This window comes from Xyrauchen texanus, chromosome 15, assembly GCF_025860055.1.
Source record: "Xyrauchen texanus isolate HMW12.3.18 chromosome 15, RBS_HiC_50CHRs, whole genome shotgun sequence".
Taxonomy (NCBI): Eukaryota; Metazoa; Chordata; class Actinopteri; order Cypriniformes; family Catostomidae; genus Xyrauchen; species Xyrauchen texanus.
In genome coordinates this window covers 30,740,052-30,798,285 of record NC_068290.1, presented here as the reverse complement: position 1 = coordinate 30,798,285, position 58,234 = coordinate 30,740,052, and the positions used below count along the sequence as shown (strand labels likewise).

Genomic DNA, 58,234 nt, shown 5'->3' with positions numbered 1-58,234 from the left:
GAAACAGGCAAAACACCAACACCTGATAAATCTTTGGCAAAACTTATGCAACTATGGGAAATAATCTTTATTTAATAGTTGTTTTCTTATCACACTGGCTGTTAAAAGTATTTAAAGGACAGAAAGTAGCACATGAAAACTCTTCATCTGACCATATGTGAACTCACTATTGACTGTATGTATCTGTATCTGCTCTCATTGTTTTCTCTATCGTCCTCTTTCTCCCCGTTTTCTCTTTGTTAACCCTCAGGCTTACAATTAGGGGAAACGATTAGTGTTTCTCTTCTGCCCCATCTCACTCAGAAGGTCACTGCGTACTCCGGGGCTCTGCGTAGGGAATGGACGGGAGGGGCATCTGCTGCTTTTCTGATGACCTAATATATTATATTGGGCTTGTCTTATGCAACCTAAATGTGTTTGATGTTAAATTTAAGCAACATAAAACAACTGTTTTAGTGGTGCGAATCAGCAACAATTATTTAACGCCATGAACTTCATCCAGATACTTTATAGACTTTGCTGAAGAAAGATGTTTTTTAAAGGGATAGTTCACCAAAAAATTTAATTATCTCCTTTACTCACCCTCATACCATCTTAGATGTGTATGACTTTTTTTTTTTCTTCCGCTGAACAAAATTTTTTCTCAAATCTAAGATTTTTAGAAAAATATCTCTGCTCTTTTGGTCCTTACAATGCAAGTGGATGGTGACCAGACTTTTGAAACTCAAAACAATCACATGAAGGCAGCATACAAGTAATCCATATGACTCCAGTGGTTAAATCCACGTCTTCAAAAGGGATATGATAAATGTGGGTGAAAAACAAATCAATATTTAAACTTTTAAGCTGGAATGGGCTCATGAGAAAAGAATATTGTCAACATTTTGATAACTACAGTCTCGACCAACACAAAATAGGCATTGCTTGAAAGCTTAGAAGCTCTACTTTCCAATGCATGTAGGCATTGTGACCAAAAATGAAAACTTGCTTTGACATTTGCAGACAAATCAGAAGTGTTACACATACTGTATTTGTAATATAAATATAATGAGTAATAGCTAAGTATATTTCTTTGACAATTATGTTGGTGTTGCTTCTATGCAGCGTTTTCGCAGAACATGAGGCAATTAACTTTCAAACAAGGTAACCGATCATTAAATAATCCACACAAAGCACAATGTTGCATATGGCCATCAGGAGATGGTGGCAAGTAAATTACACAGACACAATGATGCAGACTCATTGAGTCAAAATGCACGTTTTGTGAAATCTCATAAATAACATCATGTCTCCATGCTATAGCATACCTTTAGTCATTGTTGTGTTTGCATGTGTAATTTTTTTAAATGTAAAATTATAATGTTTTATTACAGGGTTGGGGAGTAACAGAATACATGTAACAGGATTACATATTTAAAAAAGAAAATATAAGTAACTGTATTCCACTACAGTTACAATTTAAATAATTGGTAATTAGAATACAGTTACATTCAAGAAGTGTTTTGATTAATGAAGAGATTAATTTGCATTTTATTGTCATTTGTTTAATTTAATATTTAGTCCTTTCAGATGGAAATATTTATACATATAAATGATGCGATTCAAAGTGCATTTGAACAGCGGTGAAACACTTTCTTATGATGTGTTACATTCATATGAGCAGACAGAGAAGTACGTATGAAGTAAGTTTGGAGCAGAAGAAATAGAAATAAACCTTGTGTACATTGTTAGCTTTACGCTAAGATAAAACGTTATTTCTAGCCATTTTACATGCAAATGTTACCAGACACGATCATATTTTTCATCAAGAAAATTCACGTTGGAACATAATTTCTTTTTTTCTAATAAGACCTTTGATATTAGGGCAAAAATCATACTCTTGAAAATAGTTTTCCTGTAAAAATATCTAAAATTCATTACAACAAGATCAATTTGATTGATCTTGTTTTAGAAACAACACTGCATAAGATATTTATTTTTTTCAGAGTGTATTTTGTGTTACTGTACTGGTAGAGTTTTTATAGTCAGAAAAAATCTACCAGTGCTGAAGATGTAATCCAAAGTATTTAGAATATGTTACTGACCTTGAGTAATCTAACGGAATACGTTACAAATTACATTTTACCGCATGTATTCCGTAATCTGTAGTGGAATACATTTCTAAAGTAACCCTCCCAACCCCGTTTATTTGTTTGGAAAGTCTTTTGGACACTTTTTTGGAAATTTTTGGAATCTATGATCAATTCTTTTTGTAATGCTCTAACTTTTGTCTCAGATACAGTTGACATGATTGGGAACGATGATTGGAGCCACCTTATTTACACCCAGAGCTACAGTATATAATATAAAATAAAAGCAATACAAGAAAACAGTTACATTTGTCTCAATTTATTTGTGATTTCCATCAGTTTCTTAGGCTAAGAGTATCAGTATGTATCATAATCTTTATCATTTAAAAATTTGAGGTAAGATGTCACAGTAGAACCTGCCATTAAACAACCAATATAGGGGTATTAGCAAAAAAAATCATGAAACAAATCTATTTGTTGAACAGCCAAAATGTGAAAATATATAAAAATGGCTTTGGCCAACAAATATAGCAGTTAATAAATTGTATACATTTAGGCCTAAAACACATATGACACAATGCCACGACCTGGCATTTATGAAAAATAACTTTGTCCTTTGAATACAGCTCAACATTTTGACTAATTTGATAGCTGACCCTTGTCTGAATGTATGCTAGTGTGGTTTTATGGTGTTCATTTAGATAAAATGTTAAAAAAAAAAAAAACATTAAGAGGGTTTAAAAAAAAAGTGCATACAAAACCTTTGGTAGAGAAAACACACATTCTTGTTGTTGGACTTTTTACTCAAAACCTGTTACTGAGATTTAGCCCTCGTAACAACGTCCTTTTGTGACAACTTGCCCCCACCTCTCCCTATTAGTCTGATCATATGTCATTCACTGAGAGAAAGAAAGTGAACATGTTAGGTCAAACTACACACAAATCAAGAGCCATAGCATAATTGAAACAAGGCATCCTCTCATCAATCATGATTTTATAAGATATCATCATGACAATCATAATCTGAAGTGATTAATCAGACTTCTGAAAAGGTACTTTACATCATGAGAAAGGGAGAGAGAGAGAGAGAGAGAGAGAGAGAGAGAGCTCATCATTCCTTGAAGACTGAAGAGATGGTTGCTTGGGAAATATGGAATAAGCAACTGATTGCATTGGGTTACCTTCAGAGATCATGCAAATGGTTGTCAAGTGAGGGGGGAAGGGGGGTTAATACATAGAGAAGAGAAAAGAACAAACATATATTTTTATTCCACAGCAAAAGTGACTTGGGTGACCATAGGAAAAATAAAATAGAATATAGCTTTTGGGGGAAGTCTAGATTCTAGAAAATAAACTGGATCTTGCAGCTGTTGTTTTACTGCAAATCTGCTTTTCCGTAAAACCCTTTTAAAACAAAAACAAAAGGGTAACCAGTTTCTTTGATTTAAACCAATTTAACCTTACATGTCACATGCTTCTCTTTCTGCGGTATGTGTGAACTGAACCAAATCTCAATTAATTTAATTCTTCCTGTCATAAAAGAGGTGCTCAACAATTTACACTTTCATACTTACAATATATGTCCTACAGGACAAATGATTCACACTAATATTAAAATTGTTGTTTTAACTGTTCCTTGAATTGCATATCATTCACTATATGTTATCACAGCGTTGATTGACCATGGGGTACAGTAGCTGTAATATTATTAGCATGATTTTCATAGATAGAGTCCAAAAGTCTGAGACCATTTCAAAAGTTTTGCTTTTCAAAAATGTTGATAAAACTTTCATAAAAGGATTTGAAAAAATGAAATACAATTGAATGGAATAAAAAGGGTAACTCTTCATGGTAAGGTTCCATTTGTTAACATTAGTCAACAACTTTAGTTAACATGAAATAACAATGATCAGTTCTTATTAAGCATTTATTAATCTTATTTCATTTCATTTCAACATATAGAAATACATCGTTAAAATCAAAAGTTGTATATGTTAACATTAGTTAATGCACTATGAACTAACAATGAACAATTCCATTTTTATTAACTAACGTTAACAAAGATTAATAAATGCTGTAAAAAATATTTTGTTTATTGTTTGTTCATGACACCTAATGCATTAACTAATGTTAACAAATGTACAAATGTAAACTTACTGAGCAATAAAAGTTATGATATAAAAAGATAAAGAAGTATTAATTATTTATGATGCTGCACTTTCTTGGTAACTAATTATATCAATAAGCAATATTTAAGACATTGACCATTAAACGTATGGAGGACAAAACCTGCAAAAATAATAAATAAATAAATGTAATAATAATAAAATAAATTATGGAATAAATGTCTTGAGATATATATATATATATAATAAATTTTTAATGAAAGTTATTCCTGAATTTATTTTTGTAGACTTTTTCCCTTTATTTATTCATTTCTGTGACATTAGGTCATGGCCATATCATATAAACTATAGCTATTTGTGGGGCTAAAAACATAAGAGCTTAAGTCAATCCAATATTTATTGGTTATACTAAAATCACAAAATAAATGGGGAGCTGTTTCTTCAACAAAACCACAAAATGAGCAAGTTTCATAAATGATATGATTTAACCTTGTGCTTTTCTCTTTTTTTTCGGTGTATATAACTTCCTATTTTGATGTCCGCAAATCCATAATATTGTTTTCTGTTGTTATTATTGTTCATTGTAAAAGATACAACCATGCTTCATTTCCCTGATCGTTTATGTATGTATGTATATATATATAAGTTCTGCAATAAAAAAAAAAAAACTATAGCTGAAGCTTCACATATATCTAGAGAGTTGCGCAACTTAGCGAATGAAGGCGATAACCACGCATCAAATGACTATGTTTCATTTAGAGTAGAGGTGCTTATTGATGTTTTAGGAGAGCTGTAGTCTGGTATGAATGTAGAAGCACATCCTGGATTGTTAGACTCTCTGCAAAACGTTTCTCTGCATATTCTAAATCTGTGCGAGTCAGGGGGTGCTAAGATGGGACGTCCATCTTATTTGCCTATATAAGTACTATTGAGCTCTCAACCAATGATGTACTGGAGCTACGCAAGGACCGCCTCCCTCATTTCCATGTTGCACACAGAAAAGTAAAAATAAATACATGTATAAATAAATAAATATATATGGGAATATATAAATATGGAAAGAAATATATGTGGGAATAAATAAATATAAAAATTAAATGAACACATAAATAAAAAAAATTAAAAACATTGCAAAATAAATGAATAAATAAAACAAAAGTTAAAATAAATATAGAAAATAATAAAGGAATAAAGTCATACAATAATACATTCAGCAATAAATGTAATTAAAAACTAATTATATTTGTTTTATGAAGACATTTATTCCTTTATTTTTTTATTATTACATTTATTTATTTATTATTTTTGCAGGTTTGAGCCTCCATATAAACATTAACTCTGTGCACTCAAAAAAATAACTGTAAGATGCATTTCAATTTCATAACAAACCTCTGTTAAATTAAAACTGAGTAACCTTTAACAAAATAAAATATTTTAAGTTTTATTAATTACAATTTGTTCCATTTACACAATTCAATTTGATGGAATTTTGTAATGAAACTGAAATGCGTAAATCTAGACTATAACAGTTTTGAGTGTGCAAAAGGTCAGATTTCCTAGCTTCAAATGAAGCACACAAGATGCTTATTGGTATATTGTGAAATCATGCAGGATAACATTGATAATAAGATTTTGCACAAACTTGTGACGTTTTCGAGCTGTCATTATAGAAAAATGGGGATTATACAGTCTATTAAATACTAAGAAATTATGAAATTCATATTAGTTTTTCACTAAAAATGTTATGCTGTAAATATGAGTAATGTTAGCTATTTCTACTACAGTACATTATAAAAGAAAGCAATTAATGGTCCATCTAAATGAACCATGTTTTACATGTGAACAAAACTGTTTACATAGAGCGCTTTAAATGTTCAATGGTGCAGAACAAAAGGCAATATTATATTAAATTTATATTCAAATTATTTTCTAAATTCATTCAACCAAATGTGATATTCTTCATCATTAAAGACAAACAAAACTGCATTTTAGCTTCACTGTGACACACATATCACATTACTCACAAGTATTGCATATTAGAGCTGAGCACAGTACCTGTTGTAGTGGTTTTACAACTTTATTTTAGCATTACATAGAACTATGATTTAGATAGACATCTGAACTTGACAAAGGTTTGTCTGCAACCTACTCGTTGCCCTCTGTGTGTGTGTGTAAGTGTGAAATCACATCTATTGATCAGCCTAATGCAGGGGGAAGAGCCGCGGGCAAGGTGATCAATGCACTCTCAATTAACCCCTGTGAGTGTGTGTGTCTGTGTGCTGGGGTTTTAGGAAGGGCGAAAAATTTTGGTCAGGGGTGTATAAATACATCAATCCTAGCTGCAATTTGTGACATTCATGCACAGCTTCCATATGGCACTGGACACACACAACCACACAGCTAAGCTGACATTACAGCAGTAATCAATTCTAACAGAACACACTTCTAAAAGATTTACCATAACATACAATATATATATATATATATATATATATATATATATATATATATATATATATATATATATATATATTTCTTTTTTTAAAAGACTATACAACAGTGAAGATCTGAAACAGTGACCAAGGACTGGAGTATCAAAACAGTGAGTATATTGTGTAGCATGTGTACCTATTTTGAAAACCTAATTTATGTGTGTATCATGTGAATATAGAATGAGGTATACGTGTTTTTTGTTTATCTTTTATTTAACTTTTTTAATGTCTTAATGTGTTTGTGTAGCATTATATTACAATTGCTGAATGGTCTTTAGAAAGGTCCTTGGGCCTTGCCTAGTTCATACATTCATAATTTTTTTTAAACAGCATTCTTTTCATCTTTGCTTTTGATTTTTAATAGTTTTTTCCTTGTTTTTCTACATCTGACTGAAGTTGTCATACATTTGTAGCTATTATCTCACTCTTAATGTTGTTTCAACATGTCCCCCTTCTCTTTCAGACATGTTACCTGACATTATCTGATGGTGAGATCCTGACATGTTAGAGGCTGTGTGATATGTTTGATATTCGGTTGCTTTCACGATATCACGTCAACTTAATATCAGACATATTCCTACAGAATCTGGCACAAATCGTCACATTCATCAACTCTCTTTGTTTCATCCTCTTGGTTCATCTAAGACATCTTTCAGTATTTATTTCAGAGTTTGCATCTTTAACATAAAAAAGATGATAACTGCAGTTGTTCTGTTAAGGATCTATTTCTACCTGATCTGACCTTTCAAATCAGTTTTAATGCATTCAGGTTGATTCAGAGGTGTTAAATCAAAATCTGAACTTGAATAAAAATGTCAGTGTAGTGTAAGTGTTTGAACTATAAAATCTTACATAAGGATGCATAGAGTAGGACATGCAATAACAAGCTAATATGTTATTGTAAATGTCAAACTTTATGCTAAGTTTCATGTCTTTACTTCCATTCTTTAATTGCATGCTGATGGTAAAACTTTGCTTTGCTCAGTTGTCTGTTTGAACTTCTATCTTTTCAAAGTTAAAGTTGTAAATCTTACATTTGAGCATCTTTACAAGCTTAATAAGCCAGCAACATGTACTTACACTGCAAAATATCCCTGATCTATAGTTAAAGTCTGATTTTGAGGTAATTTGATCTAATATTTAACAATTTCTAAAATGTTGCAAATTTATGTAGCTAATGAGAATCCCTGAAATTATTTCTTTTTAGACAAAATACTTATTTATCATTTTAGGTTTTGTTCAAGATGATTAAATCAAATGTTTTTTTAATAACTAATGTATGGGGTAAAAAGCCCCCATAAAGTGCATTGTTTTTTTTAATGTTCAAAGTGGACTCACATCGACTCATCCAGTCACAATTCATTTGTTTATACAATACTTGAGATGAAATGCCAAATGTGACTGACATTTACAGGAAATCATGCACCCTTTTCAGAAGTGGTTATTTTGAATAAGCATGATCTTAATTTGTTACTCAAAAAAAAAAAAAAAAAAGCATCTTGCTATATTAAAAGTATTTGCCTAATTTGATACATTTTTCCTCTCTCGTCACATTTAAAAATAATAATAATAATAATTTGAATCAAAACAACCTTCCATTATTATTTATTTTTCACTCAAATTGTTTTGCTCCATCAATATTGTATAAAAAGAAATGTATTAATTTTTTTAGATTTCCCACCGTTTTTATTTTATATTATTTATTTTAGATACAATTAAAACAACTTTGAGACATTGTACCCTGCATTTACCTCAGTTGCTATAAGTTATTATAGAGATGCATTTATGCCATACATCAGATAGGTCTAACTTGTATTTGTGCACACACTCAAAAAAAAAAATAGCTCTTTGGCTGAACTTGATTTAATTGTGAACAATGGTTCCACGTAATTGAAATAATTTTTCTTAACTTAAAATTACTATGAATTGGGTAAACCCAACAAAATGATACATGTCAGTGTAACTCAAATAAATCTCTTTTATTTCTTTATGTACTAACTAGTGAAAGTGAATGTTAGCATACTAAATACATGCTGGTTGGAAGAACTACAGAGGGTAGTTTAGCATTTGATCAATGAAAAGAGCAATCAATTTCACGTGTAACTTCTTCCTGTCCTCATCAATGCTACATTAACACCACAAAAAGTATTCATGTAGTCCCAACTGAAATGGATTAAGTAAACTTCCTTTTTACAAATTTAAATGGGTAGAACAGTATAAAATCAAATTGTGACAAAATATTCTAGAATTGTGTTGCTATAGCTTTAATTATTTTTTTTTTAATTTAAATTAGGTAAATTGATCAAGCAGCAAAAATCCAGACGACATTAGAAGACGACTAGAAGACTTTAGCAATTGTTAGTGGTCAACTCGCACATTAGTAATGGCTTATCTAAATATATTGCAGTTTCCATGTGCATCCAGAATGAAATGGGAGATGTTGTTAATTTGAGACTCAGAACTTATAAAAGTGCACAATACATATGATTGGCCCAGCTCATGTGCCATGACTCTCCAGTGTTTCATCTTTCTGACCTTCTCATTTGTATCAGTATTTATTTGTATCAGATCTGACTCTGTGTGTGTTTGTAAGCTTTTATGCTTGATTTTAACCTTTAACTCATAACTCAGATAGACAGCAGACTCTCGCAGCTCAAAAGCCACTGTCCATGTGCTCAAGTACGTCAGCTATAAGTTTTTATTAGAAATCTATGCATCATTGCAGGCTATTTTTGTTTAACACTGAATTGCATTACACAGACGTATATGCCTCTAGCAGTTGAATTTTCATCATAATTGGCTATTAAGAAAAGAAAATATGTGTACGAAATGTAGAGAGTGATTTGCAAAGATGACTTTGACTTTCTCATTTGAGATCTTTTGTTTGCCACTTTTACTCAAAAATGTGTATATTTTAGCAGCACGTGTCATAGACAAGACTCCCATTTGTTGGTTTTACTAATGTTTCTATTATGGAATATCTGTACAAGAACATATATATGACAAATATTTTATAATACTCTTTGTGCACTAAATATTGTAAACAAATTGTAAGCTGCAGAAAAGTATTATTACAAGTCATTATTATACATAAACAAAAAAGCAGAGTTTCCCCACTTGCTCTCATGCAATGCTAATTTGAAGACTTAAACATATGAAAAAGTATAGCTTGAAGGGCTGATAATGACATCAAACATGCCCTAATACATTTAATAAATGAATTTACACAACGTTTACAGTGTAATTACATTACGCACACGATTACATTGATAAGATTACATGAATATCAATTTTCCCCTCAAGTAACTTTTCATACCTTATTTATCAAGCTTTGTTTGTTTTATGTGTGCATTTGCATGTCTGTGTGAAAAATTTATGTATTCAAAATCCAAAATTTGCATCGACTTTTCCTTTTTGTTTGCATTCACACACATACAAGCACATGATTACTTGTTGGGAACATACCAAAGACTTATTTTGCTTTATATAAAGAAAATTATAAAGATTATAAACTAACCCTAACCTGCTCCCTACTACCCATAGAAGAATAATTTTTATAATATTCATAATTTTGAAATGACAATATAATTCAAAAATAACCTATCCCAATGAGGACATCCCCAAATCTCCTTGGCACAAATAAACATACACACACACACACACACACACACATTCACTATAACAAGCAAATCTTCTGTTCAAATTAGAAAATTGAGAATGTTTTACAGTGTGTTTAATAAATGTGTTCTGACATTACTACTTTTTTTTATACTACAGTCAGTAGCACAACTTGTCTAGAAAAAGTTAATTACTGCTAGTAAACTGCTTGATGCTCCTTTGTCTTATTTATAAATATCTGTGAAACTAGATCACTTAGAAAAGAAGAGAAAATTCTTTCATCCACTCTTTAATGAACTTTTCAAAGAAAACTATATTTTTAATATTTACATTATTTAAGAAATGCACTAAAATGTGGAATGTAGTGGATACTGTATACAGCATTTGTAATAGTTTAAATTATGTTTTGGTGAAAACCCATGCTTGAAACTCACTGAAATACATTTACCCTGCAGGATAAATAAAGCTGCTACTATACTTCTACTTACTCAATACAGTATGTAATAGGGATCTGCTTGAAGCTGAATATCTTATTTGGAAAGGCACTAATAATGACTTCAAAAAGAATAATGAATTAATCTGAATAATATAAAAAAGAATAGTATGACTGATTATCCAAAAATCACAAGGATAAAGCATTTTAAATAAACATATCCAACATTACAACGAATGTATGAATCTGTGCAGCCAATATTTCTAAAGTGTAAACTTTATGAGTGAAAATACGCACGTTGTTATTTCAGATCGGATGGCCGTGGTCTCTGTTAATCGTACACGTCTGGAGCTTATGAAGAGTAACATTAATTAAGATACAACATCATATACACTTTCCACTTCTTGAAATGTCTGTTAATGTATCACACAATTCACTGATTATCATGTATTTATTTATAGCCTAAACCTGAGCACGATGATAAATTCCTGACCTGAAGTGTTTTAACGTAGTCTATCCATCTCTTTTTTTTCCCCACCTCTTTTCTCCCCAGTTTGGAATGCCTGACTCCCAATGCGCTCTAGGTCCTCGTGGTGGCGTAGTGACTCCGGGTGGCGGAGGACGAATCTCAGTTGCCTCGGCATCTGAGACCGTCAATCCGCACATCTTATCACGTAGCTTGTTGAGATTGTTACCGCGGTGACCTAGCGCTTGTGGAGATTTCACGCTATTCTCTGTGGTGTCCACACACAACTCACTGAGAATCGGGCTAATTGGCTTCTTAGGAAGCCTGACTTGAGTAACTCAGCACACCCTGGATTCGAACTTGCAACTCCAGGTGTGATAGTCAGCATCTTTACTTAATCCATCTCTTAAAGTTGATAACATTTAATATAAAAAAGTTAAAATGCATAAATTAGGCCTATTCATATTTTATGAATAGGCCTATTCCTCCTTATGTAAAATGATTAATATCAGAAATACCAGGAGAAACCAAAAAATATTCCACAATTAATGTAGCCTACAAATTCAGCCTCATCTGGTAAGAATTTTTTTTAATAATAATTGTATACTACTACTAATAATAATTATTATTATTAGGCTATTATTATGAAAAGGCATGCACAAGGCACATTTTATTAATAGAAACTATAAATGTAAGAGTAACACTTACAAATGGTAATTTCACTTAGTTTTGACACACTTCCGGATTAAGCCCAGCCCACACCCAGTTCTATTCAAATACAGACAGATACAAATAATTTTGGGTTTGAAATCTTGCACAAAATTGTTGCTCCTTTTCTGCATATCGCGGCAGCCCATTTCATCTTATCGTGGCCCATTCGGCCCCGTTTCGCGGCCAGCCCTTCGGGAAAAGTCCCGGTTCTCCCGATGGCCACTCCGCCCCTGCTTTGCTGCACAGCCCAAGTTTGTACATAAATCGATCCACATACATGCAACATATATTTACATTTTATATTGGAAACCTGTAATCTAATATAATCTGTGCAGGAATACTGTATATGTACCTACAGAAACAAAAGCACTTTAAATCAATGAAAGAAATGATGTCAAATAGTGTATATCATGTCTATTTAATTTCTAGTAAGAGAAGAAACTGTGTGTGGGTGGGTGTGTGTGTGTACAGGGAGGGTCAAACGTATAGTATAAATATCAGAGATCATCACAATGACTCCAGATGCTCCTGAGGAATCCACTGGAGGATAAGCACAGAGAACTCTAATACAAGACAAGTCTCAAAGGGAACTGAAAGGTAAGGGCCTGATTTCATTTCAAGGAATTCTTTCATTTCCATTACACTTAAAGATGCAATGTCCAAATAAAATGTCTGAAATCAGGAACCTGTTATAGAAATGATCCATTATAATGACAGTAATAATAATAACTGTCATACCAAAATACACAATTAAATAATTGTATGCCATACAAGGTGGTTCATAACATTTAGTTACCAAGGGAAAAATTTACAATCGCTACTAACTCGAGAGATGAAAGAGAAAGTCAGTTATGCGTATAATATACAGTATATTGTTGTTTTGACAACAAACATTGAAACATGTTGTGAGGGTCAAAACATTTATTGGTCAAATAAAGATGCCCTCTAATAAATTGTGCTCTGTGCAAATATTGTTACTTGAAATAATTTGTGGGGGAAAAAAAACTGTATTTTACAGATGGGTTCAAACATCCTTACTGGTCAGCGTATACTGGTGATTGCAGTCTGTCTTCTGAGTGCATTCACACCAACTCTATCTGTGTACAGAGGGGGGGAATGCACATTCAATACCAAAGGTACACCATTGTTCCTGCATTTGTTTGCATGTTTAATGACCCATACTTTAATTTTCATAAAAATCTTTTAATATCTACATTACTAAAGCAATGAACTTCAAAGAAAGACAACATCTGCCGTAAATAAATAAAAGCCTTTGCTTCATGAATGTGTGCCTGTAATCATACAGTGTGTACATCAATTATTTAGCTGCTTTGTGTTATTTCTAGGCACTTGTGAATATCAAGGACAAGTCTTTGGGATTGGTGAGAGTTGGATTACTACAGACTGCTACCAGTGCGTGTGTATGGAGCCCTTTGGGGTGGGCTGCTGTGATCAGTAAGTCTGCACTTCTGTAGCAAATGTCTGATTGAACCTGCAGTAACTTACTTGTATGATCATGTCCGGTAGTGTATGGTGGGCAATAGGTTTTCTCATTGTATGACCAGGTAGTTCCCCTTTTGGCCGTTTTGCCATCCAACTGGGGGCAACACTGTTTAAATCTAGTGGGGCATTTAACATTGTTTTTTCCCAGCCTGGGTAGCTTAGCGAGTACTGACCCTGACTACCACACTTTGAGTAGCGAGTTCGAATACAGGGCGTGCTGAGTGACTCCAGCCAAGTCTCCAAAGCAACCAAATTGGTCCGGTTGCTAGAGTCACATGGGGTAACCTTCTCGTGGTCGCTATAATGTGGTTCTCGTTCTCGATGGGGCACGTGGGGAGTTGTGCGTAGATGTCGCATAGAATAACATGAAGTCTCCAAGTACGCTACGTCTCCGCGGTAACGTGCTCAACAAGCCATGTGATAAAATGCTCAGATTGACGGTGTTAGATGAGGAGGCAACTGAGATTCATCCTCCGCCACCACGAGGACTTAGAGTACACTGGGAATTGGTCATTCCAAATTGAGCAGAAAAGGGGAGAAAAAACTAAACAAAACAAAAAAAAATGTTCCCCGTTTTCTATGACTCTATTCGAATATCCATTTTTGGTTTTTTAGCCCACTATTTTTAAATCATTGCTCCAAGCTTTTAATAGTTTTACAAGATTGATATGTCTTTTGAAATTTATATAGCCTATCCACTATATTTGAGAGTGAATAATTTTTTTTCTCACCCAAACAGCATCTCCCAGCCAGTAGATTATCCTGAATGGTGTGAAGTCATCAGAAAACCAGACTCTTGCACCAGTGTGGCCGTGATGAGAGCAAATCACAAACTCCCTTGTCTTTATGGAAAGTGGGGCAAGACACAACCCAAAGTCTGGAAGTCTGACAATGAACTAATATTCTAAATAATATACATTTTTAAATATCACCAGTTGCGGTTTGTGATAACTGTCCGATTTATTTTCGTGAAATGTATAGAGATGTGCTATTATGCCATGTTCTGTTTCAGATTTCAAGCACTAAATTGATTGCTACAGAGAACTACATATTAATTATCATTTTACTAGCTTTAACTGTTCAAATATCTATGCTGCTATGCACAGACTTTACTTAGAGGTACCGATTATTGATCATTTGAACACTGTCATGTTTGCTTTTTATTAATGGAAATTTTCACACAATTGCATATAATGACGACAATGTAATTATGATTACCACAATCACATGATAATTTAGTCTGATATCCACCCTTTATGTAGATATTGGTGACAGTATTATCTTTATACACTGACATTTGCTGTAATTACATCTACAATAGCACAAAGCAATAATAAATAAACATTCTGACCGTGATGTTTCTATAATTGTGTAAGGTTGAATATGTAACTAATTAAACAATGTTGGCAATTGTAACTTGTTTTCATGCATTTTGTTTGATTTTAGTGTGAAATCCCCGTAGTTTGACCGAAAATGAAACACTGAAACTTCACACAAGTTCAAGCAAAAAAATCATTTGCGCTATAAACTACAATAATGCAGAATTCTCGTCTCGAGTTAGTGCCAGCAGAAGATCTCTTTCGGTTTTCCCTTCCTTTATCCTGCATGTGGTGAAATCTGATATGGTGTCGACGCGTTCCGGTGAAGTTTCGAAATAAACATGAACGTTAACGTAAAGGCTGAAGGTGAAAACTGGGTCAGGACACAATCTTTCGACCTTTGATTTAACTATCTCGGTGAACACTGGAATGAATTTCAACTATTCGGCAAGGTGCACACAGTCGTGCCTTAAGTCACATGATGAGCCTGAGCTGTCGCATCACGTGTCAATGTTCAAGTTTCAGGAAAGTTTTAGTTCTTGATGGAGAAGCACCGCCTATAGCCCGCCTCTTCTGCATTATGATTGGTCTTTACTCAGCGCTGATCCCTTTGATAGGTTCTAACTGCACGCCACTCGAGCTGCTTACGTTTTAACCACGCCCCTTTCTTTAACCTGGTTTCGAGTAATTGATATCGTTTCTAAAACGAAGGACTGGAATTTCATCCTTATAAACTTATAGACATGGTGTCTGATCCACCTTAACATGTAAAGGTGAGTTGATACATACAATTGAGAATTCTTTTATGGTGAATTGTACCGATAAAATGCAAGTGTCTTGCTAGCGAAGGCAGACACCGTTCAAGGTGTTTACCGACGTTATGCAGAAATGGTTTGCCTTTTTTGTGTGTATGAACTTTTAGTTTTGCACTTTCTGTTTATGTAGTAATATTTATTTGGGTCCGAGACATATGTGTGTGTCTTCCTGAGGCTTCATGTTCGTGCGTCTTAGTACTGTAAATCATGGATGACAGTTCTTGTTGCCCAAATTATAATCTTGTCAGATGTTTTTATTTAGGGCATTTAACCAAGTTGTTCACTGGCTGTTACCTAACATAAATGAACTTTGAGTTCAGTACACAGTCTCGTCAAATACTGACTACAACGTTGTTTGGAAAGTTGTATTAAGAACATTTAAAATACCAAAAAAAAAAAAAATAATAATAATAATTAGATTTGGGTTTGTTAAAGACATCTAAAAGTTGTATCAGAGGTTCACACTAAAATGAAAATGCTGCCAATTGTGACTTATTTCAAACCCCTATGACTGGCTTTCTTCTGTGGAAACAGGATAAATTCTGAATAATGTACTGGTCTCTCTTTTCCATGCTATTACAATGATTGGAGACTGAAGCTTTCGAGCTTCAAAAAAGGCACAAATTGCTCCTTAAAAATATCATAAAGCAGGCCACATGACTCATGCACTTTATTCCAAGTCTTCTGAAGCCATTTGATAGATTTGTGAGGAAAACAACAATGCTGCGGCCGAATAATTGAGTCAGTTAGTTCAGATTCATGAACGAATCATTCATTTGACGTTTTTATTTAACAAACCAAAAAGAAACGATTTGTTCATGAATTGGGCATTGCTACCTCCCCATTGTTTAGCTTTACAACTAAAACGGTTTTGAGTAGTTGACAAATAACATGGGCATTAACTTTTTTAGGTTAAAATTTAAGCAGGGTTTCCCGCAGCACTTTGAAACTAAGGCGGCCGCCTAAGCAACACACGCCTGCCGCCTTAACTACGTCGTCAAAAAAATATATATGAGCGATATTCGCCGTGTTACTCTGTCCTGTTTTCTCCCTTTCCATCTTTAAATATGTGATAAGCCTTCGTGTTCGCTTCAGTATCAGCGCGTTCTTCCGCAGCGGCGCCGAGCGTGTGTGTGTGTGTGTGTGTGTGTGTGTTCATCTGAGCCTCATTGGTCTGTCACTGCTCGTCAATGTCAGAATATTTGAGATGACCAATCAAATCAAAGTAGGCGGGCTTTATGTTTACAGCGCGAATTTTAGCAGAGCGACTCGACGCTAATCTAAACTTCATTCACTTTCCATGTAGATCAAGACAGACTTGCGGAACAGACTGCAGGGGAACAGTCTGACAAGCTGTATGAAAATATGCATAAATGGTCCACTCGTAAAAGAGTGCAATTACCGAAGGGCCCTTGAATTGTTTTTTTCTAAACCAAGGAGGATAGCCTGTAGCGATGCTAGGTGTCAGCTCTGCCATAAGCAGTGGTTGTAATAAGCTTTGCACATTTTGATGGACTATTAGATGTAATGTTATTACCTTGACAAACTAATACATCATTAAAGAGATATGACTCAAGTTTCAGTATTTGTCTTAATTTGTGTCAGGAGTTATGCAATTCCACTCAATAAATTCAAAATAATGTCTATTTTCTCCTCTTTCATTGTTGCACACTCTTTGGCTGTCACAGAAACTCAAACAGACGTACATATGAACATATGAATTCAGATTTTACCTGTATTACACATAAATATATTTTAGCAATATTTGAAAAAACAAGTAATGTACTTAAAAGTAATTACTTTAATTACAATTCAGTAACTGTAATCTGATTACAATCATTTTAAATGTAATACCTTAAAATAGCTTTTGAGCCTAAAAGTAATTAGATTACAGTGACTAATTACTTTGTAATCTGATTACACCCAACACTGATTACAAGAAAATGCTGTTTAATAAGTGTTAGCTGAACTTTAGCATGTCACTGCTTAAATACATGTCATGTCAAATATACCCTTTTCTCTTTTCCCCAGAATGGACACCAAAACACCTCCAGACATTAACTAGGTCTTCATCAGTGGCTACTAATCCCCTCTCTGATGACAGCTTTTCAGCTTAATTTTCAATATTAAATGCAAGTCAGAAAATGAGAAGCATGGAAGAGGGCGAATTATCTGGAAATATTGTAAGGCTTAAGAAAATACTTCTGTTTCTCAGGTAGCTATTTATAAGGGCAGTATAAGGAAGATATGTATTAGTAGACATACTCACTTCCACTAACACACAACCATAGCCATCTTGGTGTTCACCATCAATAATTTTAAGGTAGTGAAAACTGATAAAAGAGGAAAAGGGAAGAGGTTTGGGTAGAGTAGCAAAGTTCAGAAAGCAAATCTGAGGGGTACATTCAAATCATAGTGATATTAAATAAGCTGAAGAGAAAAAGAAGAGCTTCGAAAGATGGATTGTGGTGAAAGTGCTCTATGTGGAGTTGGAGAACTGGAGCTGGATCCAGATATTGTGAGCGAAGAAGCAGGGAAACTGTACTCAGAACTGCAGGTAACCATTCAAAAGTGTTCACCTTTTGCATCCACCCATCAAAACAACTTTTATCCTCACTCACTCAAGTGTCATGCAACAGAAGTTCAGGAAACATGTTTTGCTGACTTTTCATAAGGGAAGTGAACTGTAGCATTTTTTTTTATTTACGAGTAAAAGCCATAAGTATTGCATTTCCTGTTAGTGCACCTGCCCACTAAGATAAGAGCTATTGTGTTCAGGGAACACCATAACCAAATGGAGCCTCTTCGTACACAGTGAGTGAATGAAATGGTGTGCTCAACATTCTTAAGTTGCAGAAAACTGATTAACTTTTATTTTTTCTTTATAGTTAGTGGTGGAGACTCATGGAGCTGGTGTGGTGGAGTCCCTGCTGCCCATCCTGGTGTGGGTTTTGGAAGGACTGGCGAGCTGCAGGGCTCAGCTGAGAGAGCGAGAAGAGGAGGCAGAGAAAGAGAAAGGAGAGAAGGAGGAACTGTTTGAGAGATATCAGAGTGAGAAGACAATTAGAAAAGAGAGCCAAGAGGTGAGAGAGAGAACCTGTGTCATGGATTGAAGGCAATTCTTTTGCAACTTAAGCAATTAAAAAAAAAAACGTAATGTTGAAAAATTTACATTTGTACTTTACATTTTTAAAACATTGAATAAGTTATTTTAAATCTTGTGGGTATAGTGCTGATGTTGACTATATACAGGGCCCGAATGAACTTTTTGCCACCCTTGCCAATAGCTGCTGAGTTTAGAACATTTACCAACCATGAATATGCCTTACCAGCCATGAAACAAATATTTATTAGATTTTATTACATTATTTTTATAATTTGTGGATGTTTTTCCTTGCATATTTGCTGCAAGCATCACTTGTCATTGTGTTGCTCATTGTGCCATCATCATATAGAAGTGAGTTTGCTTAATGCGAGCAATTGTTTGCATACTGTATGTCACCACATGGAGTTCCTACAAACACTTCTGCTTCCTTGCATTAGGTTAAAATAGCAAGGGTCCTATCGCTCTTGCAGTTTAAACCATGCATTATGTTGCAATGAAATTACCAGTCAAATGACCAGCAACTTTGATTCTACTGGCCTTTGGCTTGGGGAGTATTATTGGACGGTATTTATAAGCTTATATCAACATTATAATGTTGAACTTCTTTATTAGCTGTTATGTAATATAATGATAACACTTTATGTTATCAAAATGTAACCTTTAATAAGGTTCCATTTGTAAACATTAGTTAATAAAAATACAGTCGTTCATTGTTAGTTCATCATTAATGTTAATATACAAAATTTTTTGTCATTAACAATTTTTATTGATTCCAAACTCAAATGAACACAAACAGCACATGAAAAGACGGAATCAACATTCATCAATAATATAAATGATCTAATTATCTATTTGACTAAATCACATACATTTTCTGGGAATAAAATACCCAAATACTGTACTTAATGCCCTGTTTGGTCCACTGAAAGGCACCTGGCTAAAAAGCTGTTACCAGGCAGTACTCTGTCAGAGACAAAGCTTTGGACATAGACCAATTAACTCTGTATCCTGAGAACTTAGAAAAGGAATGTATAATTCTGTGGAGGCAAGGTATAGATCTAGTAGGGTTGGAGATGAATAATAAAATATAATCTGCGTAAAGCAAAAGCTTATGCTCCATACCTCCTGCCATCACCACTGGAAAATCATCCTCCTTTCTTATCGCGGCTGCTAATGGTTACAGGGAAAGACAGAACAGAACATGGGGAAAGAGGGCAACCTTATCTAGAGTAAAATAATCTAAAATTAATCCATTTGTTTGTACCGCTGCTATCGGGTGTCTATAAAGTAACTTAATCCATCCAATAAAAGTGTTCCTGAACCGGTATATTTCCATAATCTTAAAAAGATCCCATTCTACCTTATCAAATGCCTTTTCGGCATCAAGTGAGATGGCAGCAACTGGAGTCTGATCATTTGCCTCTGACCACATGATACTGACCCAGAATAAACCCCACCTGATCTATATGTATATGAGATGTCATAAATTAATCGGTTAGCCAAAGGTTTTGACAATGTTTTAACGGCTAGCTGGATCAGGGAAATTGGATGATAATTCTTACACTCACTTGGATCTTTGTCCTTTTTAAGAATCAGACTGATCCGGGCTTGGTTGGCGGAAGCTTTCCATTCTTTAATGATTCCGCATAAACTTCTAGCAAAAGTGGAGCCAGTTCTGTAGCATAAGAGCTAAAATATTCATCGGCAAAGCCATCTGGCCCCGGAGTCTTGCCTGTAGGCAAGGCCTTAATTACCTCACCAAGCTCCTCTAATGTTATCTCAGAATCAAGAGAATTGATTTGCTCTGTCGTCAGTTTAGGGAGTTCTAATGGTTCCACAAATGTTATAATATCTTCATCAGTAGACGAAGATGTGGAACTATAAAGATCAAGATAGAATTCCTTAAAAGCATTATTAATATGCTGTTCCGCTCATTTAAATTCTTTGTGAGAAACTCACACACACACACACACACACACACACACACACACACACACACACAGATCACTTAATGATTATCTAATAAAAATGACAAAAATACATATTACTGTGAGAATAAAATGTTTTATTAAAATCAGATGCATTTTGGATTTGTTTATACGTTTCTATTGACTACATGAAAATATTTTTCTTAAATCTCTCACTACCATTAAATATACAACATAGCTGGCTAAAGCATACATTTGACTGTATATACACTAATACAAATAGATAGCAATACATTTTATTTAAACATTTGGGTAGGACTTGCGTGTTTTTTGTCACATTGTTCCAACTGCTTGAGGATAGCTTTAATGTTAGCATCCTCTCAGCCTTGTCTGCAAACATACTGCTGTTCTGTATTAATGCAGCATCTAGTCAAGAAATTAATTTATAATGATGACAACATGTACTGAACACATACCTTTTAGTTGTTGGTGTTTTAAATCTGCATTGTTCAGCTCCATGCAGTGTTCCGCTGCATTCAACGTGCAGTCTCACTTGTCAAAACAACCAAAGCATCAGTGATATTTTTTATTTCACCTCTAGAGGCCGCTCTCATACTGTATAATGACAGTGGGCCCTTCCCAGCTGCTCCAGCACCGGACACAACGGGGGAAATTATCTGAGTGGATTTTTGACAATAACCGATAGTTCCAGAAATCGTTATCTGTGCCGATTAATCGACAAAACCGATATATCGGTCGACCTCTAAATTAAAATGTTGTGGTTCTTCCAAGAAAGCCTTCTTTTACTCCTTGCCTTGTGTAACACGAGATCTTTATTGGATGATCTCAGAAATTTGTCCAGAATTGATTGGGGCTTGTCTCTGTCTGCGGATCTCTGAGCCGGAACCCTGTGAGCTCGCTCGATTTCCAGCTTATGGCCTGTTATGTTGAGCAGACTCGAGAAGAGCCTGTCTAGGAATTTCACCATATCTCAGCATTCCTCGTCCTCAGGAATTCCAACAATTCGGACATTGTTTCGCCAGTTACTATTCTTAAGGTGTTCCAACTTTTCCCAAAAACGCTCCAAGTCCGTCTTGGTCATTAGCGGATTAGCAGCTAATTCCCTCGCTGATGACTCCAGATAATCAATCGGTTTCTCAACAGCCGACAATATTGTAACCATCTCAGTGAATTTAATCTCCATGGCAGTGATCAATCGACGTATTACAGCAAGATCTTCCAAGTCAGCAATGACCTTCACCAACATTGACATTGAATATCTTTCACGGCACTGTCCAAATTGAGTCCCTAGTCTGCGGCCTTGACAGGGGTGTCCGCATGAGCACGTAAGTGTCTTTTAGTGTCTTCAGAGCCAAAGGATTTGGAATCCTAGAACAGTGTGTATCAAATCTCACTGGTTTATGGCATGAAGTATTAAAATGAGCAAAATACACACGTCTGACCCTTGCATGGCACCATGCGACTCCCAACATATGAAACATTTGATTTAAAAAAATTTATTACAATAGTTTTAAATTAACAGTAACCAAGATTATTAAAAGTTGTAAAAGTATTGTTTATTGTTATTTCATGTAAACTAATGTTGTTAATTAATGTTAACAAATGGATCCTTATTGTAAAGTGTTACCAATATGTGTTCTGTTTTGTTTTTTCTACATCCCAACAGCGCTATTTAGAGTTGGATGACCAATTTGAGCTAGAGAGGAGGGCAATGCGTGCAAGAGAAAAGGAGAAAGAAAAGCGAGAAAGAGAGCTAGAGAAGAAAGCCAGGGGGCAAGCTGACCAATGTAAGCCTCTCCAAAGAAAACCTCTTTCACTTTCCTACTCCTCTCGGTACCAGAGATATTGTCATGATATTTGAATTTATTATTCAGAGTATAATTATTATTCTGTTGTCTTTAGTGATGTATTTGTATTTATTCTGTCTGGTTTGTTGTTATAGTGAGCGCTCTGGAGGAGCAGAAGGCAAATTTGACCCGAGAACTGAATTCACTGAAACACACACATAACAAGGTCTGTCAATGCTTAAGTCTGTGTTTGATCTGTTTTAGTTTAAATGTGATTGTCACTCTAAATTTTTATCTCTTCCTCCTTATTTTTTAATTCAGTTAGTACTGACACATCGAGATCTGCTGGAAAAGAAAAAAGAGTGGGAGAGTGAAGCGTGTGCTGTCAGGTGACAAACACTTTCCTACAATATTTTGGGCAGACCCTTCCGCCACCTGAGCAGCAACATACTGTACACCGATCAGCCACAATATTAAAACCTTGTGCCAGCAAAACCACGCCAACCTGCATCTTAGAATAGCGTTCTGAGATGCTATTCTTCTCACCACAATTGTTCAGAGGGGTTATCTGAGTTACCGTATACTTTGCCAGTTCTAACCAGTCTGGCCATTCTCTGTTGACATCTCTCATCAACAAGGCATTTCTATTTGCAGAACTGCCGCTCACAGGATGTTTATATTTTTGGCACCATTCTGAGTAAATTCTAGAGACTGATGTGTGAAAATCTATTTCTGCAACTGCTGATCTCCAGTGATTTTCACACACATCAGTCTCTAGAATTTACTTAGAAAAAAAAAAAGAAATCCAGTGAGCAGCAGTTCTGTGGATGGAAACACTTTGTTGATGAGAGAGGTCAACAGAGAATGGCCAGACTGGTTCGAACTGGTAAAGTCTACGGTAACTCAGATAACCTCTCTGTATAATTGTGGTGAGAAGAATAGCATCTCAGAATGCTATTCTAAGATGCTAGTTGGTGCTGTTTTGGCAGCACGAGGGGGACCTACACAATATTAGGCAGGTGGTTTTAATGTTGTGGCTGATCAGTATATATTATTCAAATTATTTATTAAGTCAATTATTGTAAAATGTAAAGTTTGAGTTTGTGAAGATGTCAGGAATCTTTGCAGGAATCATATTGTTTGCAGGAATCATATCCACAGCAAACACAGAGAGTCAACTCAAGATCAGATTGAAACATCCATCACTGAAGAGGTGAATATCACAAACAACATATTCCTCCCATATTTCATATGTGCATTTTCAAATTATTAACTTAAAACAATAAATATATTGATATTCATGAAAACATATTTTTTCCCCACATAATGCTAAAGCATGGGCCAAAAGCTGCTGCTGTCTCTGATTCCAACACATCAGAAGTAACGGTTACTAATGACTGCAAAGCTGAGGTTAACCATAACACAGATCAATACTTTATCAATGACATTTTAAGCTCCACCCCTGAGCTGGCCCATTTGAAAGACCTTGTTGAAACAAGGTACAGTGACTTTATTTTTAAAAGAATAATTACAACTAAAATGACCATATTATCTCATCCTTTGTAAAGAGACCAAATGATGCAGTTAAATATTATTATCATTTAAAATTTGTATGGTGTACACTGCATTATCTTGCAGTATATGATGGTGGCGGTATGTCCTAGGATTCAATAATAATAGAATTTTCTTATAGCCATAATTAATCTGTTTCATATAAAAATAGGTTCTCCCTTTCTGTTCATCTTTTTTCTCTCTCCAGCTCCCCCATTTGCTCCAAGACAGTGACGTCTGGATTAAACTCCAGTTTGTTTGAGGAAATGAAACATGCCCATGTGAAAGAAAAAGAGATAAATGAAGATCAGAAGGGGAAAGATGTTGAAAAATCAGAGGAGGAGGATAGCTTAGATGATGACATGGATAGCGTGGAGTGGGATTTGAGGAATACCGACTCCGTGTTTTCTGAGTTATCCGAACTCAGCCGCGATTATTTGGAAAGTGTGGACCGGGGGGCCAGTGTCAGAGGTACATTTCGTGCTCATATATGAGCGTGTATACAAGAGTGCATGTACCGTATGTCTAATGTGAGATCAAATTTAAGATTGAAAGAAGGAAGTTTGACCAGAAAAGCATCAAAAAGCTTTTTATTAATGCAGTGTCACTGACCTGTCAAAATCAAGTAAACTTCATACATTTTTGTTTCATTTCAGTTTAAGAAGTCTCATTAATGACCAGATGTAATGTTGAAAACACACAGCGCTGTGTCTGTGTGTGGTTTAAAGTGTTGTTTTTCTTTTGTTTGCAGATAGCGCAGACCAGTTTGAGCAGACTCTTTCTCAATATGAGGACCTAAAACACACTCAGTAAGTTGATACAGTTTTATCTTAATGTTTTTCAAAGAATTTTCATGACTCAAATAATATGTTAAGCATCATGAGCAATGCTGGTTGTGTTCAATTTGGGCTCATTTTGTACCTTTCTTAACACTTGTCTGTAAGTGTATTGTGTTTGTCCTTTATCATTCTTCTATCAATGTCTCTGTCCGTTGTCTTTGTCTTTATCTCAGTGAAATGGTGGATGCTGCTCGTAAGGCCCTTATATCCCGTGTTGAAGAGCTGACCAATGAGAGATCAGCCCTGAAATTGGAGCTTGCCTCTTGTCATGAAACCATCAATCGGTTGGAAGGAAAATTCAAGGAGATGGAAGAGGAAACCAAGCGGTAATAAAAATGTTTACATGTAATGGTCAGAATTTGTCAGAACTTCATGAGAACTATTTCAATTTAAGCAATTTAATATCTCTAATGCTTAATCAAGCAGTTCTTAATGAATATTACAGTCTGTAGGAATTATTCTTGATTGTTCACGCCATTTACAAACAAACAAAGATTTTCAGAAGAATATTTCAGCTCTTTATGTCCACACAATGCAAGTGAATGTTGACCAGAAATTTGAAGTTCCAAAAAGCACATAAAGGCAGCATAAAAGTGATCTATAAGACTCCAGTGGTTTAATCCATGTCTTCAGAAGTGATATGATAGGTGCGGATGAGAAAAAAAATCAATATTTAAGTAATTTTTTACTATAAATTCTCCTCCCTGCCCAGTAGGTGGAGATAGGCACAAATAATGTGAATCGCCAAAAACAAAATAAGAAAATTGTGTAAAAAAAAGTTTATTTTTGTAGTTAAGAAGGAATTAAATAACAATATGTTTCTCACCCACACCTATCATATCACTTAGAAGACATGGTTTTAATGTCTGGAATTATATGGATTACTTTTATGCTGCCATTATCTGCTTTTTGGACCTTCAAAGTTTTGCACACCATTCACTTGCAGTGTATGTACCTACAGACCTGAGATTTTTCTAAAAATCTTGTTTGTATTGTGCAGAAGAAAAAAAGTCATACACATCTGGGATGGGATGAGGGTGAGAATATAATGAGAGAATTTCATTGGTTGAACTATCCCTTTAAAATCATACACATAAAATGAAATTGCTCAGTCTTTACAGGGACAAAGAATTATTCACTTTTATGTAGGATTACAGCTATGATTAGGAGAAATATATAGATGTCTTTTCTGTTATCACATTTATGGTCCAAATTAGAAGGCAACATTTACTGTTTTGATCATTTGGATATGTTTCTGAGTAAATTCATTTATCCTTTTCACTGCAGACTACGAAAAGAGCTGGAGACCTTTCAGTCAGAGGACCCTGATGTAAGTGTCTCTCTCAGATTTAGATTTTCAGATTTTAGATTTCAGTTGCCATGCATATTTTCATAAATGTATCACAGTTTTGGCATACTAAGCTTTCAATGTGTAGTCAAGAAACACACTCTACTCTTTCCTTTTAAAGACAAAGCGCATTTATTAGGCAAATACTGAAATTGAGAAAAATGGCTTCAAAGCTTTTTGATTGACCAGCCAGATGTGGATTATTAAATTCTCACACTCCTGTTGTCTGAAAGATCTGAGCATGGTTGAGCCAAACCCTTCTGCCACAGGACAGATCATAGTCTGAAAGACGGCTCCATTCAATACTAAAATTTGACAATATGTAGTTATTGCATTTTGCCTTTGTTGGGCCACACTGACCATGGCTTGTAAGTGTTATATAATCTCTTTACTTTTCCGTGAAGCTCATTCTCTTCTCTTGTCCATAGGCCTCTCTACCTAGCTCCCTCCGTCGATTCTCTCGTACTGAAATGGCCCGGGTCGTCATGGAGAAAAATCAGTACAAAGAGCGTCTGATTGAATTGCAGGAAGCTGTGCGGCGTTCTCAGACTCTGAGGTCTTTTACACTACATCGCTCAGAATGCATTTCTTTGTCTATAACAGAAATGTTCACCTGTCATTTAGAACTGTATTGAGGAATAATGGCATTAGCATCCCCTTTATCATTAGTGGTGTTTACTTAGACAAGAATATATAGGGCCCTAACCATATCTAGGCACCATAATATTATACATTTGGAGATGGGCTCTTTTGACTTATGCCATTTAGCAAACACCCAGAACACCCTAGCAACCATATAGCAACATGTTTAAAACACTAATGCCTTGTCAACCACCCGCAACGCCCTTGCATTGTGATGGTGAGTTTTGCATGGGCAAACAACACTGTATCTATATATTCTGATCTGTTTTTTTTTTCCTCCTCTAGAGTTACCAAAGAAGACCGCATCCCTGTGGAAGGGAAGGGAAGTGTTTGGAGCAGGTGAGAATATATAAAACCAGTACATAACAGACAATCAGTTTGTACATGTATCTGCTGCTCTGAGCCTTTGTTCTTTCTCACAGGTTTAACCGTTTTCTGGGGTTGACGAAGGGTCAGTTGGCTCCAGCCACAGCTTTAGCAATAACAGTCTCTTCCTCACCAGCCCCTACACAAACACCATTGGGGTCTCCACAGCAACTGTCTGTGAGACAAACACAAACAGAGTGAGTCTCTAGCAGTGTCATATGTCTGATAAATGATTGTTAGCATATGTTCACTATTGTATGTATGTACACTATTCACTCATTAAGAACACAGCTAGTAGATATTAGAGGAACTCAGTGTTTGGGAGTAACTAACTAAAACTAGCAACGTGACTAATTTAACTATATTGTTCAGTAGCATTCAGTAGCTCAGCTCTTTTCATGATAATGTAGTTTTTTAACATGACAAAATGGTACTATGCTAGTTTTTATGTTATTAACTAGCTTTATAGATGAGTGAACTGAGGCGGTAATCAAACATGCTCTCCTAAACTGTCCTCTCTTACAAGTAGCATTGGGAAGTCCAGTTCTTAGTGAATCATTGAGTTAAATTCTGCTGTTTGCCACTGTTTTTTGTCTGCATAAATTATGGTATTTTTTGTTTTATTATTTGAATTGAGTGTAAATTACTGAACAAATCTGTAAACTTATATTAATATTACTTTAATTGTCCAATTTCATATTTGAGTTATTTCAAATGATTGAATCCCTGCCTTTTCTCCACAAGGAGTTCTTCATCTCCCAGGTTAAGGAAAAGAGAGTTGTACAGGGAAATCCGTTCTCACGTGTGGGGAACTCTGGGCAAAAAACAGCTCCATGGCTGGAGTATGCCTCTTGCGGTTACAAACATAAAGGTAAACACACATAGATATCTATAGAAACAAGTGCAATATGAATCCCCTGTGAGCCACCCTCACCAAATTGAAAAACAGATGGTCCCAGAATACTTTCACTTGATAAACAACATCTACACACTTCTATCTGCACACTGTCAATCACACTCACTGCATTGCTTGAATATAGTGTTAAAATGGATTCATCGCTCTGACAAAGTAATTTTGATGCATCGAATACAGAATTTAAGAATAGATTATCATTACTACATTAATACCTAATGAGATTACACAAGCCTTCCTGCAACAGACGTGACGCACACAAGATTGAAGGAAAAAAGCGCACTTTAGATTATGAAGGTTCATGCTGCCGAGTTGACTCACTGCAACCCCTACATAGGTTAAGCGGATAAATGGATGCTGCAGAGTACAGTGTTCTGTCATTATGCATAACTCTTTGCTTCTATTTGACCAAAGTAAGTTCATTGTCGTAGTTTTATTTTTCTCCATTTACAACATATAATGTTTATATTGCTTTTATATCGCCATAATATTTTTTTTCTCCATAAAATAGTTTAACCACAAACCGAACAAATGTAAATGAGCAAATTACTCACTTGTTCACTCACTCTTTTTAAAGTGAATGCCACATAGTGCACTATATATAGTGGCAAGAAAAAGTATGTGAACCTTAAATATTTAGCTAAAAATACTGTTCTTAATAGTTCTAAATTATCCATCAGAGATGTACTGGGACTAAAAACAGCCCAGAACTGGGCAATGGTGACACCAATTGCTAATAATTCTACTTACTGAAAATACAGTATTATGTTAGATACATATGCTGCTTACACAGTCACTGATTACATACATGTAAAATATTTTAAATACAAATTAAATTTTTCTAAAATAGCATTGTCTCTGATTACATCAAAATATAATTTGCAAAAATACATATTTAATGGAAGTGCATGCTTATCCAGTTAATTAATAATATTTTACTGATGAAATCAAATTAGATATGACATTTGACATTAGGGTTGTTTTCCCCCATAAAATTATACATAATATTCAGCATTATAGAAAGTAGATTAATATGGCACTCTCATTAAACCTCTGTAAACTTTAATTTTCTATTGCGCTGTCAGAGCAGATCACTCTTGCTCTTCAAACGGACATTCGATCCCTCGCGCTGACAAGGTGCATCTTTCTCCCATTGCTGTTTTCACTTTGAGCCGAACTCATCGTACAACACCTGTGGCTGTTAGTGTGCAGTCGTATTTTAGAGCATTTGAATGCCCGCGTGACGTAGGCAGAGGATGTTGCGTGTATTGGAACAGATGCTAAAATAATTTAATACAATTTTAAAAACCATCCCATCTCCACGATGCGCATAGTCACGTTTTTTAACCACAATACATTGTGCCAGGATAGACCTTCACACCCCTATTAATTGCTCATAAAATGTGATCTCATCAAAATCAAAAGTATAGACAAACACAATGTGCTTAAGCTAACAACACACAAAGAGTTATTATCTTTCATGTCTTTATTGAAAACATCCCATTACACAGTGCTGTGGAAACAGAAAGTGAATTCCTAGGCTAAAATTTACAACAAAAAGCTAATTAGAGTCAGGAGTTGGCAATCCTGGTATCCAGTTAATGAAACGAGATTGGAGGTGTGGGTTGGAGCTACTTTGACATTTGACATTAATAATTATGTATTGTTCTAAAATAATCAGATTTCACTATGCATCATAATTGTAATTGAACCATTGTCAATTATTTTCAAGCCTAATACATTTATTTTAGTGCATTCATGGATTTGCTTGTCAGTTGATCCTGAAAGTGTGTGCGTGCGCGCGTGTGTGTGTGTGTGTGTGTGTGTGTGTGTGTGTGTGTGTGTGTGTGGAGCAGGACTGTGACCCTCATCCTGAGCCCAAAGATGTGCCTGTCCTCATCCAGTTGAGACTGCTGGACCAGAGAGATGCTACAGCAAAGGTCAGAGTCACTGATCTTCAGCCAGTCATCTCTGACAATCATGAATATACAGGCAACAATTTGTTTAGAAGGAAAATTTTGATTTATTTTGAGAACAAAAAACTACTGCAGTGTCAGAAATCAACCTTTATATTAAAGGGCAATATTTGCCCCTGAAATAGATTTTCAGGTACATGTTTTATCTGATATATTGGGCATATATATGGCATGTTTGTATTTATCACTATTTGAAAACACAATCAATGAATATAGATAGAAATAGATATGATGATTAAAAATAAATATCAATAATATGAGGGGGGCCTCGGCAGCTCAGCGAGTATAAACGCTGACTACCATCCCTGGAGTCGCGAGTTCGAATCCAGGGTGTGCTGAGTGACTCCAGCCAGGTCTCCTAAGCAACCAAATTGGCCCGGTTGCTAGGGAGGGTAGTCACATGGGGTAACGTCCTCGTGATCACGATTAGTGGTTCAACCATATCAATGAGGCATGTGGTAAGTTGTGCTTGGATCACAGAGAGTAGCATGAACCTCCACGTGCTGTGAGTCTCTGTGGTGTCATGCACAACAAGCCACGTGATAAGATGTGCGGATTGACGGTCTCAGAAGCGGAGGCAACTGAGACTTGTCCTCCATCACCCGGATTGAGGCGAGTAACCACACCACCACAAGGACCTAGTAAGTAGTGGGAATCTGGCATTCCAAAACTGGGGAGGAAAGAGGATAAAAAAAACATCAATAACATGGAATAAAATAAAAAATAAAATAAAAAAAAGCAGGGAGAGAGAAAGAAAAGAACAAAACAATCAAAACAATTCCCCATATTTTAAATATATCAGGGGCGTTTTTGTCATTTTGGTTTGCCTTTTTGAAGGCAATTAAGTTTCATTAATATAGTTGTTTCATGTTTAACATGTACATGTTCTTCATATGGTGCTTAATGTCTTGCATTACAGAATGCAGGACAGGATGTTCGTTTATAAATTATTTATAAAGGATTAATCTCTTTTACAGCTCACATGTGCTGTTGCAGTGCCTCCAGAAATATCAGGAGAGCAGACGGTATGTTCAACAGCAATCACAGTCTTTTACAGCTGATCTTGTGTCAGTTTTTGGCTTTCAATCATGGGTCAACATGTGCAGACTCTAGCAGAGCAGGTTCCTGGCCTGTACAAAAATGCATTTTATCACCACTTCTAAGTACCATATCCTACCATGTCAATCATTGTTGTAAACATCTCAAACCTCGCTTCCCCTTTTAAGTGTTCTGTTTGGGCTATCACTGGACCTGCATCTAGTAGTGATGTCACAGTGATTGACCCGGCCCGCTCCAATACCATTCTGGATCAGTTCAGCCTTCCACCCACCTCCCCTGCATTATGCATCTGTGCTGTGCCCCCTACTGGTCAGTCTGAGCAACTAGAAGTCAATATTTTAATATTTTCCTTTGACATTTGAATACATTATTTACATTCCATGGTATGTTACTTAACATTTATATCCTAATCATGCCAACTACTGTTGAGTTTAGATATTGATATTTTCAAGGTTTAAAGGGAGAGTTCAAGAAATAATAAAAATTCTGTCATCATTTACTTTCATGCTTTATGCTTATGATGTTCCAAACACTTTCTTCCGTGTGATGCAAAAGGACATTCTAGGCAGAATTACAGCCTCACCATGCACTTTCACTGCATCTTTTTTCCACATACATGTAATGAAAGTGAATGCAGCAATATGAGGATTAGTAAATGATGACAGAATTTTCATTTTAGGATAAACTATCCCTATAATTTATCTAATGCTGTTTCAGTGATTGTCTTTGTCCTCTTGTCAGGTCACACTGCTGGAACTGTGTGGATTGGAACACAAGATGGAGGGTGAGGGCATGCAATTTTGATTTATTTATTTTGTCTTATTTCAGTATACTATTAATATTGTTTGCTATGGCAAGCATCATTATTACTATTGCTCATACTTTGGGTTAGGGGTTTGTTTAAATGCCTAACCTTAAGTATTACTGTAAATGCACCACCATAGACATGATTGATACCTCAAATCATGCAGCTTGTTGAGGAGGAAAGGTATGCTGTTCTGTTTCAAAGAAATCAGACATATTCTATTTGCCCAGTGGATGATCAAATTGTAAAAATAAAAATGTTTTCCTCAATTTTTTATCTATTTTTAATCAGCTGCTGTTTTAGGCAATATAACATAAACATGTTATTCATGTCATTCATGTTTTCCTCTTGCAGTGTGCTGATCCATTCAGCGTCCAGCTCACGTCGGCTCTGTTTGCAGTCTGTCAAGCTTTCCGAGGGGGTGCACTCTCTGACGTGAGTGATGTGGATACTTTGTTTCTGTTACCTGTGATTTATCTATATTTATAAGTAAATTAAAATACAACATTCAGAGGTACCTGATTGAGTTTCTCTCATGTGTACAGGTATTCTCAGGGTCAGGTGATTGCTGGATTAGCCAATGGGACACTTGCATTCTTTACCCACAATTCAGGTGTGTTTGCTGTTCCATGTGTTTGGGTGTGACATAGGGCTGAAAAATACATCCTCTTTTTATATAGATCTCAAAATGTACTGTTTGTGTTTACTAAAATGGTGTAAAAAGATATATATATTTTTTTTTTATCAGAGGAACCTCCATTTGGCCGATACATCCATTGTTGCCAAATTTAAGAAATAAAACACAATAAAAAATGTCATTAAGAATAATCATGGCTTGTTTTAACACACTGTTTTGCACTTTACTAACATAAGGTATTTCATTCATATGCACCAATAGAACGATACAGTAATAAACCGCAATATTAACCTACATGTATTAACAGTATGCTGGAACTTAAATTCTAATACAGCCGTGGACACTTTTGCATGATGTGAATCAGAATTTTAATTGATTCATTGAAGTTTAGCATTTTAGCTACAGTAGTTTAAATCAGAAATGCTATTAAAACACCTCTGTCTTAAAGACAAAACTAATCAAATGGCTTTAGTAATTCATGGTCAATATTTAAAATTTAGCAAAATCTTCATGAATATATTGTGACTGTATCACCTTTGAATTGTACTTAAAGGAATAGTTCACCAAAAATTATATACATCCCAGATATATATGACTTTCTGTCTTCTGCTGAACACAAATGAATATTTTTAAATATCTCAGCTCTGTAAATCCATACAATGCAAGTGAATGGTGAACACAACTCTCCAGTGGTTAAATCCATGTCTTCAGAAGCAATATGATAATTGTAGGTGAGAAATCTATATTGAAGTCCTTTTTTACTATTAATCTCCAATTTCATTTTCAGAATGTGAAAGTGGAGATTTAAAATAAAAAAGGACTTCAATATAGATCACGGTCAATGTTCATCGGTGATTGAATAAGGGTGAGTAAATGGTGAGAGAATTTTTGGATGAACTATCCCTTTAAGACATTTAATTATAATTTTTACAGATATCTGGAATCTCCAGACTCAGGAAGTCCTTTCGCTTGGTACGCCGCCATTGCAGCCTATTCGCTGTTGCCTAGCAAAGGAGGGGTATCTTTGGGTGGGATACTGGAATAAAGTGTACATGATCAATGTGAAAAATCGGAAAGTAGAGGTTTGTGTCCGATGGAAATTATGTAATTCATTGTTCATCTTGTTCTTTTCATCCCTTATCCTCACTCCTTTACTACTGTACTTGTTCTTTCTGTGTTCCACTTAGAAATCATTCACAGTGTCTGAGCGAAGTGAGCAGCAGGTTCGTTTCCTGTGTGCAGCAGGAAGTGGAGTTTGGACCTCCTGTCGTTTGGATCCCATCTTTAGGCTTTTTGATTGGACAACTGGCCGCCCACTACAGGAAGTAGATTTATCGGCCATGGTGACTAGAGCTTTAGGTAAGAGAGTCTTTTTTAGTGTGGTGTGGTGTGTGTGTGTGTGTGTGTGTGTGTGTGTGTGTGTGTGTGTATGTGTGTGTGTGTATATATGTATATATGTGTATATATATATATATATATATATATATATATATATATATATATATATAATGATAGTATTTAAATGTGCATTTGAGTCAGTGTAATGGAACACTGTTCTCACTAATTGTATTAAATTGATATCATTTACTCAACATGTTGTACCAAACCTTTTGTGTTTTGGAATACAGAAAGAGTTGTTAGGCAGAATGACCGCCTCAGTCAACATTCGCTTTCATTGTATGAAAAAAAAAATACAAAATGAAGGTGAATGTTGACTGAGGCGGTCATTCTGCCTAACATCTCATTTTGTGCTACATGAAGGAAAGAAAGGGTTTGGAACAACATGAGGGTGAGTAAATGACAACAGAATTGTATTTTTGGGTATACTATCCTTTTCACTCATTGATATAGATACTTCATCTCCTGGTTCTCTCTCTCACTTTCTCAGGCTCTGCGTACCTGTCTCTCTCTCCTCTTCAGATCACAGCTTTGTCTGTGGTCAGTGGGCGGCTGTGGGTGGGCACAGGAAGTGGTGCAATCTTCTCAGTAACCCTGTCACTCAGTGAGTATGTTTTTAAAAAGTAAAATACATAACATCATAAGACCTGAGCATGACTGCTGTGCGCATTTTCCATTTCCCTTTTTGATTTGTAACTAGTAGCACCTTAACAAAATAAATAATTGTAGATTAAAATAATTTTCCTAAAAATTAATGGCAACATACATACTGGGACTAAGTTGTGAAATTTTAAAGGTGCTGTGAGCGATTTTAGCTGTTCTATTTCCACGAGACTGAGCCATTGAATAAATCACGCCCCCTTTTTCAAAAACCCTGCACTCCAAAGATAACAAATGAGCTTAAACTGTGTTCTAAAACAACAGCAGCAAAATAGCACCCTCAACTGACAACTTTTATGGACAACATGGCATAAAATAATTCGCTGCAACTACAATACTATATGAAAGGTCTAACGCATTAGAGACCATGGCCCACAGACACATTTTTATTTGCTGTTTACAGAGTCCAGTTCTGTCACAGAGTGAGATATCTTTCAACACTAATTTCATTTATATCTTTCAGGGAGTAGGAACATTTTTTGCATAACTTTCCATAAAAGAAATTGCTTACAACACCTTTAAATAAAACCAAGCTATAGAAAGTGAGATTTTGTTTTATTAAATTGTTTCCAGGAGTGTTGGTTATTCATGTTTTGGAGATGTTACAGACAATTACACCAGAAATTAGCATAATTATTTGTGATTCAAAATAAAATGTAATAGATTATACATTATAAATTTTGAGTCTATGTACTGATTACCATTGTCCCATGTCTTCCCCAAACATGTTAAGTGGTCTAAACATCATCTGCAGCCTGAAACTGAACTTTTGATTGGAAGTTTGGATTGAATGCCATAGGATGATCCCTATTTATTGAATGACTTAACCTCCAGTGTGCTGTCTGTCTGCACTGTTCTCAGAACAGTTCGAAATGCGCCTTATTTTCATCCTAACTTCATATAAAGCCTCTGAAAGCAAAATTTTTCAGCTTTTGGATGAATCCATTGATTCTTAAAGTGAAAATGCACACTAAATATAGGATTTCTAAGGAAACAAATTCACTATTGTACATATGAATTTACTCTGTTTTGCAGCGTGGGGTTTCACGATAAAAATTGCATATCAGATGAAACTAGATACTCTAATTTGGGTTCTTACCAGATGTAGTTTTGTTGGCGTTTCTTCCAAAGATAAACTCCGCTGTTGTTGGCGCTATGTTATTTTGTCACATGACTCTGTGCTTCGAATGTTTAACCCTTTACTGACAGCACAGATTCTCCTGAATTGAGATCAGTCAATTTAATTTCATTTAAATTATGCATTGTTTATAGCGAAGCCAAAATACATCGTCCATGCATGTGTACACGGGGTCAAACGATGATGAAGTCCCATGAACTTTGGTTGGGTGGTTTTGAACTGAGAAGCGTCTACATTTTTTAATCTCTTTTTTTGTGGTTTTGCAGGTTCAGAATCTTGCTCTATACCTTACTGCTCTCTGGCTTCAGCTCAGCTCTGTTACCACGGCCACCGACAAGCAGTTAAATTCATTATATCTGCTCCAGGTTTGAAAAACAGACATTTAAATTCAGAAAGAGAAAAGGAGTCATTTTTTGTATTTTACTCAGAAACATTAACCCCATTTCTTTCTCTTCTACCTTGTCCTCTTTCATCAGGCTGTCGCAGTTCCTCCAGTTCAGCAGATGGCACTTTTACTACCTCTCAGCTCATTCTCAGTGGAGGAGAAGGATACATCAACTTCCGAATTGGTGAGACTTTCTCGGTAACCCTCGTTGAGTGACCCTTGAAAAACTAAAACCCTAATCCCACCCCGAACCCTAACTTGGTATCAAGAAATGCGCTTTCATAATTTCATAGTTTCTAAAGAATAAGGATTCCCACCTACTATAGAAGTCATTGACTTTTCTTCCATTGAGAATGTTTCATGAAGTCCAGATAAGGTTAAAGTAGTTGATCTGTAATGATTTGGTGTTTTTGCCTCTGCAGGAGATGATGGAAGTGATGGCGCCAGTGAGTGTGTCCCACAGAGATCTGAGCGAAGCCACATGATAATTTGGCAGAGCCCCTCCCCCTCTGTCCCAAGCCCTGCCCTCTAAAAGCACTATGAATGTTCACTCAAAACTGTTCACTCAAAACTCTCTTATGGAAGAGCGCACTACTTAAGACTGCATTACTTTTTCTTCTGTCCTACTTCTGCAGGTAATTCAAGGGCCTTGTTACAAGAAGTCAAAATTAAGCAGTTTTTTTGTTTTTTTTTTTTTATAAAGTGTTGTTTTGGACCTATAACAGTCATTAAGTACTATTTTTACTTGTTTTGGGGTGAACTGTCTATGTGAGACAGTATGTTTTTTTTTTTGTTTTTTTTAATTCCCATCACTTTTTGACTGGCTTCTCTCCAGTATGCTCCAAATGTTGCATTGTAGTTGGCCAGTGTTTTATTTGTATTGCTTATTTTGTTATACACAATTATCCTAAGAACTGGAACAAAGAAGAGCTGGCTAGGAACATTTACCGTATTCGATTTCCTTTTTTAGTTCTTGTAAATGATGGAAAGTGATTTATTTAAACTGACTGTCAGTATTTTCAAGTTTAAAACCACAGCTTTTTGTGTCTTTCTGTTGGGTGCTATGTTGTCATGTATTCCAGTTGATCTGTAGCACAAGGAGCAACAAACCAGATGGATTTAATGACATACAAAGAGGAAACTGACCGAGATTGACACACTACCTAAATTAGATCACTGTCCTTAAAATCTATAGTGCATGTACTTAAAACGAATCAAAATACTGTTTTCACTTGTTTTGTTTTTTTTTGTTGTTTTTTTAGAACAACAGGTGATTGTGACTTTTTTTTAATTATTTTATTATGGGATAATATTTAACTTATTTGTTGTAGAAAAATTGAGGGCTTTATTACACAGATTTGGTTATTACGTTTGCAGTACATTGAGCAGTATTTGAGTGAATGAGGGAGCATGAGCCTGTATCTATTTAATGAGAGAGAGGAAGTGACAAGTGCTCTCTTAACTGGAAAATCCTACGTGGTTCATATTGTGGAACAATATGATGGAACTTTGTAAGTATACTGTATAAGTAAATTGTATTTAGTGTTGGTCAAGTGTTTCAGTATTGTTAAAATAAAGTACTAAAGCTACATGTTGTATTTGTATGAAACTTTAAAAAAAAAAAAAAAGCTCCCATGTTTTTCCAGACCAAATTTATGACATAATATTGAAAATAATTATAATACAAAATACAGAGGAAATAGAAATACACTATAAACCGTTATAATATAAACCGTATATGTCCAAAATAGTACAAAAGCATGGAGGAACAGCCCCTTTTTTCCAACCCAAAATGTGTAATGCACTATAATACTGGTACTGCCAAATAACTGCAATTGCATAGTTCTAAGTGCAAACACCATATCAGCCATTTTTCTCTTTCTCTTCCAACTGAGATGTTGTGAGTGTTCCAGAGAAATTAAAGAATGGACAATAAATGATGTAGACCTACTGACCAAGGCTAAATAAATACAAATTGAAAATTAAATATAAAGTGTCTTATTCATGCATACACTACCGCATTTTGACACGCACTTTTGTTTTGTCAAGATTAACATGGATGTTGAGTTGATAAAAATGTTGTGCGAAAGAGAGAGAATTGGTAACAGAGGTCAGGGTGTTCGGTGGACACGGTGGGGCATCCGTATGCGGCGACTGAGGGTGCGAGCGAACCGCTCCACGGCATTGTGTTTGTGTGTCGGCTCCTTTTCTGAAATCAAACCCTCAATATTCCCGCTATACCACATGATCCAGCCGCCCATAGACAGCAGCAGCAGCAGAGCTCCAGAGTACAGCATCAGGTCACCGAAGTCAAGACCCCGGATCTCAAGTGGGACGAAGACTCCGATCAGGAGGGCAGACACACCGAAAAGATCCATGAGGACTGCAAACATCAGGACAACCTTACAGTGGGTCAGTGCTGGACGATCAGCAATGGACATGGTCACCTAAGCCGAGAAGACCAATGAATACATTTGGAAAAGGTTGGAAAAACAAAATCATGTTTGTTGAAGGAACAGATCTGGTTTTCTACTTAGGGTTTAGTTAACACAAGTTAAGCACAAACTCTTAAACTGGATGGAGTTATTTGATTAGATATAGCTGTGAGGAGTAATAAGGCTAATAAAATAAGGTTTTATACGAGATTACGTCAACGTTATGCTGTTGTACTGATTTGATATGAGGTAAACCCCTTGGGAAAATATTGTTGCACACGCTCAACAAATAAATAATATCGTAATTTGGCTTTCGTTTTATTTACCTTTTGTCACGGAAATTGTGTCGGTTTTCAAAAGTGTCAGAGACTCGAGCATTTAGATGATAAAAACAATTTTTGTCGTTTGTGTTTTTCCGGTGCCCACCTGTGCTCCAAACTTGAGGGAGACGTCACGCACGAAGGTAATGTCACATGACCTCTCGCTCGCTCTCTCGCTCTCTCTCTCTCTCTCTCTCTCTCTCTCTCTCTCTCTCTCTCTCTCTCTCTTTCTTTAATGTACTTTATTAGCATGATTGTGTTTACATACAATATGGCCAAATCATTCATACACAGAATAGATAATGACAAGACAAATAATAATAATAAAACAGTAACAAATAACAATAAAAATATAAATTAAATAAGGTGCCAGGTAATTCATAAAATAAAAACTATAATAACAATATACACTATACAATATAAAATAAAATAAGCATTTAACAAGACATTATGAACATAAGAAAATAAAATAATGTGACTGAAGTACATTAAGACATTTGAGAGTTTGTCAAAGTATTTCTCTCTCACCTCTGTAAATGTCTCACATTGAAGGAGAAAGTGTGTCTCTGTCTCGACCTCACCCAGTGTCACAGTGAGCACAGACTCATTCTTCCTTTGAAAGCCATGTTTGTCTGTGTCAGCCTTTTTCTATGGCCAGACTGTGATCACTGAGGATCTGTCTGTTTGAGATCTCTGACATTGTAGAGATATTCTGCCAGATTATCATTTCTGTTTAGGGCCCGATAACATTCCAATTTGCTTTGGTTTTTACTTTCAAAATTATTCATATTGCAGTGTGTTAGGGGAATCTGCCTAGTTCGGCCCGGCATGCATTACTAGGTGTTCTTCTCTGAACTCTTAGAATGTTTCTACAGAATTCTGTTTGTCCCATCTAGAGCAATCTGCCAGACAGAGTGGACCCCAAACCTCACATCCATACAGAGCAATAGGAATAATAATACTTTCAAAGATTTTAAACCAAATTGTTATTGTCTATTTGGGTAAATTTGCCCATAATAGCATACAGTAAAATGCTTTTCTAGCTTTCTCTTATAGTGTATTCACTGCCAGACCAGTGGTGCGATAGGAATCCAATCTGACTCTTACTCAAGACAATCTGCTCTCTCCCTCGCTCTTTCTCTCAATTCTAATCAATTCAATTCAAAGAGCTTTATTGGCATGACAAAAACATTTTGTATTGCCAAAGCAATTACATAGAAAAGAAGAACAGGAACTGAACAAGGATTAGAACATGAAACCTGTTGGTAAAGCTTTTCTTTGGACATAAATTATTCTTTTACAAAATTCCAAAGTTTCAATGGGATGTTTTTCCCAATTTAAATTGTCAGATGTTACAGGTGGACCCCACACCTCACTGTCATATAATGCAATTGGTTCGATGACTGATTTGAATATTTTGAACCAGATCCAAATTTGAATATCAATTTTAATAGATTTTTTAATGGCATAAAATGCCCTTTGTGCTTTCTCTTTGAGTTCATTCACAGCCAAAGCAAAATTACCTGTAGAACTGATTTTTAGGCCGAGGTTAGTGTATGTTTTTGTGATATCAATGTTTCTGTTTGATAACGAAAATATGTTTGTTAGTCCCTGAGATCTGGATCGCTTTTGGAAGATCATGACGTTTGTTTTTTGATGGGTGACTGTCAGGGCCCAGGTCTGACAGTAACTCTCCAGTAATACTAGGCTCTGTTGCAGCCCCTCTTTAGTGGGCGACAGGAGAACCAGGTCATCTGCATAGAGGAGACACTTTATCTCAATATCATGTAGAGTGAGACCTTGAATGGGAGATTGTTCAATAATTTGTGCAAACTGATTGATATATATGTTGAATAGGGTGGGGCTTAAACTGCGTCCCTGTCTCACTCCTCGCCGCTGAAGGAAACATTTGCTTCTTTTGTTCCCAATTTTCAACATAAGGAAGTCTAAAGTCTGGTGTTTAAAATCCTTCAGATAACTTTCCCCAGATTACTGTTCACACAACTCTGTAGTTGTTAGGGTCTAATTTATCACCTCACTTATAAACAGGGTTGGGGAGTAACGGAATACATGTAACAGGATTACATATTTAAAATAGAAAATATAAGTAACTGTATTCCACTACAGTTACAATTTAAATAATTGGTAATTAGAATACAGTTACATTCAAAAATTATTTTGATTAATGAAGAGATTAATTTGCATTATATTGTCATTTGTTTAATATTTAGTCCTTTCAGATGGAAAACATTAATACTTATAAATGATGCGATTCAAAGTGCATTTGAACAGCGGTGAAATATTTTCTTATGATGTGTTACATTCATACGAGCAGACAGAGAAGTACGTTTGAAGTAAGTTTGGAGCAGAAGAAATAGAAATAAACCTTGTGTAATTTGTCAGCTTTACGCTAAACTAAAATGCTATTTCACCAGACACAATCATATTTTTTTATCAAGAAAATTCACGCTGGATCATAATTTCTTTTTTTTCCTAATAAGACCTTTGATATTAGGGCAAAAATCATATTCTTGCTAATAATATTTGTATTGTTGTCCTGTACAAATATCTACAAATCCTGTAAACAAGATTAATTTGATTGATCTTGTTTTAGAAACAACTCTGTATAAGATATTTAGGTTTTTCAGAGAATGTATTTTTAACATGTGTATTTTGTGTTACTGTACTGGCAGAATTTTTTATAGTCAAAACAAGTGAAAAAATTTACCAGTGCTGAAGAAGTAATCCAAAGTATTTACAATATGTTACTGACCTTGAGTAATCTAACGAAATATGTTACAAATTACATTTTACAGCATTTATTCTGTAGTGGAATATCAAAAGTAACCCTCCCAACCCTGCACAAAATTGAACAGTTTTAGAGTGGCAGTTTGAAGTTGTGGTCCATGTGTTTCAGCATTTCATTGAGAACGCACTCTACACAGGACTCTAGGACACCAATTTTTTATTCCAATTCTTTCAATGTGATTTGAAAATCTAATGGGTTTTGATATTCTTTAATGGATTTTTCCAACTAAAATTTTTTAATAATGTCACTTTGATCATGCTTTTGGGTAGTGCTATATACATAAATCTTGGAAATGCTTTTTCCAGTGCTCTCCATCTTGTATTGCCAATTCATCATTTGATTTATATAGTGATTTCCATTTATCCATTTGGAGTTTACTAATTCTTCAATTACTTTAAGCTGGCTCTGTAAAAACAGTTTTTCTTCTGAGTGTGGATTTATATTGTTTTAGTGCCTCAGGCGTAGGCCTTGATTGTCTGGTTGCATAGGCGGAAATCGCAAGGGGGGGGGGTCCGGGGTCAGGACCCCCCTATTATTGTATTGTATTGTAAATAATATAATGATATATGCTTAAAATAATTGTTTAAGAAATAAAATAATACAAATGCAAATGGGGCAACAACAAAAAAAACCTTGGTGTCCCATTCAAAAATTGCTCTTGAGAATTGTTATGTTTATTGCCCCCCAATTTTCGCCCCTGTCTGGTTGTCTGTGTTTTTGGTTGGATAATTTTAAGAGGTTTATCCTCAGAGTCTTACAGTCTAAATCAAATCATTTGTCTGTCGAATTTCTTTTTCTTAGGTTTGATTAGTGCCAAATAGCTCCTTTGTGCTATTTTTCAGAAAATGGTATTTAGCTCATTTACTGCCTGATTTACACCATATTCATTTATAGTGCATTTCTGTATTTGGAAAGAAAGTATGATTGTATTTCTGTAAGTGTAGTTGCATTTGTGTAGTCATTTATACTGTTATCGTCCATTGAAATGATAGTATTCTCTCATTGTGTTTGGTGTTCTGATTGCTGATTCAGACTGTTTGACATACAAGGTTATTTGTCTGTGATCTGAGAAAGCTGTTAAGGTTTGACTGTGAAAACTCCCAAAGTAGAAAGGTCCAAATTTGTTATTGCACAGTCTACTGTGCAGCTACCTATTCTCTCTCTTTCGCACAACATTTTTGTTAACATTCTCTCAACATCCATGTTAATCTTGACAAAACAAAAGTGCGTGTCAAAATGCGGTAGTGTATGCACGAATAAGACACTTTATATTTAATTTTCAATTTGTATTTATTTAGCCTTGGTCAGTAGGTCTACATCATTTATTGTCCATTCTTTAATTTCTCTGGAACTCACAACAAAAAACAAAACACTTATTTATTATCTCACTCAGTTTTGGTTTGTGTTCAGGTTATAGTTTTGAGAAATGTGTCTGAGAAATGTTTTTTTTAGGTTTCTAAGTTCGTGGGAACTATTGTAGTTCAGCAAATGTGCCTTTTCTCTTCGGAGAAACAGTAAATTGGCATGTAAATATACACAATATCACATAAATCCTAAATGTATCCCATATGTTCTAGTAACTTTCATTTTAGATTTTATGCTTCCAGGGGCTTCAGTCAGATGCGGTGATTTTAATAATAGAGGTTTTGCTGGACAGTAAACGGAGTTGAATGAAACGTAAAACACAAGCAGTGTTCTGACCTCTCTGACGTAAATTAAGAGTTTTTTTTTTTTTTTACATTTGTGTGTGCAACAGTGCCCCCTTTTGGCTAACCAGCAGCAGTAGCTTTAGTTTAAGTTTCTGAGGTAAATTTCCATCAACAGTTAGTTGAGTGTACTGCAGACCAGTGCCATTTTCTCCTGCTACATTTTTTTCCTTTTACATTGTTGCCTTGTATACTATTTGTCCGTAAGTACTGTACATATTACTAAAAATTTAAAAGTAATTGTACTTGGCATATCTTTTGTTTATTGGAGTTTTCTCATGTCAAATGACTAAATTGATAGTTAGCATGGCTATTAGTTATGACTTAGCATTTCTGTTGCTATAAATAGTGTACTTTAGATATCTGTATTGGTTTGATCTCATTTCTGTTTGTCTTTTGCTCTTTGTTACAGTTTTACAGTATAATAAGAAAAGTAAAGTTTCTTCGTGGAACCCAAGATAAGTTATGCCTTGTCTTTTTTGGAGAACTTTACACTGTTAGCTAACTGTCGAGCTTTGAAGCAGCAACTCATTGCAAGGACAGTATAAGCAAAAAATAAAATATTCCCAGGTATTCCACTTTGTATAATATATATGTGTTAGGAAAATAAAATCAACTTTTATTCTAACCCAGTGTTAAAGAATATTTGTTTAGATTAGTAAATTGTTAGTTCATGACAAGCAGAGGGCACATGATGGGTTCTTTTTATTCTGTTTTTATTAAATTATCAGATGAAAACGTTTCTGGATACATTTTCTTGTACAAAAATAGTAAACTCTAGCTACTAATCTGAAAAATAAATATTTGTAAATAGAACACAATACATATACAGTACATAAGCGGATCATAATACCTTCAGAATATCTTATAAGATTACATAAGCGTTTTTATGGGGGACACAATCCCAAGAAAATCTACCATAGACCCTCATGCGGTATCCAGGCTGACATCCACAAACAGTGTTATTTTGGTATGTACACGGAGAAATCACCACTGCATGCTCTGTCAGAGATAAATTGAAAGAATGAGAGAAAGGTAGACTAAGTATCTAAACAATGCCATCACATCTATATATACATTAGATATTAGACTTTATTTGAAAAGTCATGAAAAAAAAAAAATAATTCAAAACTATATATGCTTACTTCGCTTGCTACATTTCATGCATCTGAAGCAGTTTGGGAAATAATTCATGTTGTCTTGGTAGGTCCCATTTGTACATTTCTCACATGTAGTTTTCATGCCACTGGAGCATTTCTTTATCAACTTATGTCCTAAGGAAAGAATAGAGAGAGCAGTCTATGACAGTTGAACCAAACAGAAACATTTGCTTTGATTTTGTTTCTTGTTCAAAGAATTGCCTAAAAAGAGGAAACTTGTAATTGTTATCTTGAGGATCTATTTTCACTTTCAATTTCTAAACTTTAAAAATTCCTTTTTTTGGTGTAACCTAATGCATGTAGGTTAATTTAGACATGTTAATTAATATTTTAGACTTAATAAAACCAATCAATAGAATAAAACCAGTCAGTTTAGGGGTTATCTCAGAGCACATGTTTTTAGTTTATCTGACAAAACATTTTTACAGTGTAATTGAATGAATAATCAGTAATATGTGGCTCAAAAAAAAAAAAAAAAAAAAAAAAAAAAAAAAAGTTACATTTGACAGTAATATATATATATATATATATATATATATATATATATACACACACACGAGATAATGCTGAATTAATTGTACTGTACCTAGAGCACATTTATCACAGCAGACTCCATCATGCCTGTATTGAGTTTTTGAGCAATCCTCTTTGTTGCTTGCACCCACTGTAATGCCAACGATCTGTGTTGAAAGTTCAATAGTTGAGACAAAAAACAAAACACAGGACGCAGAACTTTTGGCTTGGTATATCTTAGCCCATTGATGACATAATCTAGTTAACTCTTGAAGCTCGGCATACTATGATTGATCTCTTATAAATAACTTAGTTACACAACATATGCAGCTATTTGTGATATTTGTGAATGCAAAATAACTGCTCATTATTCAGACTCACCACCAATAGTATCAAAATGCAAAGAGGAAGTTCTCTCAAACGTTGTCCTTGCTTATCTGCCATGGACGTTATATGGTATGCAATTATTCCTTCTGTGGAAAAGAGGTAGGTGTATTTAGTTATTATGAAAGCAGTGATAAAATATTCAATATTTTTTTTACTGTATGTGTTAAGTTCAACATTTTATAGGGTCTTCCAATGAAGTAAATAAATGACAAGCCACAATGTCATGCATCAAAAATAATGATACATCTTTCTTTCCTTCATCTCCTTTTAACATACATATTGTTAAAGAGAACACAACAAACCTTTGCTCTGTTTTGGAAAATAAAAAAGCGAAGCATCACACTACAGAACATACAAAGTGTTAACTATTCAAAAATGTGTGTTATTGACAGAAATAAACTAATCTCTTGACTATAAGTTCTCGTAGTATATAACAATTCATGACTTTACCTCAATCCACAAGGATCTAATGTCAACCTTGAAGCTCCTGTGGTAGTTTCCAAACAAGGAGTGAGATTATTGAAGTGCTTACAGGAGGTCTTATATCACTGATGGCATTTGTCATCATTGTCATTATGTGTGTTTGCCCACAGAGCGCTAGAACAAATTTCACAATGATCAAACAGGTCTGGTCAGATTAGTCATCACTAGGGAGTAACAGAACCGGAAAACCCCATTACAAAAAAGGAAGGGATTTGCCAATTATTTGATCACAGATTTTTTTTTTTTATAAAAAATTCTGTGTGTACTACTATTGTCAGAGAGAGTGTGAGACAAAGGGACCAACGCAGAAGAACAGTTCAAAAGGATTTAACAGAAAATGTCAATTTACTGAACTGTAGAAAGTGACCCCAGCACCGGCTGCAGTAGCATGAGGCGAAGTTTGAGTCACTGTGCACGTCGTGGCCACACAGTTGGCAAGGAAGGGCGTTCGTAGACAAGTGGATACATTGTGGAAGTCAGGAGCAGATCCGTAGGAAGTTTCCACTGAAGCATGGTGAGGTGCAGAGAACAAAGCCCAGGTGAAAGAGGGCAGTCATGTGGGCAGAGATGAGGAATCCACTGGCAATTCGTGGGCAGTGAGGACAGGCATACAGCAAGCTGGAAAGACATGCGGGCAGAGACAGGCAACAAACTACACACAGAGAGCAAGGTTAGTTGCTTGACAGCACACAATAATCTAGAGAGGAGAGTGAGGGAACACAAGGATTTAGTAAGGAGTGCAATCAGAGTGGAACAGGTGTAGCTAGCACGTTAATGAGTGGCATGATCAGCGCCTCCCTGGGAACGATCATTGTTCCCCTAGACATGATTGCGAGAGAAAAACAAAACGACAGAATAAACCGGCAAAATTACTGGAGCCGTGACACGTATAGCTGGTGAAACTCAACTCCATTAATAAACAATAAAAGTTATTCTTAATTTTGCGAGATATGCTATATAGAGATGTGCTTAAAAATTTTAAATGGATATAGAGGCTTCTGCTAATTATGATATATTGCACATTGCCAAAACTGCCGTATGTTATCAGATTCGTAATTATCACACATTCCAGCCCTCACAGAACTGGCTGATTTTAGAGAAGTTTCAAGTGAACTCTCTAATGATACCATGTAAGTTCCTTTCTCATCATACAATTACACTTGTATTGTAAATGTCAAGTTTTGTATATAAGGCAATAGATAAGTTACTCACAAATTCTTTGTTAATGTCATTTTATTACAGTGTATTTTGTCTATTGCCCTGTTTACACGCAACCAGGTAAATTGCAGGAAAATCATTGGGTTGCCTTGCTGGTAAATGTATCAAATGTGCTGTTCACACAAACAATTAGAAGGAAATTTATAGGTAAAACTTAGCTTTAAGGGAAATTTCTGTGCAAAATTCACCAGTATTTTCATATGGGTTGTGTTCACACATGACCTCTAAACTGGTAAATGCAGGTCATTTTCTGGAAACGGCTGTATGTGTCAGCGTGATTTATGTTTCACTTCCAGTAATCCAACCTGATATCACTCCCAAAGCGTCTAATACAGGTTAAAGTTAATGTTAATTATTCTTAGACTGAAGGTGTTCATTCAATCAACTATTATACACTTTTGTACACAATGCAGAAATAATCACCTTGAGAAACTACCTTCCTGAACTCCACTTTGCCAAGTCACGCTCTAGTAGAGATTAATAGATCTGAATATCATTGCATAGCCTGTCTACACCCTTACCTTGAGAATAGAAACCAGAAATGGGGTTCAGACCCACCAGGACTATCGCAAGCCATTTTGACATTTAATCGTGTGGAGCATGTGAATTATAAAAAAACAACTATTACACTTTCAAAAGTTAAAGTGCTAATATTTGATATCATGAATGGAAATACTACTGAAAAAAAACTTGATTACATTTGCAGAAGTAAAAACATTTATTCCTGATATAAAAATTCTGTCATCACTCGCAAAAAATACACATTCTTTATATCGAAAATGGAATTTCAATAAAAAAATGTCACGGTTACTGTTGTAACCTCCATTCCCTGATGGAGGGAATAAGACGTTGTGTCCAATGTAGTGACACAAGGGGTCTTTCGTGAGAGCCTGACGTACCTCTGAACTTGAGAAAAGGCCAATGAGAAATTGGCAGACAGATTCTGGATGTTCCGCCCCGGACATAAGGGTATAAAGGGAAGCGGGCTTGGGTCTGTCAGTCAGGTTTTTGTACTGAGGAGCCGAGAATAAGGTACGGCCATTTACAGTGGTAGGTCTAGTGTCGTGGCAAGGGGGACACAACGTCTTGTGTCCCATCAGGGAATGGAGGTTACAACAGTAACCATGACGTTCCCCTTCTGTCACTCACTCGACGTTGTGTCAAATGTAGTGACACAAGATGTCCCATTTAAAGTGCCATGCACTAGACCGTGTCACGTGAACTGCTGACACAGGTGCAAGCAAGCTACTGCGTGCTAGAAGCAACTGTATTGGCCGCACGTAACCCTCCCCAACGCCCCCAGAAAAGGGTGTCATATACAGACCTTAGGTTCCCAGCACCCCTAAGGGGGGAACAGGCGACATGACTATTATGGGAGCAAGCCGAACAGCTGCTTCATTTTCTCTCTGTTTCTCGTCATAGAGCATAAAGCGGCTGGGGCTATCTTAACGCTATGAAATGCATCGGGGAAGGCCCTTTCCCAATCCTGTTCTTTCAGGGGGAAAAGACCCTGCGGAGACCACATCCTGCCCAGGCTAGGGGGAGGTGACTTGTGGCCAATACACCACATGGGTTGTCAAGCCACACGTGGGAGTGGCGCGGTGGTAGGTCCTACATGATGAGGGAGGAGCTCTGCAAACACAGCACGGTAATGTTTAAAATATCTGCAATGTGATTTAAACTGTTAAGATAACATTTTTAAATATCTTAAAGGTGCACTCAGTCAATTCTTCTCATTAAAAAGTTTTACACCTTAAGACATGAATTATAAATTTACAATTTATGTATGAAATCATGAGCACTTCAGTCACATCAGTAACCTTATAAAAGCTGTTTTATTCTACATGGGAGGGTCCGCACATGGGGGCTGCCATATTAGAATCACGTGACCAGCTGAATACTACTCACTTAATCTCAGTAACATCCTGTTATTTTACACTTTCACTAACTGATTAAAGTAAAGTAATCATGGTTGACTGAATACTACAGTTCTACAATGGCATCTTAAACTGAAAAATATTAATTTTAAATGATGATGCATTTATGTCCAAGATGACACAAAGATAAAAGTTACTGAATGCACCTTTAATTTCTCTCCAACTTTTTGTTCCTTTGCAAAATAATGGGTGTTAAGAAATATAAAATCACATTTATTCTGCCCCAGTGTTCTGAATATTTGTTTATCATTGTACATAAACATTATTATTTGTATTACTTTCAGAACAATACACGTGCTGAAAAAAAACTATTCTGGATACATTCTGTTGTACAAACGTACTTAAATCAAACTAATTTGAAAAATAAATATTTGCCAATGGAACATAATATATACAGTACATAAACATAAAATCACAATGAAGTAATAATAAAAATAGCTTTGGGAGAAAATCATGTGATGAATGTCAAGAGCAATAGTGTTTCCGACAGGGAAATGTAGATATGGTAAATCAAAGAACAAAAGAAAAAAAGAGTAATCTATGACAGCTGAACCAAACAGTGAACTGTGTTCAAAGTTCACCCGTTCATACCAAAAAAACAAAGAAATTGAACTTTTGGCTTGGTATGTCTTAACTGATGTCATCAGTGGGCTGACTCATAAAACCTGACATTATCACTTACTCTGTCATTATATAAATAGCTGAATCATTCCACAACTTTGTGAATGTAAATAACTGCTCATTATTCAGTGTGACTCACCACCAACAGTTTCTGAATGAACTGAGGAAGATTCCTCATAATTTTCTCTTGGATGTTATAGTGTTCAGTCATTCCTTCTGGGAAAAAATTAAATAAACAGTGTATGTAGCTATTAAATATATAAGTTCATATTTCAATAATGAAAGACTTTTCAGTTGAATTGTGTTAAAATGTTTATATTTGTATTCTGTTTGTGCGTATTAAAAAGTTTTATAGTATCTTCCACAACAAAGTCGACATAACAAGCCACAAAACATGCCAAAACTTTCTTTCCTACATCTCCTTTTACTGTATCGTGTAGTAAGACATTCAATGTAGTTAATTATGTTATATGAAATGTTAGATTCCTCAAAATCTATGTTGTTAAAGAGATCATTACACTACCTTTGCTCTGTTTTGGAAAATAAATCTGCTAAGCTTCACTTTACAGAACTTACTAATTGTTTAACTATTTCAAAATGTGAACAACTCCGGAGAACTGAAACTAAATGCTGTCTCTCTTGGTGTTATCTGACTTTAAATTCTCGTAGTGTATAACAATTTATGACTTTATCTTGGTCCACAAGGATGTAATATATTACTTCTATATAGATGGCATTTCTTTACATGTTACAGTCATTTATCATCAATGTCACTATGGTTTACAAGAACTGGAGTGCTACATGTCCAGTCAGAATAGTAAAAAAAAAAAAAACTTTCACTAAAAGAGGAAGTAATGTGCCTTCACTCTACAAAGTAAATTATTTGATGACAGATCTCTTCCCAAGATTTTTTTTTTTTTTTTTTTTTGTAACTTATAACTTGTAACTTTAACCTAACCTTTGATCATTTGTTATCAGACTTCGGAAATATTATTTACCACTAAACCATATACAGGCCTAACAGTCCTACAATGTTATTTTGTACAACAGTGCTAAAGGCACACCTTAAGGAAAATTTGCTTTTTTTCTGGTCACAGAGTGTATCAAGATTGATTTTTTTTTTTTAAAGAATTAATAAAAGAAAATTGTTTTGATTAAAAGGATAATTATATATAAAAAGTGGCAAGGGGCCCCCACACTTGAGGCAAGGTTATAATAGTTAACTGAAACTGAAACTAAAACTTAAAAAAAGGAAACCATAGAAAAACGAAATTAAAACTAAAACTACAATTTTCCAAAAAAATAAAACTCAACTCTCAAACTATCATGCATTGCTTCAAAACTAACTACAGCTAAATAGAAATTATCATAAAATATGTTTAGTTTTCATTTTTAATACTTTGACTTATAAAATAGTTTTTGTTTCTTTAAAGGCCATCATCTGTTGCATCGCAAACATGTCATCTACTGGCGATGAGTTTCACGTGCATGTGCCCACATTCAGTGATGTGCTCAATGTTTCAAGATAAATGGATTAGTGTGTTTAGTCATAAAGGGATTCATACACTAATCGACTGTCTTATTAGGAACACATGTACACTTATTCATGCAATTATCAAATCAGTCAATTGTGTGGCAGCAGTGCAGTGCTTAACAGCATGCAGATATGGGTAAGGAGCTTCAGTTACTGTTCACATCAACCATCAGAAAGGGGAACAAATGTGATCTCATTGATATAGAGTGTGATGATTGTTGTTTCCAGACGTGCTGGTTTGAGTGTTTCTGTAACTGCTGATCTCCTGGGATTTTCACACACAACAGTTTCTAGAATTTACACAGAATGATGCCAAAAACAAAAACCATCCAGTGAGCAGCAGTTCTGCAGATGGAAATGCCTTGTTGATGAGAATGGCCAGAATAGTTTGAGCAAACAGAAAGGCCACAGTAACTCGGATAACCACTCTGTATATTTGTAGTGAGCAGAATAGCATTGTGTTCCACTTCTGTCAGCCAAGAACAGAAAGTTGAGGCTTCAGCATTGTCTTCTGCTGTTGTAGCCTGTATTATTGTGTTTTATTTTATTAATAATAAATCAGACGACACACAGGTGGTTACTGAACTGACATGCTTTTATCCGATCCCCCTTTGCACGTTACTCCTCTTACATACATCTTACTCACGAATTAAATTACATCCCCCTTTTTTTTTTTACAATTCAGGACCTTAACATTTGTCTCAACATTCAACAATGTAATCACCAAACATTACATTTATGCATTTGGCAGACGCTTTTATCCAAAGGGACTTACAGTGCAATTATTACAAGGACAATCCCCCCAGAGCAACCTTGAGTTAAGTGCCTTGCTCAAGGACACAATGGTGGTGGCCATGGGGTTCGAACCAACAACCTTCTGATTAACAGCCCTGTGCTTTAGCCACTACGCCACCACCAGCTCTATTAGATCTATTACTTAATTATATCATTTAGCAGTTACTTTGAGGCCTTTAAATCAATAACTATTCTAACACATTTTATAGTCTTTGAATCTTGATGGCATGTTAACTTCTCTTCCAAATGTTGTGGTGATAACTGTCTTGCTCTGTCTTTCGGCTGAACCATTTTGACGTGTGTGCTTTACCACAACAGGTAAGTCTGGATTTGTTTCTTCTTGTAGCGTTGCATTTGTGTTTGACTCGGTGTAAAAGTCAGTTTGTTCATGTGTTGATGTAAACTCTTGTTCTTTTGTCTTTAACAGATGCTTTCTGTTTCTTCTGTAAACCTTTCCATCAGGTGTGCGAAGAACATATGATCTTGGCAACTCATGCTTCTTCAGAACTGTTGCAGGTTTCCAGATTTGTCCTTGCTGTATCCTCACATTGTCCCCTGGTGATATGTCTGGCAATTGTTTGGTGTTTCTGTCATAATAACATTTCTGCTTTGACTGCCTGTTTTTGAGCTTTTCTTGAATTTGTCCACTTCCTTTTGGAGTCAACAATGCAGTGGAAGTTGGCAGTTTCGTTTTCAACCTTCTCCCCATTAAAAGTTGTGCCGGTGACATTCCAACTCCATCTAGTGGAGTATTGCGATATTCCATCAATGCAACATATGGATCTCCATTCTCACATTGTGACTTTTTGAGCATTTTCTTGATGGTCTGGACTGTTCTTTCTGCTTGTCCATTAGACTGAGCATATCCTGGACTAGACGTTTTGTGCTCGAATTCACAGTTTTCTGCAAAACATTTGAATTGGTGACTGGCATATTGTGGACCATTATCTGATATTAACACATTCCATGTCCGGCAAACAGTGATTTCAATGCAGTTATCACTCCTCTGCTCATAGTGTCACTCAGCTTTGCAATTTCTGGAAATTTGGAGAAGTAGTCTACACAGCAAATATTCTGAACCATTGTGGTGAAATCAGTACTGACCTTTGCCCATGGTCTTCCTGGCAAAGTGTGAGGTATTAGTGGTTCTCTTGAGTGACTGTTTTGATGAGTGTTGCATATGGCACATTGAAATACCATTTTCTAAATTTGAGCTGACATTCCTGGCCAATAAATTATGTCTCTTGCTCTTTCCTTGCACTTCACCATGCCCAGATGTGACTCATGAATTCGGTCCAGCATTTCATTTCTCATTTTGTTTGGAATTATGATTTTTTTAGCTTTAAACATCAGTCCTGATGTGTAACTGCGTTCTTCTTTAAATGTCCAATATTTCTGAACATCTTTGTGAACTGAGCCTTTCTCAGCAGGCCATCCTTTCATGATGTAGTCTTTCAACATCTGTATTTCATCAGCTGTTGCTTTTCTAAAGTCTTGAAGTTTCTTTTCAGATACAGGAAGCTCAGGTATGACGCAGTTTACCTCCAACTCCTCTTCAAGCAGGTCTTCGATGTGTTCATCAAGGTAAGCACGACTCAATGCATCTGCTATATGCATCTATTTCCCCAGCTTGTATATGACTTTCAGATTGTACCTTTGCAGTCTGAGCAACATCCTTTGTAGTCTCAATGGTGTTTGGTTTAGCGGGTTATTGAAAATGCTCTCAAGTGGCTTGTGATCTCTACGTGAACTTCTCTGCCATATACACATTGGTGGAACTTTTCACATCCGTATACGATAGCAAGTAGTTCTTTCTCAATTTGCGCATATCTAGGTTGACCGTCTGTGAGCGCTCTTGAGCCATATGCTACAGGTCTGTGATTTTGTAGCAAAACTGCACCCATTCCTTCAGAGCTGGCATCTACTGACAATGTTTACAGTTTTTGACATTGTAGAATTTCAGTGTTGGTACATTCGTTGTTAGTGTTTTCAGTTTCTGAAAACTTGTTTCTTGCTCACTTCCCAGATCCATTCAGCATCATTCTCCAGCAGCTGTCTGAGTGGAGCACTTACTACAGACAAGTTGGGAATGAATTTGACAAGATACTGCAACATACCCAGAAATCTTTGAAGAGCTTGTTTGTCTTCTGGTGGAGGTAACTGAACCATGGCTCTCACCTTCTCTTCATCTGGTTTCAGTCCTTCTGCTGTCAAAACGTGACCGATATACTTCATCTGAGAAGTTCTGATCTCACATTTCTTTTTGTTCAGCTTGAGGTTGTACTCTCTTGCCCTTTCAAGGAGTTTTATCAGTCTGGCTTCAAGCTCTTTTATTGTTTCACCTCACACCATCCAGATCTTCAATCATTTGTGCTACAGCTCTTTGGAATACTTCAGATGCTGACGATATTCTGAAAGGCAAACGTAGGAATCTGTATCTTCCTATGAGCGTGTTGAAAGTACACAATTTGGAGCTTTCCTCGTCCAATTGTTTCTGCCAGAACCCTTGGTTGGCATCAAGCACAGAGAATACTTTGGCATTTAGCATGTTTGACAAGACTTCTTCTATTGTGAGCAGTGGGTAGTGCTCAAGTTTAATTGCCTTGTTCAAATCCTGTGGGTCGAGACATATGCACATTTTCAGTAGGTAATTTCGGTGAGGTACGGTGTGGTCCATCCTAAATCCAAGGTGCAGACAATGGCATATGAAGTATCCCATGTCTTATGGTTGGAGTTGCCATCAGTTAATCCTCTGAAGCCCATCATAATAGACTGAAGTGATGTTTGTCCAACACAAAGCATGAATAGTGCTGGATCCAGCCGGTTCTGGTGACCTCAGGATAGGAGTCCTGAGGTTGAGACAGGGAAACAAATAATATAAGCATAGATGCCATTTAATTTATTGCAGAGTTAGAGATCATGCTCAATGTTTCTGGTTTCTGGTTCCGGCAGACCCAACTAAAGCAGCCTAATTGTGGGTTGGAGGATAAATTAGGTGTATGCCTGGCTAAATATTTGAGTCTTTAGTCTAGACTTAAACTGAGAGAGTGTGTCTGCATCTCAAACAGGGTTAGGGAGACTTTTCCATAGTTTAAGAGCCAAATACAAAAAGGATCTACCTCCTTTTGTGGATTTTGATATTTTAGGAACTATTAATAGGCCAGAATTTTACGATCATAATGAACTTGACAGAATATGGCGTGGTAGAAGGTCACTTAAGTACTGCGGAGGTAGACCTTTCAAAGCTTTGTACGTAGTTAACTGAATTTTAAAATTAATACTGAATTTAACAGGTATTCAATGTAACGATGATAAAATGGGGCTAATATGATCATATTTCCTGGTTCTCAGTTATCACTCTGGCTGCTGCATTTTGAACCAATTTAAGTTTATTTATTGATCTTGCTGGACATCCTCCCAGTAATGCATTACAATAATCTAGTCTTGAGGTCATTAATTCGTTTTTTGGTATCAGCAACAGAGAGCATATGCCATAATTTAGCAATTTTTTCTTAGGTAGAGGAATGCTGTTCTACAAACATTGGTACAGATTGGTATCAAATATAACACCTAAGTTCTTCGCTGTTGAAGATGATGTAACAGTACATCCATCGAGAGTCAAATTATATTGTAGTGGCTTATTTTTTGGTGTTTTTTGGTCCAATAATTAGAACCTCTGTTTTGCCAGAATTGAGTAGAAGGAAATTTCTGGCCATCCAATCTTTTATTTCATTGATACACGCTGCTAATTTCGAGAATTGTGAAATCTCATCAGGTTTTGAAGAAATATAAAGTTTGACAATTTCTTCTGTTTGTTCAAGCATATGCATCTTTTTTTTATGATGTTTTCTCTCATTTCAGCACATTTTTGTGAAATTGTTCTTTTTACTGCACAGTCTGTTTGTCTTTTTTTACAGTCTATGGTCCGTAGCAGGACATTTTCTCTGCTCATGTTTATAACCACATCTGCTACATATTCTGTCGTCACTCGTGTCATGCTGCACCTCTTTTGGCATTCTCCTGTAGATTTTTTGCTTAATTTTTACAGTTTTGATCTTGTGCATGTCTACTTCGTTTAGCACTTTTACTTGGTTAGACGTGATTTCGTTAGCTCGACAAATGTCCACAGCTTTTGCTAATGTGAGGTCTGCCTCTCTAAGTAATCTGGCTCTTACTGTGTCATCTCTTATGCCACAAACTGTTCTGTCTCTGATTAATGAATCGTGCAATTCTCCGAACTCACAGTCGTTTGCCTTGTTCTTTAGGTCCGTGACGTAGGCATCAATATTCTCTGACGGTCCTTTAGCCCTCATGAAGAATATGTGACGGATGTAAGGTAGGTTTTTTCTCTGTTCACAATAGTCTTTGAACTTTTGTTTGAGAACGTCGATTTTGTCTGTCTCACCGTCTTGAAATTCAAAAGCATTGCAAACTTTAATTGCCTCCTCACCCGCGACGTGAAGAAATGTGGCACACTGCACTTTTTCTGACTTCTCCACAATGCCGTTTGCCGTCAGGAACAGGTCGAGTTTTTGTATCGAAATCTTCCAGTTTTCGGCGAGATTTCCTTGAAGACATAAGCTCGAGGGTGGTTGTAGCTGTGCCGTTCTTTTGATGCAATTACAACTTCTTACACCATGTATTATTGTGTTTTATTTTAGTGGTGGTGTAGTGGCTAAAGCACAGGGCTGTTAATCAGAAGGTCACAGGTTCTAACCCCACGGCCACCACCATTGTGCACTTGAGCAAGGCACTTAACTCCAGGTTGTTCCGGGGATTGTCCCTGTAATAATTGCACTGTAAGTCGCTTTGGATAAAAGCATCTGCCAAATGCATAAATGTAAATGTACTGAACTGACATGCTTTTATCCAGTCCCCCTTTTACATGACTCCTCTTACATACATCTTACGTATCACGTATTAAACTAGAGTACATTAGTATTGCATATACATAGTAATGCAATACCTTACACTGGTATGTCTTAACTGATGTCATCAGTGGGCTGACTCATAAAACCTGACATTATCACTTACTCTGTCATTATATAAATAGCTGAATCATTCCACAACTTTGTGAATGTAAATAACTGCTCATTATTCAGTGTGACTCACCACCAACAGTTTCTGAATGAACTGAGGAAGATTCCTCATAATTTTCTCTTGGATGTTATAGTGTTCAGTCATTCCTTCTGGGAAAAAATAAAATAAACGGTGTATGTAGCTATTAAATATATAAGTTCATATTTCAATAATGAAAGACTTTTCAGTTGAATTGTGTTAAAATGTTTATATTTGTATTCTGTTTGTGCGTATTAAAAGTTTTATAGTATCTTCCACAACAAAGTCGACATAACAAGCCACAAAACATGCCAAAACTTTCTTTCCTACATCTCCTTTTACTGTATCGTGTAGTAAGACATTCAATGTAGTTAATTATGTTATATGAAATATTAGATTCCTCAAAATCTATGTTGTTAAAGAGATCATTACACTACCTTTGCTCTGTTTTGGAAAATAAAACTGCTAAGCTTCACTTTACAGAACTTACTAATTGTTTAACTATTTCAAAATGTGAACAACTCCGGAGAACTGAAACTAAATGCTGTCTCTCTTGGTGTTATCTGACTTTAAATTCTCGTAGTGTATAACAATTTATGACTTTATCTTGGTCCACAAGGATGTAATATATTACTTCTATATAGATGGCATTTCTTTACATGTTACAGTCATTTATCATCAATGTCACTATGGTTTACAAGAACTGGAGTGCTACATGTCCAGTCAGAATAGTAAAAAAAAAAAACTTTCACTAAAAGAGGAAGTAATGTGCCTTCACTCTACAAAGTAAATTATTTGATGACAGATCTCTTCCCAAGATTTTTTTTTTTTTTTTTTTTTTTTTGTAACTTATAACTTGTAACTTTAACCTAACCTTTGATCATTTGTTATCAGACTTCGGAAATATTATTTACCACTAAACCATATACAGGCCTAACAGTCCTACAATGTTATTTTGTACAACAGTGCTAAAGGCACACCTTAAGGAAAATTTGCTTTTTTTCTGGTCACAGAGTGTATCAAGATTGATTTTTTTTTTAAAGAATTAATAAAAGAAAATTGTTTTGATTAAAAGGATAATTATATATAAAAAGTGGCAAGGGGCCCCCACACTTGAGGCAAGGTTATAATAGTTAACTGAAACTGA

General features: G+C 35.6%; 3 protein-coding genes across 4 annotated transcripts; 2 read left to right on the top strand and 1 right to left on the bottom strand.

Annotated features, from left to right (window-relative positions):
• Nucleotides 1–12,447: 12,447 nt before the first annotated feature.
• Nucleotides 12,448–14,610, top strand: LOC127655726 (prostate-associated microseminoprotein-like). Its single transcript, XM_052143687.1, has 4 exons — nt 12,448–12,512; nt 12,934–13,051; nt 13,262–13,370; nt 14,158–14,610. Exons 2-4 carry the CDS (start codon nt 12,934–12,936, stop codon nt 14,324–14,326), a joined length of 396 nt encoding a protein of 131 aa, XP_051999647.1. The 5' UTR covers nt 12,448–12,512; the 3' UTR covers nt 14,327–14,610.
• Nucleotides 14,611–15,385: 775 nt separating this feature from the next.
• si:dkey-17m8.1 (C-Jun-amino-terminal kinase-interacting protein 4) lies at nt 15,386–38,188 on the top strand. 2 transcript variants are annotated; one of them, XM_052143656.1, is made up of 28 exons: nt 15,386–15,510; nt 17,584–18,109; nt 18,441–18,635; nt 22,274–22,394; nt 22,550–22,620; nt 22,716–22,783; nt 23,541–23,607; nt 23,730–23,893; nt 24,154–24,416; nt 24,697–24,754; nt 24,958–25,110; nt 26,072–26,114; nt 26,561–26,688; nt 27,060–27,113; nt 27,197–27,337; nt 27,885–28,011; nt 29,910–29,993; nt 31,007–31,054; nt 31,256–31,397; nt 31,830–31,872; nt 32,248–32,328; nt 32,439–32,506; nt 33,464–33,612; nt 33,718–33,889; nt 34,419–34,532; nt 35,993–36,091; nt 36,203–36,295; nt 36,534–38,188. In XM_052143656.1, the coding sequence occupies exons 2-28, from the start codon at nt 18,011–18,013 to the stop codon at nt 36,641–36,643; spliced, it is 2,955 nt and encodes a 984-aa protein (XP_051999616.1). In that variant the 5' UTR covers nt 15,386–15,510; nt 17,584–18,010; the 3' UTR covers nt 36,644–38,188. The 2 variants fall into 2 exon arrangements, with proteins under 2 accessions (XP_051999616.1, XP_051999615.1); XM_052143655.1 differs by having other exon boundaries at nt 23,523–23,607; nt 36,534–38,187.
• A 5,896-nt stretch (nt 38,189–44,084) lies between these two features.
• Nucleotides 44,085–46,096, bottom strand: LOC127655724 (tumor necrosis factor receptor superfamily member 1A-like). The gene is made up of 5 exons (XM_052143686.1): nt 45,892–46,096; nt 45,436–45,527; nt 45,128–45,221; nt 44,527–44,655; nt 44,085–44,383 (listed from the first exon to the last, which is right to left on the bottom strand). Exons 2-5 carry the CDS (start codon nt 45,496–45,498, stop codon nt 44,247–44,249), a joined length of 423 nt encoding a protein of 140 aa, XP_051999646.1. The 5' UTR covers nt 45,499–45,527; nt 45,892–46,096; the 3' UTR covers nt 44,085–44,246.
• Nucleotides 46,097–58,234: the final 12,138 nt, after the last annotated feature.

Excerpts from the sequence above, each read along its gene's own strand:
- LOC127655726 (XM_052143687.1), top strand. The coding sequence starts at position 12,934 with ATGGGTTCAAACATCCTTACTGGTCAGCGTATACTGGTGATTGCAGTC. Across the intron at positions 13,052-13,261 it reads ATGCACATTCAATACCAAAG|GCACTTGTGAATATCAAGGA; the intron begins GTACACCATTGT and ends TGTTATTTCTAG. Across the intron at positions 13,371-14,157 it reads GGGGTGGGCTGCTGTGATCA|CATCTCCCAGCCAGTAGATT; the intron begins GTAAGTCTGCAC and ends TCACCCAAACAG.
- si:dkey-17m8.1 (XM_052143655.1), top strand. The coding sequence starts at position 18,011 with ATGGATTGTGGTGAAAGTGCTCTATGTGGAGTTGGAGAACTGGAGCTG. Across the intron at positions 22,395-22,549 it reads CAGGGGGCAAGCTGACCAAT|TGAGCGCTCTGGAGGAGCAG; the intron begins GTAAGCCTCTCC and ends TTGTTGTTATAG. Across the intron at positions 36,092-36,202 it reads ATTCATTATATCTGCTCCAG|GCTGTCGCAGTTCCTCCAGT; the intron begins GTTTGAAAAACA and ends CTCTTTCATCAG.
- LOC127655724 (XM_052143686.1), bottom strand. The coding sequence starts at position 45,498 with ATGGCAGATAAGCAAGGACAACGTTTGAGAGAACTTCCTCTTTGCATT. Across the intron at positions 45,222-45,435 it reads GCATTTTGATACTATTGGTG|ATCGTTGGCATTACAGTGGG; the intron begins GTGAGTCTGAAT and ends CTTTCAACACAG. Across the intron at positions 44,384-44,526 it reads CATGAAATGTAGCAAGCGAA|AGCATGCAGTGGTGATTTCT; the intron begins GTAAGCATATAT and ends TATCTCTGACAG.